This window comes from Cupressus sempervirens, chromosome 5, assembly GCF_028749045.1.
Source record: "Cupressus sempervirens isolate cs-2001-9-10 chromosome 5, ASM2874904v1, whole genome shotgun sequence".
NCBI lineage: Eukaryota > Viridiplantae > Streptophyta > Pinopsida > Cupressales > Cupressaceae > Cupressus > Cupressus sempervirens.
Genome location: NC_143122.1, coordinates 147,737,050 through 147,809,138, shown reverse-complemented (window position 1 = coordinate 147,809,138; position 72,089 = coordinate 147,737,050). Strand labels below are relative to the sequence as shown.

The window sequence follows — 72,089 nt, the reverse complement described above, 5'->3', positions numbered from 1 at the left end:
AAGTTGTGGTACCATTTCATTCAACCAATTTGGAATGATGGACAGTTAAAGTTGGAGAAGATACATACAAATGACAATTCAACATATATGTTTATAAAGGTAGTGAGTGATAAGGGAAAATTTGCACTCCTCTTCAGTTTCAGTTAGTCTTCTAGATTTAACAAATAAAAAGAACAATGGAGTCTAGGGTGGTTTAATATTCTAGTGGGAGCTATAGGTTTAGTAGTGCTATGATTAGTCTCCAAGTGGGAGGCTATTATTGTGGATTCTGATTAGTCTCCAAGCGGGAGATTATTGTGATATGGCGCCTAATAAGACTCAAAGGTTAATTCGGTGTAGTTTCCCTCCATATTATTTCTATGGAGGTTTGGTGGAAGACGGGGTCAAGGGGTAGTGGCTACTATTTTTCTATTATCCTAACCCTAATTTTGGAAGCCACAAAAAGCTTTTATAAAAAGTTTTAGGGTTAGGGATTTTCATTACGTGTGATGCAAAAATTGGTTCTTGCAATGGTATTGAGCTATAAGGGATAAAAAATTGTAATCAGGCTTTAATCAATAGATCATAATAATACTAGACTTTTTTTGGTGGACGTAGCCTAGGGATTGGGTGAACCACATTAAATCTCGGTGTCTTGTGTTCTCTTTTATGTGATTTACTATTCTATGGTATTGGTTATATTTGCATGTAATTTTAATTTTTTTCTAAGGTTAATCCTAACCGTAGCTCAATAGAGTGTTCTTACCCCCTTGGGATTGAAATCAATATAGAAAAAAGGCTAAGCAAGAACAAAATAGATATGATTAAATCAGAAAAAGGTTCATGATGAAAGATAAGAAAGATATAGATCAAGAAACCAAGGTTAAATCAGTAAGCATGAAAAGAATGCCTCAAATTAGAAGAAAGAAGGAGGGTGAATGATAGAAAAGAATATGGAGAGAAGAAGAGTGGGAAATGCCTCAAAAATCATGAACTATGCAACATATGAAATTCTGATTGAGATCACGAACAAGTGACGTGTACTAAGAAAAGAACAATCATGACCACAACTCATAGTAAAGAAAAGATGAAGGAGACCTCCAAAAGGTAAACAAACAAACAAAAAACCTCCAAAAAGGAAAGGGGATAAGATGCATGTTCATGCCCATATGACACTTTTTTCCATTCTATGTACTTACTCATTTCAGCAAAGATTAAGATCCTAGTTATAATTGTCGAGTCAAGCTACACAAACTTCATTGGTTAGAACCATGAAGATATGAATGTAACTCTATCAAAAACATCACACAATCATCACTAATCACCAAAATAATCAGAAGATATGAATGTGATCAAAGCCTTTGACAATCATCACTAGTTACAAAGGCAACTATGATGATATGAATGGGATTCAATAGTGTTGAAAAACATTGTGAGTCTTGTAATCAAAACCACACAAGAAATAAATCGACCAAAAATGTGTCTCATGGTCCATAGTTATCTCGATATGTATCTAGAGAAAACCATAAAGACACTCATAAAAAATCAATACTAATGAAATCACTTATTAAAAAATAAACCATATGCCCCTAGCATAAAAATGATCTAGGAGGGAATAAAAAAATGTAGATGTAGTGCAGTAAACATGTATATATAGAAATGAATAGTCAACATACAAAGAGAGATCAAAGTGTAGCTCAACATTAATTATAAACTAAATTTTGATAATAAACACTGAGTTGCAAGGAAAAGGTCAAGATCTCACACATAGGCAAGAATCACAAGACAAGACTCGTGAGTTAGTGTTGAGAAACACTATTTTGGGTGTTTTAAAGATATTTAAAGATCACCATTGTTGATATTGAAAAATACCATTTTCTTTTCTTTTTTCTTTTATAAATTTTTTTTTGTATTTTTTGAATATATCACTTCTTTTTTTAGGACCCATAAATATGTACAGATGCCCCTACCAAGAATAGACATCAGGGATAGAACCTTTTCAAATGAAGACCATTGACAGGATCGGGGAGTTGATCTACCTCAAGTATAGACAACAAATAGGTACCTGATCCAAAACAATTGTAATAATAAAAGGACCCAACCAATTAGGCTCAAATTTTTGGGATTCTTAGGACTCTCATGTAAAACAAGATCTCACATTGAAATTTCTCTAGGGAAAAATTTATTGTTATAAGTTTTAAACAATCATTTCTAATAAACTCTCATGTGATCAAAAGAAATTATTCTCTTCTCATCAAGTAACTCAAGTTGTTGTAATCTCATAACTCTGTGGTCTTCATTTGTCTCTAATCTGTTAAGAGTAACCCTTAATGATGGAATCTCAACCTCTAAGGACTCAAGATTGTAAATATGGATAACATCCTCATTGGTAATTGAAGAACTAGAGTCTATCAAGTTCCTTTTAATTTCTCTTGAATCATAAAGTTTTCTAATAACTAGAGAATCTAGTTTACAAGGAATATTTGAGTTTGAGATCTCATTAACTGTATTGGGTTGAGTATCATAAGCATGAATCACATCAATACCCAAATCAACTATAGAAGGCTCTCAAAATAAATCCAATTCACACTTATTTGAATATCTTCTTTCATCATTGTTTTTAATGTTTAAATCATTTTGAATTTTTGAAGTAGAAGCTTCATTAACCAAACCATATTTTTCTCCCTAAAAAATATTAGTAAAATCTTGGATCAAATAATCACATATATCATGTTGATCAAGTATATAAACTTCCTCATCATCATTTTCATAAACATCAAAGATGGGTCCATCATCATTTTCGTCTTTCAAAATCAAATTTCTAACAACAATTTCTTCTTCCTTCTCTTCAATAGGAAGTAAAGGTTCAACCAAAGTATCACAGTCCATCTTAGTAAAAGAAGAAGGTTTTGTCTCATGTGAAGGTAACTCATAGGAATGAGGTGAAAATGGAAGATTACCGATATAATCCATTTGATATTCTCCATTTCTTGTGTCAATATATTTAACTTCATCTTCACAAATTTTGAAATCAATATATATCTCATCTAATTTTTTTGATGAAACAACCTCACATCCCTCCATTTCATTGTTAAGTATCTTGGATTCCATGACACATTCTATGGATTCTTTAACCATCTCATTTGAAACTCTATCCAAAGGTATATGTGATTCTTCTAAAATATTATTGATAGCCAAAGTATTAACTTCTGAAATACAAATCTCAATCCCATTATGTGGAAAAGTAACATATTGATGATATGTAGAAGGAAGAACTTTCATTTCATGTATCCAAGGTCTACCCAATAAAACATTAAAAGCAAGGGTACTAGTATCAACCACATGAAATGAAATATCTCTCTCAAATGACTCAATCCAAATAGGTAAAACAACCAATCATTTAGAATGTCTTTCACTACCATCATAAGCTCTAATAGTAACCTTCTATCTAGTATCAATATCTTGTTCTAAATATCCCAACTTTTCAAGTATGCTAAAAGGAAAAATATTCAACCTAACACCTCCATCTATGAACATATGTCCAACAAGAGTTATGTGCATCATGACTTCAATATGTAAGGAAAGATTATGTGGATGATTCAAATCCTTGTCATTTTTATTAGTTGCAACCATGTTCATAACATTATCTACATTAGAATATCCATAATTTTGATTGGAATAAGTATAATTCCCTTGAGCTTTCCCATTCTTAGATGATTCACCCTTTTCATACTTAGGCAATGAATCTTTATAAGCTTGATGATCATTATTAGTAGCATGACTAACACCATCAATTGTTAATTTTCTATTATCAATCAAATTATGAATACCATGTTTTAACCTTTGACAATTTTCCATAGTATGATCAATTTTTCTCTAATGATATTTACAATAGGCATTATAATCCCAATGTGGACCTTATAGGAGGTGGTTGCTAATTATAAATCAGTGTTAATATCTTTCTATCAGCCAACTCTTTCAAAACATCCTCATAGGGTCTACTAATCTTTGTAAAAGTTATTCTCTCTTAAGGGTTTCTATTATTGGAGGTAGAATTGCTTCTATTATTTTGTTGAGAAGGTTCTTGGAGTTTCATAACATGAAAACTATCTGATAACTTGTAAACTACTTGATCATTAGACTTAGGCGCATCAACTACATCATCATTAACCACACGTTGGTTTCCTTTATAAGAAGTACTCCTATTCTAATTTCCATTGTTGTGGTTACTCTTGTTATTATTATGCTTGATAATTCCTTGATTCTTCAAAATATCCTCAGTACAAAAAGTTGTTTCTACCATATTATGAAAAGTCTCAAACACCCATTTGCCAATTTCATTTCTCAATTTAGGAACCAAATTACTCAAAAGTATATCAATTTTATCTTTTTTCTTCTGGAATTTATCTAGAGTAATGAGAACATAACTTTCTCTATCTTTGTAAAAAGGTAATGAAAAGGTTCTCCTTGATCTTGTTTGAGGTTGCATTAATCCAACATATAAACTAGTTTTTTAACATTGTAGGTGAAGTGTTGGATAAATTTTTGAACAAGTTCCTCAAAATTCTTAAGTGGGGGAGTAATCTTAGTGAACCATTCCATAGCTTGGCCCTTTAAACTCCTAGAGAACAATCTCATAAGATAAGCATCTTTACATGCAAATTCCAAGCTTAAAACATTAAACTATCTCACATAATCACTAGGGTCTCCATTCCCATCATATTTATCGTAATGTGTAAATTCTATTTTCTTAGGAAATTCAACCTATAGATTACTCTTCTCAAAAGGTAGAGGACACACACTCTATAGAGAAAATGGATTCTTAAGTGTAAGTTTATCCATTAACATCTTCATATTTTTCTCAATTTGTTCTGTAAATAATGGATCTTGTTTGTTGATATTCTTATCCACATCAAAATTATAAGGTACTTGAATGCCTTTTTTTATTAAATCCATGGAGTATTTATCCTTATTAATTGGAATATATCTATCCATGTACATGTTAAATTGTTGGTCTTGCTCTATTAAATTATAATCCAAATCAAAACCATGTGTAGTAAATTGAGGATGTTGCTGTGAATTCCTTGGAGGAGACATTTTCCTTTGCTAATATCTAGGAGGCGGAGATAGTTGTCTCCTACTTCTATTAGGAGATTGTGAAGGAAAAATATGTGTAGTAATTCTTGGAGGAGAAGGAGGTGGAGAGCCGCTACCACCACCAAGAAAAAATATACCATTAAGTTTTTGATGGGCTATTTCATGAGCTTTCTTTTATGCCTCATGTTGTATGAATGCATCCATGTAAGCTTGTTTTTCTTGTAGTAGACATTTCTCTGCATCACCTATAGGAGATGTATGAGTTGGAGAAACATTACCCCTCTGAGAAAGAATATCATTAACCATTTGTTAAGCCATCTAAATGTACTAGATCAAGGACACCTTCAGATCTATTGTCACTCCTTGGAAAAGATGCTTTCACAAACCTCCCCAATATGCATCCTTTACATACATCATCATGCTTTGTGCTCACCTGTGGAACACATATCATTGTCTCACAAAGAAATTTGAGTGCTCCATGATGAATATGGCCCATCCTCCTATTCCATATCTCTCCAAGATCTCTAGGATTAGTGATGCTCATGAGTGCCTTAGGAGTATCAAACTACAACCTATAAAGGTGACCACTCCTAACTACAATAGCTATGGGTGATTTTCAATCCTTGTGTTTAATCAACACATGTGTCCCTCTAGAGAGTACATTATACCCCCTATCCTAAAGAACATATACAAAAATCAAATTCATACCTAATCTTGGCACATGCAATACATCATGAACTGGAACAATCTTTCCATTCTCCCTCTAAAACTAAATAGTCCCTTTCCCAACCGGGTTGACTTTGGACAAGTATCCCATAGAAATCTAGAAATTGGTGTTCTTCTTCTTATATCGGAAAAGTACTCTCTAACTCATGTCATATGAAAAATGACACCCCACTATCTACATAATAGATAGTCTATGAGGTTGAGCTCATCATACAAGCTATAAGTGCAATCTCATCTTCTAGTCTATTAGAAAGTTCTTATGCACTTGTTGAAGTTTCCACTTGCTTCTTTGTCTTCTTCCCTTCTAGGAAATCACTAACATAGTGACCATACTCATGACATCCAAAGAACTTGACCTTAGAAAGGTCCTTTCTAAGGTCCTAAGTGAAATCAATCCATAGTTGATCCCAACTTGCTAAGGTATCTCATCCACTAACAACTTGAACAAAGACACACCATTGTTTAGTAAACCCATTTAGAGCTATTCTCACTAGCTCATCATCACTGGGACTATCTCTAAAAGCTACTAACTCATCCTTGACAAGTTTGAGTCCAATGAGATAACTTGCAACATCTTCTCCCTAGTTCATCTTGGTATTCCTTAGCTTCCCTCTGAGAATCATCTTCCTGTTGATGGTAGCATTCTAGTATAGATTTAGAATGGCATTCGACACCTTCTTCACTGTATCAAGCTCTGCGATATGTAGAACAATATGATCCTTGACACCATCGAGGATAATCCTCCTCACCTTGGCATCATCCTCTTTATATGTGGCAAGCTCTATACCATTTGTAGATACAACTATACCAATGGTAGCATAATCTTTGATACCATTCTCTTCCAACAATAAAGAAATTCTAGCTTTCTAGACACTAAAATTTGAGGCACCATCGAATCTATCCTGATCTCTCAAACCAACTAAAACCATATCCAGGGATTAAAGCAATAATAGATCTAAAGAGATCAAAATTTCTTCCCTAGGAAAAAACTCTTCTACCCTCAACAATTCTCTAATACCATATGAAAATTAATATTGTTGCAGTCATTGATTATTAATCTCCTATCATAAATGATTATTAAACTACTGAAAATAAATTCTCAGCTAATATCAAAAAATAACACAACTATAACTTCACCCATAAAATATGGAAAAAAAATTAGAACATAGAGAACACAATATTTTTGGATAAATCGTCCCTAGAAAAACTCCTAAGGGAAAACCAATTTTGTAGATGGAAAATATATTAACTTCAGCAAATCAAGAGATACAAAATTCCTTACCTCTCATTGGAAAAATTTAGACAACCTCTTAAATTTTCCTACTGATATTTCCCACTACTATCCCCAATGCTATCACTGTGCCCTTGCTAACATTGTAAGACCATATGCTATCACTACAAACTCATTTGCTAACACTGCAAATGCTTTTACAACTCTTGTTGTTCTCTGTTCTGTTATATTCTCCAAATGCCTCCCTTGACCCCTTTTTATACTACTTAACCAAGAGGTTTCTAGTTGCTTCTTGATCAAGACAACTTAACCAAGAAGTTTCTAGTTGTTTCCTAACCTAGAAGTTTTGAGTTGCTTCTTGATTAAAACAACCTAACCAATAGGTTACTAGTGGCTTCTAAAAGGAGTCAATTAATTAACTATTATTTGCCAATTAATCACACATGAATGAACAACTGTCCAAACTATCTAAAACTAACAATTTGTGTATCATATATTCATTCTACACCCTGCTTTTACAAGCAACCTCATTATGCATCAGAACAATCTCCTGTCTATCATTCCTTACTGTATTGCTGGGAGTAGATCTTTTGATGATTAAAATGTAGAATTCATGGTCATGACTCGTTCCCTATTAGATGATGAGTATTAGTTCGATTAAATCATCTACTTTGAACATGTAAGCTGTGTTTCTTTCGGGATTATCTTCTGATCAATCATCGATCCCATTCACACATTCATTTCGGGCTGTCTCCATGTGCCTCAGCTTAGTATCCCACAGTCTTCTACCATTAATACTGAGCCACTATGAAAATATACAAAGGGTGGCCTTTATCGTCAGTGTCTTCACTTTCCAATTTCCAATAGAATGGAAATTCGACCAAACTCCCCATCACCAAACTAAGAACAGTGTACATAAATGAATCGGCCCTTTTCAACATACGATCATCGTGCTTCAAAATTGAATATTTTGAAAATATGGAGCGTAAATTCTATGTCATGCCGTGCAATTAATTGACTTCACAAAAGCAAGACAACGAGCTTGTTGCTTAGTTAGCTTCAACACATTCATCTTACCAACCAATCTCACTATAAAAATTAAGCACACCAGATTGACATTGCGCTCTCACATCTCACCATGATCATCTTTACACTCTTGACCTTCAGTTTTAGGGTCTTCAGTTTGCAAATGAATCTTCGAGACACACGGGATTGTGACTTCCCGAAGGCTTATACAAGCGAGGGCAGTTTGGGAATCACCAATAATCGGGCCTTTCCCACTAATACACAATAGCGAGAACATCAACATCTTAAAAATTTCAGCACTCAGATTATCCTCAATGAAGCCCCACTATACATAGTAATTCTTGAGATTACGATACCACTCTTTAACCTATCAAAAGGTACACATGTGGGGAAGGGTTTTGGTGGCAATGTTAGAACTCTGTGTTGGGTGTGTGGAGCCTTAGATCTTTGCTATTGTTTCCTTTGATGGCATTTGCGTGAATATTTCTCTCTGTGATGCTCAACACCTTTGAAAACAAATCCTTTACCCTTTTACTTGTTCGGGCATTTTGTCCAACAGTTTCCATGGACCCGATCTTATTGAGGAAGCACCAATGTTATCGCCATTTATCTATGTCGTGGGTCTCCTGAGATCTTTCATTGCGTCTACATGGGTGCTTCTCTCCATGACGCTCGGTGCCAAGGTGCTCTGCGGTTTCAACATAGATCAACTTCATCTCATGTTCATTGTCCTCTTCTAATTAGAAGCAAACCGATGCATATTGGTTGTAAAATCCATTTGTCATAACAGGTATTAGAGGTTCATGTTCTCAAGTCATACAATGGTCTTGTCGTATGGTGAGACACATCTAGAGAGACAATGGAATCTCACTTAGTCACTTACTAACAATCTCTTACATGACAAAGTGCAGAGTCACTCAACGTGACTAACAATCTAGTCAGAGATTTTAAGCCAAATGAAGGTTGTACACCATTTGAACTTAACTATGTTCATTGGCTTCATTAATGCATCTATAATATCCTCTTGAGTGTCAACTTTTTCTAGATTTACCTTTTCATCTTCGTCCATGTCATGTAGAAACAAATATTGTATGTCAATGTGTTCTATCTTAGCATGGAAAGTAGGATTTTTTGTCAAACATATTGCACTCTGACTGTCATAAAATATTGCAATTCTTCCTACATCATACCAACATCTGAAAATAAATGCTTCAACCAAACTACTTCTTGAGATGAATGAGTAGAGAACATGTAATCAGCTTCAGTTGTTGGCAAAACAACTACACTCTATCATTTTCTCATCCAACTCATAGAAACACCATTTATCATGAATACATATCAACTTGCGGATCTTCTTCTATCAATGTCCCTAGCTCAATCATCATCAACATAACCTTGAATGCTAACTGATCTGTTAGATCAAACTGATTTACCTTGATACCATAATGCATATTGCGAGGTATGCTTCAAATATCTCAAAACTCTTTTAACAACATCCCAATGTGAATTTCTTGGATTTGCGATAAACTATGTCGATACTCTTGCTTCTTGTGCAATGCCTTGACTTATATTGACCATTGTGTACATAAGGGTTCCACAAAACTTGCAAAAGGTACCTACTTTGTGTCTTCAATCTCATTAGGAGATTTGGGACTATCATTGTGTTGCCTGAAATTAGTCTTATCATATTGCTCTAGAACATTGGTAATATATTTTCTTTATCTCAGCTAAAGCTTTATGTCAAACTTATCCCTTTTGATTTCCATCCCCCCCACCCAAAAAAAAAAATTGACACTAAATCTTTCATCTCAAAATTCAAGGACAACTAGGATTTTAATTCTACAATTATTTCCTTACTATTTCTCATAAACAACATATCATCTACATATAGATTAATAATAAGTGATCCAATTTAGATCTTGTAAAACATAAAGACAAAATATATGTATCATACTTTTTCTACCACATTTGAGATGACTGCTTCAATTCGTACACACATTTTTTCAGCTTACATACCATATGCTCTTTACCTTATTATGCAAATTACTCTAGTTAGGACATATATATCTCTTCTTCAAGATCACCGTGAAGAAATGTGATCGTCACATCAATCTACTCAATTTCAAAGCCAATTGATGCTACAAGGGACAATAGAAATGTGATATTTGTTGGTTTAGTTATAGGATAAAATATTTCTGCATAAAAAATCCCTTCTTTCTGAGAATATCCCTTCACAACCAATCTTGCCTTCTACTTGATAATCCTAACATTGGGACTATACTTCTTCCCTTGAACACCCATTTAAATCCCACAGGTTGTCTACCTCGAGGCAAGGGTACAAGTTCCCAGGTTATATTCTTCCTCAAGCACTTCATTCCATCCTTCATGTTGCTCAACCAAGAATGTAAATCTGGCATATTTATTACTTCCTTGACACTCCTAGGCTCGTCAATATCCATAAGCAAAGCATAGGAACAATTAATATTTAACACAGAATAAGTAAACCTCTATAGTGAATAATCGTACGTATCAAGGTTCTACCTCTCCCTAGTAGATATCCTCACTTCCCATGGTGAAACTTTTAAAGAGGTTCAACATTAGGTTCATAATCATGTTCTTCTTCACTTGTATGACCACTCTAGCTCTCTACATCTTCATTCTAAAGTTATTTTTGATCCTAATCCTCAGCATCATTTAGAGTATTAAATACCTCCCATTTGGAGGATATAGGTAGTTGAAGTGTTTCATTTCTCTTTCTTGTCATCTCTTACTATTGTAGTGAGACAAGTTTCATTTCATAAAAAATAACACTTATGTTGTAAAACACTTTTTCACTAAGAGGGTTCCATAATTTGCATCCCAATTCACAACCTTTTTTTTTCTAACTTGGACCTACTCACTTTGGGTACATGAGTATATGTCTTACTACAGAAGACACATAAATATTGAAATGAGGGATTTTGAGAAGACCATGCTTCCATAGCCATTTTATCAACTAGTGTTATCATAGGAGAATAGCTTAAAAAATAACTTGTTGTAGCAAATGCTTTGGCCTAAAACTTTGGTTCTAGTTTGACACTTCTCCACATTCTCCTTGCTCTCTCAGTCAGCCATCATTTCACCATTTCTACTACTCCATTCTATTGTGGAGTATAAGGTGTCATCTTATGCCTCTTAATGCCAAGATCTATAGAAAGAATTGATAAAGTATAGATTACAAAACTCACCACCACTATATGTCCAAAAATATTTAACCTTTCTCCTATTTTGGTTTACAACAAGGTTTTTAAACTCAAAACGGATGAACTCTTATAATTTATTCTGCAAAAAATAAAGGAATGTTCTTCTCAAATAATCATCAATTAATGATACATAATATCTTGATTTAGAAAAAGAAGGAACATTGATAGGACCAAATACATTAGAGTGAATTTAGTCCAACAAACCCAAAAGATTTTTTAGAATTGGAATAAAATTGAACAGGCTTTTTCTTTCCATAGATGCATTTTTTGTAGAAATCAAATTCAAGGTTTCAATTAACCTACTCCTCAGCCAAGTTTTTATTATTTAAGTTTTTAAAACCTTTTTCCACAAAATGGACAAGCCTATAATGCTAGAAAATTATTTTCTCAATAAGAAGTTTAACTTCCATATTATTTATACCATGTGTTTCCATATGAGAGTTATTAGACTTGACACAAATGCTATTACAACATATAGTTTTGACATCTAACTTATACAAAGTTCTAATTCACTCAACCTTATCTAAAAGATTAGTACCCCTAGTCATCTTACATCCACCATTGAAAAATGTTACCTAAACTCCAACTTTATTCAGCTTATTGATAGAAAGTAAATTTTGAGCCATACTAGGTATATGAAATACTCCATCAATTCCCTTTACTTTCCATTGGAGAACTAAATTCTGGCTCTTCCTCTTCCAACACTCTGAAATGTGGAATCTCTTGCTAGGAACACCTTTTTCCATTATATTTTTCATACTTTAATAACCACATTTTATGTGATCTCATGTGGAATGATGCTCCTAAATCCATCATCCATATGTCATGAGACATAGGCACTATGCAGGCCACTACAAAGGATTTAGTGTCACTCTGAGAAGATTCAATATTAGAAGTGTAATTCTTCTTCTTATTTTTATCCTCCTTAAAATCATTTTGAATATGACTTTTCTACCCATAGTTCCAATATTTCATCTTGGACCTTATTCTAGGAGTGGGGATTGTCACTCCTAAGACTTTGACTTTGTGTCCTTCCACTTACTTTTGTCTTTAGATTTGCCTCATACAGTGAGAGATTCTTTTGCCACTTCAGAGTTCTTCCTTTGCATTTCCTCTGACAAAAGTGTAGCAACTACTTTGCCCATTTTAAACTAGATAGTTGTGCTTCTAATGGACATACCAAAGTGATCCAACAAATTAGGAAATGAACATAGTAATAACATGCAACACTCTTGTTCACTAATGGACATGCCCATAAATGTCAACTATGGAATCATCATATTGAATGAGTTTATATGATCTGTCAAAGTTGTTCCTCCATCCATCCCCAAAGAGTATAATTTCTTTGTTAGGAAAAACTTGACTATGAAGGATTTTCCTTGAGAAATATCTCCCAATTAATTCTACAAGAAATGTGTGGTTTTCTCCTCACAGACTTTCAATAAAATTTAATTTGTTAGACTCAATCTTATTAGTCCACTAGCCTTGTGATTTTCTAGCTCCCAATCTTCTTGCTTCACACTTGAAGGTCTCTTGCTACACATAGTGATCCACAAATCTTGACTGACTAGAATATCTTCAACTTTAGGTTTCCACAACTCAGAGTTTTTGACATTGAATATTTCAATGTCTACTCTTTTTGGCATACTAGCTTCTTCTAAATTTTAAATAAAGTTTGCACACTCCCACTGAAAAAAATTGGTATGAAGGATCAAACGCTACCCAACAAGGATAGCACAATTGGCTAGGCTCTGATACCAATTGTTAGGAAAGAAAATGTGCAAAAACTCTTTCTGAATGCCAGATAATATGAAAAATAAGAAATGATAAATCCTAGAGATTTGCAAGTAAACATAATAGAAAATACAAAATAAAGAGAAAACACCATATTTTAATGTGGGAAATTATTTCGGGAAAAAATGCCACCACTCAAAACCCTATGAAAACTTTTGTATTACTATATAAAATTTACATACAATTACTCTGGATTTCTCACACATTGCAATTTCCTTTATAATCAACCTGATTTTCAACATACAATTCTTCACAAATATTGTAACAATTTATGCACACTAAAATTTGTTATAGAATTTGGTAAAGAAACCATTGTAGGCAAAATGGTCTACCAATCTAACTATTGGTCATTCGCTGAGAGCATCACTATATAAGGAACATTCCCTTTGGCCACTGGTGGGTCCCTTCAATGTCAAAAACTCCCTTTAACATCAAGAAATAATCACTCTCTTTTGTATCATTGAGTCCTTGTAGCGTTAGACACTCACTTGGGCATTGAGAAAAAGTCACTCTCTTAGTATCAGGCACCCATAGTATGATTATATGCCAAACCAATGCCTCCTTCACCGTACCCAAACTATGACTTTGGGAGATTTCTCACACTGTATGGTGAAGTTGTACTTTTTATACTTGAATTTATGTACAATAGTCTCCAATTGTTGAATTATTCACTACACATGAATCTTGTCTCCTCACTACATGCTGAGATTACCTCTATCGTACGGTGGTCTTTCCCTATGGTAAGACACATCCATTGATGGTGGAATCTCACTTTTTCACTTCTTAACATAACCATCATAGAGTTGACACAACAATGCACATGAAGTATATGTCATTATATGACATCTATATAAGGTCTTATGACCTAGATAAATAATTATCAAATCTAGACATTTTTTGTAATGATACATTATACACTATAAATACACATCAGTTGTAGCATTGCAAAGGAGATACACATAAAATAACCATAACTACTTGACTAAAAAAGTTGCAATAGTGTCACCATAACTATATTATAAATTTCTAATCTCGCTTTATTGATTAGTCAAACCTAGATGATGGGGGAGCTTATCTCACTTAAATTTGAGTTGGATCTAACAATTTGTATGCAAAAGAAATAAAAAAATCCTTGATTTTTGTGAGAGCATGCCTCATTTCTCTCTTATGATTTCTTACTTTTTTATGCCTTCAGTTCATTTTAATTGTATCTCTATACAAATTATAGTTGAACATGCATAGAAAAAAAAATATCTTTCTCATTAATGAAACCCTAGGTCCTACCATAAAGAACTCTCCAAGAATCCATAGTCGAACATGTAAAGAAAAACCATGTCTTTCTCATCATTAAAACCCTAGGTTCTACCATAAAGAACTCTAGAAGAATTTTTAGCTTCCCTTTGGTTTCTTATTTTAACTATGCAATTTATCTTATATTGTCACATGCTTATGTGGTTACTGTATGCACCCTAAAATGGTTGCCAGGACTATGGGCCCCCATTCTTCAATTTATAAATTTTTTGAATCAATTTTTTGATTTCCTAAATCAATGCATTGCAATTTATTATTAAACCACATCAAATCATTTCCCTTGATCAAATTTTAATTAATTCAATTATTTCAATATTTCCTAAGGTTTGATCGTCTTATTCTAAATCTTATTTAATTAAAAGAAAACTTCTCTTTTAATTAAAAAAAATAAAATTCCCTTTTAATTAAAAAAAAAGCCCTCTTGTAATTAAATAAATAAATACCCACTTAAATATTTCTTTGTGATGAAGAAAGGAAATAAATTAAATGAAGATAAATAAATTATTTTTTCCTCTACACTTAAATACACATATTTCTAGGTGGAATTCCTCTTTTTCCTCTTTCCACTTTCTTCTCAAACACTCCACTTTTCTCATTGGTGGAATTTTATCTCACATGGATCAAACTCTATTATCCCATATTGGTTGTGATAAGCCTCCCACCTCCACATTTTCCTTTATAAGGAGTCCTCTCCTCATTTGGATATAGAGAAAATAGTTCGTTGCTATAGTATTGTTATGCTACAGGATTAGAGAGTGATTTTGGAGAAGAAGTTTGAGCCTTAGTGTTTGGACATTGGAGCTTCATTACTACTTCTCTCTTCTTGTCTTATTCTCTCTTGCATCCATGGCTTCCATCATGAGGTTTCATCCTTGCATTTTCACTTTATCTTAGAGTGATTTTTTTTTCATGGATTAATATTGCATTGTTATTTCCTTTCATAGATTAGATATCCTTTCTTGTATTGCTTTGTATTGTTATCATTTAGATTAGCTTGCATCTTCATTTATATGCATATTTTTATCTTTGAATCTCTCATTTTAAGGTGTACTTCCATGGGCACAAACTAGGTCAAACCAAGGGCCTCCATTACAAACCCTTGCACTCCATGAATAGAGAGCTATGGATTGCCATTTGAGATCTCATTATTGAAAAATCTTGGATATAATGATTCATAGAAGTGTGTCAACATTTTATCACACATTATTTGGCACCCACCGTAGGGCAGCCCATGTTTGCATGCTAGTTTTGGCTATTTTTGGAGCTATCACCCTTGTGTAGATTTGTTTGGAGATGAAAAACCATAGATCTTAAAGATTTGATCATATCTCACAAATGACAAGGTTTTTTTTGTGTGAATTATTTTTTGTAGGTTAATGACTTATCAAAGAAGCTTTAGTGAAATGTTTAGATTATTATGAGGTATTTTATATTTTTTATAATTTTTTCTTGATTTTTAATAAAAAATAATTTTAGGGTGTAAATTAGAATTTTTAAAAGAAAATTCTATAGTATTGGAAATGTATTTGAATTCTAAATAGGGTTGGTTTTTTGTATTTTTATTTTAGAGATCATTATAAGGCTAAATATTCTGATTTTGTAAAATCTCGTCTATTTTGAAAAAATGACTCCCTAGGGCACAAATGATAATATTTTTCTGAAATTCTAACATTTTTGGAAAGGTTTCTATTTTTGAATAGGGTAATATTTTTAGTATATAGGGTTTTGGGTTTGAATTTATGGCATATAGTTCCAATCTTGTTGACTAGGTTGAAAATAATGATTAACTTGTACTTTATTTGCACAATCTCCAATGCATAATATGAGTTGTCATTTTTCATGGAATCAAATAGTTAAATAGATTTTCATGTGAATTTTCCTATTTCTTCATCATTTCATGCACTTTATTTAAGTTATTGAAGGTAATTTGGAGGTCTAAAGAGCCAAAAAAAGGAAAAAATTGGAAAGCATGAAATCAAGGTGCACACATTCCAAACCTTCTCATTTGAATTGTAAAAAGTGATCATTTTTTTCATTCTCATTTTAAAATAATTTTCTTTCTTTTGTCAAATTATTCAGTGTGTCTTCCCAACATTGAAAAAATGGGGCTTAAAATGAAAAATCCCTTTCGTCTTTTAATCCCCAAGATTTTCTTATTGATATTTTCTTCTTGCATCCTTATTAAGGAGTTTGAGGGGAACAAAAATAAGGGATCTTGATTTATTTTTTTAGGGGGCCTTCTTATAGAAGTGATCACTCTATGGGATGACCTCGACTCCCATGTTCCAATGGAGTATAAATAGCGTGACTTGAATCTAAAGATAGGTCTCTTGGAAATAGCAATATTTTCAATCTTGATTAAGCCACAAAGAAATTTATGCCTTTGGGAAGTGAAGGTGGATATTTGGTTACCATTTCCCCTTGTCTATTTCGCAATATTATTTTTCATTTATTGGTTTGGACCTCACGTACCTTGCATATATTGAGGACATCCCCTAGTTGAGCTTGTGCATCCTTATAGAAACCTGAATATGTTGTTGGTTTGTTTGATTTTCTTGAATATTTATAACCTTCCCCATTTCGAACAAAAGGAGACACATCCATCACATTGAACCTTAAGGATTCTTTCCTTTTATATGTTTTCAAAACCACTATGGGATTCAAACCTTATGCTACCAAACCTTAGTCAAGTCTAGATTATCATGAGTTCTCCTCTATTTTTAAAAAATATCAAGACTTATGTGCTAGTCTCCCTAGACACATGATAGAAATGAATAAAGTTCTATAGAAAGAGATTACATCATTACATGAATATTCATTAAGATCTTTACATAAATGTGAATCATCTTCTTTAAGGACTACATCTTATACTCCAAGACATTAATTTTCTTCATCTTCTAGATCCAAAGACCTCTTCAGAGAGAAGGTGAGTGATAACTTCTTTCAAAATATGCCAATATTTCATGATGGACCTATCTTTGACCAAGATGAGAACGAAAAAAATGGTCCTAGACATACTTTTGAGAGAACTTTTACTCCTTTGGGATTTTCATATGAAATGGTGCTTGAGACCTTAGTTGCAAAAAAGATCATTACTTTACCATACAAATTTTCTACAACTTATGAACTTGAGGTAAAACATTATTGGTAGAGAGATGATCACTATTACGGCTACCATAAATAAAAAGGTCATAAACTCAACATTGTATTGCATTGAATGTACAAATTCAAGATCTTATTGATGATAGAATCATTGATGTTGAAATTCTTAAAGCCTTATATGATGAGGATACTTCTCTTGAGCAAGATCATGTTGATGAACCTATGTCTAGTGATAGTTTCCTTGATACCTCCATTTCTTCCAATACTTATGCATCTCTCAAAACATCAAAGCTATCCAACATTATTCCATCAAAAAAAGGTTCTAATACTTTTCATGGGGTTCCCTATAGTTATCCTCAAGGGCTACCTCTTAAAGAAACCTAATCTAATCTACACTTGGCTAAAAACCATTTTCATGCTTCTAAGACTAAATATCCTTAGCCTTCATGTGACACTATGTCTACTATGCCCACTTCAACTAGTCCTTTGTTACCCCTTCAAGATCCTATCATGAAAACCTCACATACTTCCTTGTCCTTAGAAGTGGCTCCATGTCAAGAGGACTCTCAAAAAGATAAAGATAAAAATGTCAAGAAAGATTAAGATCAAGAACCCCTTCATCTCCTTCAAGATGTCACCCCTCCATATCCTATGTCTTATCGACTTCCTAAGTATTATGAAGACACTACTTCTACTATTTCCCTTGAGCTTAGTAAAATTCGTGAACAAAATTGTATGCCTATTTTATCCAAAGAAACTTGTCAAGATCAAAGAATCCCTTCTTGTTCTAATTCTCCATGTTAACCTCAAAACTATCCTCAAACTTCAAATACTCTTATCAAAGGTTTTGCTCCTATTAAAGATACTCATGAGTCTATTGATGGCCTTGGTCACATTTCTCACTCTAAAAATACTAATATCCCTATTCACTATCCCTTCACATCTCCTAAATCTATCCTTGGTCCTTATCTATCAAAGCTAAAGCCTTCAAACTTTCCATCTATATTGGGACCTTATGTTCCTCCATCTCCTACTTTCACTCCTATGCTATCTCCTATCTCTCCTATCATACCTCAAGATCAACAAAGACACTCATCGTTGACGAATTATCATTCATCTATCCATATGAAGCAGTCATATAATCCTTCTTTATCCACAAATCCCAAGTCTTTTGGATGCAATTTGGATGATCAATCTAAGAAGAAACATAAGAATCCATTAAAAAATGAATATCACTATGTTCAATCTAATTGACATGTGAATGAAAAGAAAGAACAATTATTCAAGAGAACACAAAGGTTTACTACCCAAAGAGATAAATCAAAGAAAATATGGATTGCTAAATCCATCATTGAAGAAATGTGTTCTGAAGCATCCAAATGAAAAGAAAAATCTAAAGCTATATGAATTCCCAAGTCTTTTTTGGAAGACTTGAATATTGAAAATAATTCAAAGTTGACATTAAAGTTTTCAAAGGCTTCCACTCCATCTTCTTCCAAAAATCTTCCTAAGAAGCTTCCAAATGCTTCCACTCCATCTCCTTCCAAAATTCTCTTACTTCCTCATGCATCTACACCTCAAGATATTTCCTCCATCATTTCACAACCCTTCAAGTTGTGTGTCAATGTTGATCTTGCCTACTTTCTCACCTACCCTTATGTAATATTTTCAAGCCTGTAGTTGCTATCCATATTCCTTCTATCTTTCCAAAGCATAAAATCTTATCCTCTATATACATTTTCTACCATCTCCTTTCCATCACCCTATTAGCATATTTGAGTATACCTTTCTATGGTCTTGGCTTATCATGACTCATCCTTCTTATAGGAGCACTATCTAAATTGAAACAACTTGAGATCTTCCTAAAAATTCAAAATGAAAATGTCTCTTGGTGAAAACTTGGTAAACAGGTGTCTTGGTAGTAAGAATTTAAAGAGAAATAAATTTGTCTATGGTGAAAATCACTTCTTGGAGCACCTTGGATAAGTACCATGATGAAAGTGTGGAAAGTAGGCATCATGTGTAATTATTCCTTAATCCATCTATTCCATATTTTCTCTTTGATCTTGACAATGTTGATTTATCCTTGTGTATTGGCTATTTTATCCATCAAATTCCATATTATGCTTTCTTGTTCTCTTATAGCCTTCATATCTAGCTCCATTCTTATTTCTCTATCCTATTGATCCCATGATCTTGATCACACAAAGAAAAACATGGCTCTCATAGGCCTCTTCACATGCCTACTTTTTTTGGACTACATGCTTTCATGCTATCTTTCTTATTAGCTTCCATTGATTATCCCACATGCTATCTCCTTTGTTGGCTTTCTTGGCTTGTCCAACACATGCTTGATATGGCTATCTTTCCCTGGCTAGGGCACTCTTGAGGAGTTAGTCCTTAAGGATGACCTTTCACTTTCTTTTTTCATTATTGCTTGCTTATCCATCCTATCTACTGCACTACTACATCATACCTTACGCCTTCCTTGACAATGGAACAATGGAACTTATCAGATACATTTTCTATAGTATAGGATGTTGTGATGCTTCTCACTAACAAATTTGATGTCCTAAGGTAGTAGTCATGTGACTTACATACATGCACTTAAAGATGGTTGAGAATGGCTTATTTTTCTTTTATGTGTTGTGTGTGATTATTTATTTTGTTGAGTGTTCCCTCCCTAATAGTCTCTCAAGGATGTCATGGACTAGAGGACTTGGGGCATGGGGCATATTTTTCTTTTATTTCTACTTTTGGGTGTGGTCTTGAAACTCTAGAGTGTCTCTTGTTGTCCCCTTGAAACACCTAGGATATTTGAGGCATCATCCTTGACTACTTTTGCAAAACTGTTCTTATGGTCGTCCTAACCTCTATGCCTTGATGTGAGCATGGTTTTGCCACATTAAATTGGGTAAGCTAACATTGAGGTCAACTTGACCTTTATGTCTTTGATTCTTATGTTAGAATCTTTCCACATTCCAATATGATATAAATCATATTCATATCTTCATAGTTGCACTTGTGACTAGTGATGATTGTGTCATTTTCTAATGTTTGTTAATAATGGACTAATAATGAAAATTAAATTATTCACATTCTTTAATGAGTGATGAACATAAAATCTTGTATTATGGTTTCTCTATTGCAAGGACACCTTTTCATTTTCATGTTTCTTGCATTATTGGACTTCATGTTAGCTTGCATTTTTAGGTTGCATTATGAGTTTGAGAGGGTTTTTCCATCATCTTTCTTGTCAGATTTTAATCAATTGTGGTCATGTTATAATTTTCATTTCCTTATCTTCTTTTGTGATCTCAATATAAATTTCTATCTTAAATAGTTGATTGATTTTGAGGCATTCTATTTCTTACAAAAACTTTTCTTTTCTTCTTCTAGTTTCTTTCCATATCTTCCAAATTTATACCTTCCATTCACTTTGACCCCACTTCTTTTCTTTTAATTCACCTCTAGGGTATAATATTTCATGCTTGATGATCTACCTTGGTTTTGTGACTCTTATATTTTCATCTTACATCAAGACATTTATCTTTTATTCAATTTGATCAAATTTATCAATTTTCTATTTCTCCTCTATCTCATTTAAATTTAGATCATGAGGGGGTAGTACCTATCAACTTCAATCCTTGATTCAATTTTATCAATATTATCCTTGACTTATAAGTCAAAATTTATTTGTATTCTTTCTTTTGATGTGCTCCTAAATCAACCACACATCTGGGTTGTTTTGTGATCCCAAATCGATCTCACACTTCAATTTCTTTCTTTGACTACATGTGCTCCCAAAATCGGTCACATATTAGTAAAAGAGGGGAAAATGTATGCACCCTAAAATGGTTGCCTAGACTATGAGCCCCCATTCTTCAATTCATCAACTTTTTGAATCAATTTATCAATTTCCTAAATCAATGCATTCAATATTTTATTAAATCACTTCAAATCATTTTTCTTGATCAAATTGTAATTAATTAAATTATTTCAATATTTTCTAAGGTTTGATCATCTTATTCTATATCTTATTGAATTAAAAAGAAAACTTATCTTTTAATTGAATAAAAATAAAATTCCCTTTTAATTAAAATTAAATCTCTCTTTTAATTAAATAAATAAATCCCCACTTAAATATCCCTTTATGATGAAAAATAAAATAAATAAATCTTTTTTTCCTTTACACTTAAATGCACATATCTCTAAGTTGGATTCCTCTTTTTCCTCTTTCCACTTTCTTACCAAACACTCCACATTTCTCATTGGTGAAATTTTGTCTCACATGGATCAAACTCTATTATCCCATATTGGTTGTGAGAAACCTCCACATTTTCCTTTATAAGGAGCCCTCTCCTTCTCATTTGGATATAGAGAAAATAGTTCATTGCTATAGTATTATCATGCTAAAGGTTTAGAGAGAGATTTTGTAGTAATTTGAGACTTAGGGTTTGGACATTGGAGCTTCATTGAAACTTCTCTCTTGTCTTATTCTCTATTGCATGCATGGCTTCCATCATGAGGTTTCATCCTTGTATTTTCATATTATCTTAGAGTCATATTTGTTTTCATGAATTAATATTGCATTGTTATTTCCTTTCATAGATCAAATTTCCTTTCTTGCATTGCTTTGCATTGTTATTATTTAGATTAGCTCACATCTTCATTTGCATGTGTATTTTGATCTTTGACTCTCTCATTTTATGGTGTACTTGAATGGGCATAAAATAGGTCAAACTGAGGGCCTCCATTACAAACCCTTGCACTCCATAAATATAGAGCTTTGGATCACCATTTGAGATCTCATTCTTGAGCAATCTTAGATATAATGATTCATAGAAGTTTGTCAACATTTTAGGACATAGGTCCTATATTATTCTTTAAGTGTAATGTAATGAAAATTTTAATTTCAGTTCAAGGATACAAGTACGGATTTTAGATCTAATAACAAGGGCCTATTATCTTCTCTTGTGAACATGGCTTGTGAGATATTATCTTTATATATTTTCCTTAGATTAGTTAAGCTTATAAGACTAGATCTAAGTACATCTAGGATGGTTGTTAACTCTTAGGTAGACTAATATGAATAGGTAGAAATTGGTATCACACGATTAGCTAAAATTATTATGGAAAATATGAACAAGAGATAAGGATAGATGTTGAAATTGTTATTTTAGAGTCTTGTAATTTTGGCATTATGTATGAGATTTTGAGTCATAAGTGAAACTTTTGTTGAATTTGTCTTTTGATCATTATAATTAATATTTGTAGATGATTGTCAGACAATAGAATTTCCCAATTGAATAAATATATGTTATGTATGTAATTAAGGGTTAACAAATTGTCAAATTTTCTTTATTTTTTTGAATGAATTAATAAAATTTAATCAATTAATGATAGAGTAATAGATAGATAAATAAGTTAAATGTGACTTGAATAATTTTATAACTATAAATATCAAAAGAATAGAAAATTGTTATGTTAGATTTTATAATAGAATTGTATGGTTTCAAGTATCTCAACTATCAATATCACAACAATTAAATTGTCTCTTCTTCATTAATTATTGAAGGAATATAATGACTAACACTTTTTCTATTTGAAAATCTCAATATATATACACAAGATAAGGTACACAAGATAAGGTATTACTTTAGAGGTAAATCATCAAGATTATAATTTCTCACTAACCAATCCAATGGTCTATTTTAGACTTGTTTAATTTAACTACAAAAGTTAAGAAAAACATAAGATAAAAAATTTTAAAAATATTATATGAAAAGACAACTAATGATTTAATATTCAAATCATTCTTAACATTCAAACATCATCTATATAGAAAATGCTTATCAAATTATTCTTTTTATACATTAGTGAAAACTGAGATTTTTATTCACTATTTAACTTTAAATAAAACAACAAAAAAACATATCACTTCTCATGCCACCAAATTCTTCCCCCAACCATCCTTGTCAATTTTCAAACCAAAAATCTATTTCACATAAGTTTTGTACTTCACTATTCAGCTATTACATTTATTACAAGGTTAAAAAAATCTTGTTATGCATAAACATAAGTATCATCAGCATAAGTAAACTTCACTCAACAAGATCTTCCTTTAACATCTTTCTAATTACAACTCAATTAATTACACTATTATCTACTTGCACTAGATTGATATGATATATGAGCACAATTTCAAATAAGGATGTTTACAATATTTCATACATAGAATGATAATTACATTTCTTGAACTAGTTATACAAAAAGTACATATTTCACTTGTAAGACCTATTACAAAAACAATAGTATAACTAACTTACAATATTAAAGTGCTCAAATTTGATCAAGCAATACTATAAATGCCTTTTAATATGCACATATCTCTAAGTGAGATTCATCTTTTTACTTCTTCCACTTTCTTATCAAGCACTCCACTTTTCTCATTGGTAGCATTTTGCCTCACATGGATCAAAATCTATTATCCCATTTGGTTGTGAGAAACCTCCACATTTTCCTTTATAAGGAGCCCTCTCCTTCTCATTTGGATATAGAGAAAATAGTTCGTTGCTATAGTATTGTTATGCTATAGGTTTAGAGAGAAATTTTGGAGAAGGAGTTTGAGCCTTAGGGTTTGGACATTGGAGCTTCATTGCAACTTCTCTCTTCTTGTCTTATTCTCTCTTGCATCCATGGCTTCCATCATGAGGTTGCATCCTTGCATTTTCATATTATCTTAGAGTCATATTTGTTTTCATGGATTAATATTACATTGTTATTTACTTTCATAGATTAGATTTCCTTTCTTGAATTGCTTTGCAATATTATCATTTAGATTAACTTGCATTTTCATTTGCATGCATATTTTGATCTTTGAATCTCTCATTTTATAGTGTACATGCATGGGCACAAACTAGGTCAAATGGAGAGCCTCCATTACAAACCCTTGCACTCCATGAATAGAGAGCTATGGGTTGCCATTTGAGATATCATTCTTGAGAAATCTTTGATATAATGATTCATAGAATTGTGTTAACATTTTAGCACATAGCTCCTCTATCATTCTTTAAGTGTAATGTAATAAAAACTCTACTTTTAGTTCAAGGATATGAGTATAGATTTTAGATCTAATAACAATGGCCTATTATCTTCTCTTGTGAACATGTTTTGTGAGATATTATCTTTATATATTTTGGTTAGATGAGTTAAGCTTATAGGACTAGATTTAAGTACATGTAGGATGGGTGTTAAGTCTTAGGTAGAATAATATGAATAGGTGGAAATTGGTATCACACGATCAGCTAAAATTATTATGGAAAATATGAACAAGATATAAGGATAGAGTTGAAAGTGTTGTTTTAAAGTCTTGTAATTTTGGCATTGTGTATTAGATTTTGAGTCATAAGTGAAACTTTTGTTAACTTTTCCTTTTGATCATTATAATCAATATTTGTAGAAGATTGGCAGACAATAGAATTGTCCAATTGAATAAATATATGTTATAAATGTAATTAAGGGTTAACAAATTGTCAAATTTTCTTAATTTTTTTGAATGAATTAATAAAATTTAATCAATTAATGATAGAGTAATAGATCGATAAATAAGTTAAAAGTGACTTGAATAATTTTATAACAATAAATATCAAAAGAATAGAAAGCGGTGATATTAGATTTTATATTAGAATTTTATGATTTCAAATATCTCTACTATCAATATCGCATCAATTAAATTGTCTCTTCTTCACTAATTATTGAAGGAATATAATGATTGACACTTTTTCTATTTGAAAATCTCAATATATATACACAAGATAAGATATTACTTTAGCGGTAAATCATCAAGATTATAATTCCTCACTAACAAATCCAATGGTCGATTATAGACTTGTATAATTTAACTACAACATAATATAAATTTTTTTAAAAATAATATATAAAAAGACAACTAATGATTTAATATTCAAATCATTCTTAAAATTCAAACGTCATCTATATAGAAAACGCTTATCGAATTATTGTTTGTATACATTAGTGAAAACTAAGATTTTTATTCACCATTTAACTTTGAATAAAACAACAAAAAAACATATCACTTCTCATACCACCAAATCTTTCCCCAGCCAACCCTGTCAATTCTCAAACCAAAAATCTATTTCACGTCAACTTCGTACTTCACTGTTCAGCCATCTATTACGTTTATTACAAGGTTAAAAAAAATCTTGTTTCGCATAAACATAAGTATCATCAGCATAAGTAAACGTCACTCAACAAGATCTTCCTTGAACATCTTCCTAATTACAACTCAATTAAGTACACTATTATCTACTTGCACTGGATCCATATGATATATGAGCACAATTTCAAATAAGGATGTTTACAACATTTCATACATAGAACAATAATTACATTTCTTGAACCAGTTATACCAGAAAGTACATATTTCACTTGGAAGACCTATTACACAAACAGTAGTATAACTAACATACAATCAAATTCGATCAAGCAATACTGTAAATACCTTTTAATATACAAGATTCAATCTACTGTCTACTGCTTCAATCTGCAAAACTCTAAGAAAATAACTTGAGCACTTCACTGCCAGGCTGATCTGAGATGGCTTCTACGTTGAGATCAAAATTCTCCAAGCCCATTAATTTTTGGTTTCCAATACTTTGTCTTAAGCTTAGCCCAGAACCACTTGTAATTTTGTTTATACAAGAAGGTGGATCTTTTTGTTCACAAGGGTTTCCCTTGGAAGACAGATCGCAAAAATCTTCCTGCTGGAAAACAGGCTTCCATGGGGGTTTTCCGTTAAGATCAACACCACTACCAACAATTTCTTCCATGAGTAAAACAGAAATAGGATTCGTCTGCTTCTTTTCACAGTGCTTGTTCAGTGCATGAATTCTGTCAACCAAAGTGAAGAACTCTTCAACTTCATTTTCAGCCTCATCTGTTCTTGGACGTTTGCTCTTCTTTTCTAGGCACCCTACCAAGTCATCATAACTTTCAAAACAATGAGTCTTTTCCTTTTGCCCCGTGGAGTTCATGTTATTAACAGAAGACTAAGCCTTTACAGAGGAAATCCTAGGAAATACAATCTTCCTCCTTTTGAAACGACCACCATGCCCTGAAACCATGAAATATACAAGAAACTATATGCTAGTTTAACCATCAGATAGAAATTATAGCCTAGAAGCAAGAGAAAATATTGAATAGATATTTTTTGCACCCAGAAAATGAAATAAACCATTTAAGAGATATGCTCATCTTAACAGGGAAGGATTATTGTAAGCGATAAATATTTACTGGGAAAATTTATGCTCCAATACCCGAATTTATAAACAACAAACTGAACTAACCTGATATTATTTGCAACCCAAGGCTCGAGAAGATTTTTTAAGTACGTTTCACCTCGGGAGAGTCGGTTTCAGTAATTTTTTTGGAGGAGGGACCAGGCTAATTAAAATAATCAAAATACGGCTGAGAATGATGAAATTTGGCAGGGGTACATAGGTGGCGCGAATCCTTTCGCTGTGGTATTAAAATCAATTAGCGCACTTCTGGGTTGAGGAAAAGTGATTGCTACGGATCACTCCACTTCGCAACATTAGCCTGGCACTTGTATCCAATGGTTTAATGGGTATGAAATAATTGGAAAAGTTGTAAAATGGGGTGAGGGTTATGAGTGTTTTTCCCAGAAATTATGAGCCTGAAAATAAGATTGAGTAATACTTAGTGTATGTTTATTCTTGTCTTTTGTGGGTTTGAAACTAGGAGTAAATCATCGAAAATGTGAAGCAAAGGTAATTAGGTTCTTTGCTTATTCGATATTGTCGTTTATTTCATGTAGATCGTATATACTTCAAGGAAAAATAGGCTGCAACATTTTAATTTTAATCTTGTATGCATATCAAATTATTTTCTTATGAAGTATCAGATTCACAAATAAATCAATAGACTAATATCATTTGGATTTCAATAATAAATAAATAAGCGATCATCCTATTATTTGGTGGAAGGAGATTCAATTAAAAGAAATAAGAAGGAAAATGAAAAGATTGTAAAGTGAGATCATAAGGTAGAGAAGTTAAAGAAATAGTTCATTCCGATGGACTATTAGCTATTTTTGATGAATAAGGTGCAAGGGTTAAGGCATATGAGGAAGTCTTTTAAGGAGCACAGAAAAGAGTTCTACAAAATTATTATTGAACATCCTATCTAGAAGCTAGAAAGGAAAAGGTTACTTTTTACCTATAGGTTAGAGCCAAGTAATCATGCCAAGTTAAGTCTAGTTAGAATGACTAATTTATTGACGATGCTTATAAGTTTTCTTTGAAGGTGGAACAAAAAAAGAATAAGAAATTTGAGGTAAAGGAAATAGGATGAAGTCATGTAGGAAGGGGTTGTGGGAGATGCTTTGGAAAAAGCAATGGGTGTTTGAGAAAGAATGAAGATGTGGATACCAATAGAAACCATAGAATGATAATTTCACGCACCCACAAATCAAACTAATAGAGAACAATGAAGAAGAAGAAGAAGAAGAAGAAGAGGAAGGAGGAGTAGGAAGAGGAGGAGGAGGAGGATGAAGGAGGAGGAGGAGGGAGCAAGAAGATGAAGAAGGAAGAAGAATAAGAAGAAGATGAAGAAGAAGAAGAGAAGGAAGAGGAAGAGGAAGAGGAAGCGGAAGAGGAAGAAAAAGAAGAAGAGGTGGAGGAAGAGGAAGAGGGAGATGAAGAGGAAGAGCATGACATTGAGGAAGAGGATGAGGAAGAAGAAGAAGAAGATGAAGAAGAGGAAGAGGAAGAGGAAGAGTAAGAGGAAGAAGAGGACGGGGAAGTTGGAGAGGTTTCTTTAGAGGACTTACTTCTAGTGTGGTGAGGAATGCAAGCAAGCATAAGAATGTCCCTAGTACCAAGGAAGGATAGATAGAAGAATTAAAGCTCATCATTGACTTTTTGATCAAGATTAAAAAGCTCAACTAGAGCACTTAGATAATGGTAAGAGAGGATAAACCATTATTTTAAGATGAGCCCTTTTAATGGAAAATGAGAGTTATACAAGAGAAAAATCTTATTTGGTACTAGATCTAGTTGTATCAAGACAAATATTATGACATAATTATTGAAAGTGCCAAGCCTGATAATATGGTATTAGAAGAGATGGTCATAAAGTTAAAGTTGAAGAGGGAGATACAAAATATCTATATTGGATTATTTGGTTACAAAATGACTAGAAAGTATTGATCAATGAGCTTCCTTGGTGAAGTTCAAGATTGTAAGTTATCAGGATGAGGTACTCTATGACATCATACACATGGATGCATGTCACATATTTATAAGAAGGCCATAGCTACTTGACATGTGTTCTTTAAATGATGGTTAAAGAAAAATATATTTTTTGAGAAAGGATGAAGTTCGTTATAAATTGAAGCCTTTTGTGAACAAAATAATAATAATAATAATGTAGGAATACTACTATATATTTTTTTGAAAGGGTAGGGTTTTTTAGAAGACATTAGACATGGGCACATGTGCCTTGCCTTGTTAGGGAACCTAGAAGGAAAAGGTATAAAATTGCAAATTAAGACTTCTATTTTTTAACACGTTACTTAATATTATATTTATCTTTATAGGTTGTAGTGTCTGCCCCTAGTTTGTATTTCTATTATCATTGTCAAACTCTCTTAGGCCATTTTTATGCTTGATTATTAGTAGTATTGTTTAGAGATTATCATATATTGTTTTAAATTCAGTTGATTTATGATGAGATTACTCGGTACTCTATATTTCATGTATGCATGATGATTATTCAGTGATTTAAGTTATTGATGATGATTAGTTAGATGGATTATTATGTGTCTTCTTATGGATACTTACCCCATATTGAATGTGTATGGTGTGTGTGTATGTTTTATTTATGTATGGCATTTTTGATGTGGTTAAGGAAGGGAGTCGTAGTCACCTGCTAGTTGGGATATACATGATGCACCACTTCTTGTCATTGCCTATTTAGCTCAAAATATTGTGTTTGTACATGCATAGATTTTGTGCAAGTTGCAAGTACTAGGTATCGACTTCCCTGAATTGACAGGATGAGTGTACCCTATTGCATTATCTCAATGGTAAGAGAGGGGAGATAAATTCTTAAGTCCAAATCTTAAACCTCTAAGCCATTTGTCCTAAAAAATTAGGATAAGTATCTAAGTTGTTACCTATCAAATGCATTGGATGACATTAATTCGTGATTATAACCCTTTAGTTTGATCTTGTATGTGTTTTTCTACGATGGGCTTTTGTATTTTGTCCTATAGGTCTTTGGGGTTTTTCATTAATTAAGTCAAATTAAATAATTAAATTAATCATTTAGTTTAATGGAAAATTATTATAGAATTTTTAATATTTAATTATATTTAATTAATAGAATTAAATTTTAAGATAAAAATTATAATTTTAATTTTAGCACGTGATAATATTTATTTAATTTAATAATAATGTATTAGAGTTTATTTTTAAATAAATGCTAAATATTATTATTTAAGTTAATAAATATTATATTAATTAACATTTAGAAAATTAATTAAAGCATGAAAACATATTAATTTATTAAAAATTTAAAGATTGCATAGCATGTGCATTAGATTAAAGTTTAATAAATTATTTAAAAAGGGAAAGTCAAGTGAAATTTAATAAAGATATTTTAATTGCATGAAATGTGTATGAAAAAGATAAAGAAAAGATAATAAAGAGTTAATGTCTAGTGAGCAAGGAGTCTTCTTTGGTGATCGCACAATTAGTGTCCCAATTTTAGGAGAGAACTCCATATCACAACTTGGCGGTTCGTTTTTGAGGGATGCAAATTTTGGGAGCAAATTTTTGGAAGAAGAAATTTTCAAAAGAGAGAAGGTTTTGAGAGGAGAAATTTCTCTCATGAATCTTTTGGGCATAGTGATTTAACATCAGAGTCCAAGTAGATTCTTGTGATAAATTCACACAATTATTTATGGTAAATTTTTTCCTATCTTTTCCATGACTGTGACTTTTTTTCTTGGGTTTTGTTTTGACAAATATTGTAATTTGGAATTTCAGCTATGCATCTTCTATATTCATGAAGATTAGAATATCATCAAAATTTTGTTTTCAATAATTTTACAAATTGGAATTTTATTCAAGAAGGGTTTGAACTTAGAAATGGAAATTTTAGATTGAAGGTTCGAATGGTTGATTGTAGTTTTCCTATCTGGCTAAAATTACAAATGCCTATAAAAAATATATATTAAAATTAATTTTGAAGGAAGAGGGTTTTTTTTTTCTTAAAAAAACTCATATAAATTTTTTTATTAAACAAAAAAATAAATTTAAAAAAAAATAATATAAAATGGGTAGATGGGGCAGTGACACCCCCACACCCCCAAACCTTACCTTATGACAGATTTTAAAGTCATAGTTTCTACTTGTAGTAGTGTTACAATAGTAGTAGTCAATGAATGCTGTGACCGTAGCATGGCTGCGACAGGAGCCATAGGGTTACGACCTCAGTCACTTAATGAGTGGACGACGGACCTTAAACATTTAATAATATTTTAGATTGTTTTAATATTTACTTTTAAATTTCTTTTTAAATTTATTTAATATTTTATTAATAATTTTTATAAATAGATTTATTAATTAATTTTAATTAATTAATGAATTTATAATATAGTTTATTCTAATTAGTAAATAATTATTATTATTAATAGTTTTGTTAATTATTTTAATTAATAAGATATTATTTTAATTATTAATTAATTTAGTTAAAGTTAGTTTGACTAAATTTATCAAGTAATGAATATTATTAAAATGAAGTTATAATTTATTTTATTATTATTATTATTATTGGTTTTAATAAAGTTGTTATCATTTTATTTAAAAGCCAACAATTATTATAATAATAATTTAAATAAATATTTACCCTTAAATCATTTTAAAGTATATGACTTAAAATCAAATAGGGAAAATTGTACAACTATTTAAATATAGAACCAGTTAATTTGCAAGGGTAAGCTATGAATTTCATCTGCTTAAAACATATGTTTAACTAGAAACTAAAACCTTTTTAAAACTCAATTATATGCTTTCAAATCAAACTAAACTATGAGACTCATGTTTTCTATGTACTGCCTATGCTTTGGGGTTTTGGGGTTTTATGTAGCTTTGACCAGTCTTGGGATGTTACTAGAGGCTTGGGGGTTATGTGATTGTGATGTTATGATGTTTGATTTCAATCTTTTAAACCCAACCATGCTAATGTGTCTGATGTGCTCTATGATGTGTGTTGATCTATTGATTGTTATTGCTTTCCAGTGTTCTTGTGAGAAGCTAAGGTGAATGGATGACATATTTGACTTAACCATTTTGAGTCTTCGATTAGTATTTTTGGGGATACTTTCCAGTTGCTCATAGAGAATTTATGTGTTATTGAGATTTATCTTTTGATGCTTTCCAGTCACTTGTATAGGACTGAGGTAATTTTATATGATTCTTTGATTTGTATTTGTATGAGCCTAAGGTAGGTTATCTATATGTAATGTCGAAAAGTGGCTTCCAATGGGGGTCGAGGCCCTAAGTGGCTACCAAGGTAACCCATTGTAAGTTCTTTAATAAGTTAAAACACTACACTAAATGGAAATAAAATGAACCTATAAGAGTCTTTGTATGTTCTCGCCCATGCCTCAAGTGCTAGTACAAACTAGGATGGGAGTAGAGAGAATGCTTGGTTTCGACCTTGCATCTGTAGTATGCCTTGTTAGTACGAGAGGATACTAGTGGCCACATAGGGATCATTGGGGGGGGGTGGGTGAGGTCCTAGGAGACTACCAGGGTAACTCTAGCATGATTTGTGCAATGACACTTGCTAGGTTACATAGTAGGTTTCCTACGTGTCTTGTGTGCCTCTGGGTCTAGATGTCAAATTTTCTTAGAACTTTTGAGTTAGATTTCTTTTAGGATTTCCTGGACATAGAGAGTACTTTTGATATTTGGTTGATATCCTATTTGGGACTTGAGACTATCTCCTTAGCACAGTGAGAGTGGGCCATTTAGGTTCCACACAGTTGGGTGGTAGTGCTTTTTACTCTTACCATTGAGATCCATTCATTGCTATCGTGGCTAAAGCTTCCTTGTATGCATTTCCTTCTTACTCTATCTTTGTATCTTTTATGATGGATGGTTTCATTTATTTTATTATACTTGTATCATGGATCCAAGGAGGGTGATGTATTTCTAGTTCTAGATATGTGTATTCTTTTAGTGTTTCATACCCTGTGACATGTACAGTGGATGATTGAGCATTCCAAATTTTATTACCAAGTGGCAATCATAAAAAATATGTATTATTTAAATGGACTTTGGACTTTGAATTATTCTTTCATGTGGATGTGGTATTCATTAGACTTAGTATTAATTAGAATTTAAATGTGACTCAACATCTTGCTATCCATAAGGAATATAACCTATTATGTATGCTTATAAATGATTGTATGATGTTGCTTCCACTACTTGATGTTTGATGTTTATGTTAATTCTTCTTGTTCAAAAAAATTAAAATGATTGGAAAACTTAGTAAAACTTTAGGTTATTTCTTTTGGATCCCTTTGTAAGGCATTACAGGTTCCCCAACTCTTAACCATTATCAATTTTAACTAATATTTCTTTATTCAAGATAATCTTTGCAAAACACAAGAAAAACAACTTTCAAAATAACAACAATAAATACTTCTTTTTCTTTTCTATTATAAAACAAAGACATTTTCAAGGAGATTTTTACATAACTACATACTGATAGATTAAAACATAGTTCATTCGCATCTTTTCAATACAAATTTCATTTTTTCCACTAGAAATACTATTCTCTTTATATTTCTCTTCTAATAATAAATCCTCACATAACATTTCCCTTTCAGGGCTTACATAAAAAAAATACACATTATTTCCCCTCAAATAATATAGATAATAATAAAGAGAAATGCCTTTACCAACTCTTGAATAGTCCAAAAGGAAAAGCATGCACAATACCTTAAACACATTGAAATCCCACCCACATAGATCCATAGAGAATTCACTCCCTTGTGCTAGGAGATAGAACCAAAGTCCAAACATCAAACTAGGAGTTTCTAAGGTTTTGGGGTATCCCTTCCCAACACAATAAAGAAATCAAATCCCAAAACAAGTCACAAATATCAAATGAAAAAATAAAAGAGGAGGGTTCTCTACGTTATGGGCTAGGTGAGTGTCATTGCATAGTCTAAAAGATGCATTTTGATATCCTTCAAAATGATCATCGAACCCTAGTACCCACTAAAAGAGACTTCTCCAAGAGGCTACACGTGACCATAATACTGCAATAGAACATATGAAGACTTTAATCCATTCTTTCATCTTTCTATTAAGTTTTAACTAACGGGTATGTGCAGGATCATGGTGTGCCAAAAAGTGGCGATGTGAAAAAAATAGAGTTTGAACACGTCTAAAAGTGCTTCAAAATCCACTATGACTTTTTTTCACCTATCCAAGTACCAAACCTAGAAAGTAAGGCCCAAGCCTTATTGGATATCTGATTTCAGATCAAATATCCGATATGAGATCGGATATCGGATCTCATATCAGATATCCGATATGAGATTCGATATTCGATACCGACGACATAAAGATTGGAGGGAAATGGCACAAAAATTAGAGAGAAAAATGAATTTGTAAGTGATATAACTAATTTGAGTTATGAAATATGTAAAGATATAATATATAATCTATTAATACATAATAATATATTATGTTATTATTATTATTATCTATAAATATAATATATGTTATTATAATACATTATTATTATTTTTACTATATTTTTATTAAATATAATAACGTAATATATTATATATATCTTATTAATACATATTATTATTATTATCATATATAAATTATAATCTATAATATATTATTATTATTATTATCATATGTAAATTATAATCTATAATATATTATTAATATTATGACTTATGTTATTAATAAATAATAATATATTATGTTATTATTATTATAATCTATAAATATTATATATATAATTTTTACTATATTATTTCTATTGGAGTCGTTTATATGGGTTGAAAGGGCTCACAGGATGACCTATGACCCCTTTCGACACATTCCATGATGACATATGTAACTAAGGGATCCTAGGACCCCTAAGGACATATTAGAATAGTTTATATGGGTTGAAAGGGGTCACAAGATGACCTATGAAACCTTTCGACATATTACAAGATAACATATGTCCCTAGGGGTCCTAGGACCCCTAGGGACATATTAGAATCATTCATATGGGTTGAAGGGGGTCATAAGGTGACCTATGACCACCTTCGACACATTCCATGATGATATATGTCCTTAGCGGTCCTAAGACCCCTAAGGACATATTAGAATCATTCATATGGATCGAAAGGGATCGTAGGGTGACATATGACCCCCTTCGACACATTTCGTGATGACATGTCTCTAAGCATCCTAAGACCCCTAGGGACATATTAGAATCTTTCATATGATTTTATGGGGGCCATAGGGTGAACTATGACCCCCTTTGACACATTACATGATGACATATGTCCGTAGGGGTCCTAGGACCCCTAGTGACATATTAGAATTCTTCATATGGGTCAAAGGGGGTCATAGGTTGACCTATGACCCCCTTTGACCCATTAAATGATGACATATGTCTCTAGGGATCCTAGGACCCCTAGGGATATATTAGAATCATTCTTATGGGTCAAAGGGGATCATAGGGTGACCTATGACCCCCTTCGACTCATTACATGATGACATATCTCCCTAGGGGTCCTAGGACCAATAGGGACATATTAGAATTGTTCTTATGGGTCAAAGAGGGTCATAGGTTGAATTATGACCCACTTCAACACATTACATGATGACATATGTCCATAGGGGTATTAGGATCCCAAGGGACATATTAGAATGTTTCATATGGGTGAAAGGGTGTCATAGGTTGACCTATGACCACCTTCAACCCATTAAATGATGACATATGTACCTAGGGGTCCTAGGACCCCTACGGACATATTAGAATCATTCTCATGGGTCAAAGGGGGTCACAGATTGACCTATAACCCCCTTTGACGCATTACATGATGGCATATGTCCCTAGGGGTCCTAGGACCCCTAGGGACATATTAGAATGCTTCATATGGGTCAAAGGGTGTCATAGGTTGACCTATGACCCTCTTCGACCCATTAAATGATGACATATATCTCTAGGGGTCCTGGGACCCCTAGGGACATATTAAAAAAATTTATATAGGTCAAAGGGGCTGATAGTTTGACCTACGATCCCTTTCGACCCATTACATGATGACATATGTCCCCAGGGGTCCTAGGATCCCTAGGGACATATTAGAAGCATTCATATGGGTCAAAGGGGGTCATAGGTTGACCTATGACCCTGTTCGACCCATTACATGATGACATATGTCCCCAAGGGTCTTAGGATCCCTAGGGACATATTAGAATCAGTCATATGCATCAAAGGGCCTCATAAGTTGACTAATGACCCCATTTGACCCATTAAATGATGACATATGTCCCTACGGGTCCTAGGACACCTAGAGACATTTTAGAATCATTCTTATGGGTCAAAGGGGGTTATAGATTGACCTATGACCCTTTTTGACCCATTACATGATGACATATGTCCCTAGGGGTCCTAAGACCCTTACGGACATATTAGAATCCTTCTAATGGGTCAAAGGGGGTCATAGAGTGACAAATGACCCCTTTCAATCTATTACCTGACGACATATGTCCATAGGGGTCCAAGGACCCCTAGGGACATATTAGAATGGTTCATATGAGTCAAAGGGGGTCATAGGTTGGCCTATGACCCCCTTCGACTCAATAAATGACAACATATCTCCCTAGGGGACCCAAGACCCCTAGGCACATATAAGAATCATCCTTATGGCTCAAAGGGGGTCATAGGTTGACCTATGACCCTCTTCGATCCATTACATGATGACATATGTCCCTAGGGCTCTTAGGTTCCCTGGGGACATATTAGAGTCATTCATATGGGTCAAAGGGGGTCATATGTAGACCTATGATCCCTTTTAACCCATTAAATGATGACATATGTTCTTAGGGGTCCTAGGACCCCTAGGAACATTTTAGAATCATTCGTATGGGTCAAAGGGAGTCATAGGTTGACCTATGACCACCTTCGACACATTGCATGATGACATATGTCCCTAGGGTTCCTAAGACCCCTAGAGACATATTAGAATGCTTCATATGAGTCAAACAAGGTCATAGGTTGACCTATGACCCCCTTTGATCCATTAAATGACAACATATGCCCGTAAGGGTCCTAAGACCCCTAGAGACATATTAAAATCATTCTTATGGGTCAAAGGGGGTCATAGAGTGACCTATGACCCCCTTCAAACCATTACATGATGACATATGTCCCTGGGGGTCCTAAGACCCGTATGGACATATTAGAATGCTTCATATGGGTCATAGGGTGACCTATACACCCCTTCTACCCTTTAAATGATAACATATGTTGCTAGGGGTCCTAGGTCCCCTAGGAACATATTAGAATCATTCTTATGTGTCAAAAGAGGTCATAGGATGACCTATGACCCCCTTCGACAACCTACATGATGACATATGTCCCTAGGGGTCCTAGGACCCCTAGGGAGATATTAGAATTGTTCTTATGGGTCAAAGGGCATCATAAGGGTGACCTATGAACCCTTTCGACCCATTAAATGATGACATATGTCCCTAGAGGTCCTAGGACCCCTAGGGACATATTAGAATCATGCATATGGGTCAAAGGGGGTCATAAGTTGGCCTATGACCCCCTTTGACCCATTAAATGATGACATATATCCCTAGAGGTCTTAGGATGCTTAGGGACATATTAGAATCATTCTTATGGGTCAAAGAAAGTCATAGGTTGACCTATGACCCCTTTCGACCAATTATATGACGACATATGTCCCTAGGGGTCCTAGGACACCTAGGGACACATTAGAATCATTCTCATGGGTCAAAAGGGGTTATAGGGTGACCTATGACCCCTTTTGACCCATTAAATGATGACATATGTCCCTAGGGGTCCTAGGACCCCTAGGTAAATATTAGAATCATTCTTATGGGTCAAAGTGGGTCATAGGTTGACTTATGATCCCTTGAGACCCATTAAATGATGACATATATCTCTAGGAGTTCTAGGACCCCTTGGGACATATTAGAATCGTTCATATGCATCAAAGGAGGTCATAGGTTGACCTATGACCCACTTCAACCTATTACATGCTGACATATGTACCTAGGGGTCCTAGAACCCCTAGGGACATATTAGAATGCTTCATATGGGTCAAATGAGGTCATAGGTTAACATATGACCCCCATTGACACATTAGATGACAACATATGTCACCAAGGGTACTGAGACCCCTAGGGACATAATAAAATCATTTGTATAGGTCAAAGGGAGTCATAGGTTGACCTATGACCACCTTCGACACATTACATGATGACATATGTCCCTATGGGTCCTATGACTCCTAGGGACATATTAGAATGCTTCATATGGGTTAAACGGGGTCATAGGTTGACCTATGATCCCCTTCGACACATTAAATGATGACATATGTCTCTAGGAGTTCTAGGACCCCTAGGGACATATTAGAATCATTCTTATAGGTCAAAAAGGGTCATAGTTTGACCTATGGCCCCCTTTGACCAATTACATGATGACATATGTCTGTAGGGGTCCTAAAACCCCTAGGGAGATATCATAATTGTTCTTATGGGTCAAATGGGGTCATAACGTGACCTATGACCCCCTTCGACCTATTAAATGATGACATATGTTCCTAGCAGTCCGAGGACCCCTAGGGACATATTAGAATCATTCATATGGGTCCAAGGGGGTCATAGGTTGACCTATGACCTCTTTCAACCCATTAAATGATGACATATATCCCTACGAGTCCTAGGACCCCTAGGGACATATTAGAATCGTTCTTTTGGGTCAAAGGGGGTCATAGGTCACTTCGACCAATTACATGATGAAATATGTCCCTACGGGTCCTAGGACCCCTAGGGACATATTAGAATAATTATTATGGGTCAAATGGGGTTATAGGGTGACCTATGACCCCATTTGACCCATTAAATGGTGACATATGTCCCTAGGGGTCCTAGAATCGTTCTTTTTGATGCATTAAATGAAAACATATATCCCTAGGGTTCCTACGACCCCTAGGGACATATTTGAATCATTCATATGGGTCAAAAGTGGTCATAGGTTGACCTATGATCCCCTTCGACCCATTACATGATGACATATGTCTATAGGGGTCCTATGATCCCTAGGGACATATTAGAATCATTGATATTGGTCAAAGGGGATCATAGGTCAATCCATTACATGAGGACATATGTCCCCAAGGGTCCTAGGATCCTTAGGGACATATTAGAATCATTCATATGTGTCAAAGGGGGTCATAAGTTGACCAATGACCCTCTTTGACCCATTAAATGATGATATATGTCCCTCTGGGTCCTAGGACCCCTAGGGACATATTAGAATCATTCTTATGAATTTTCAACCCATTAAATGATGACATATGTCCCCAGGGGTCTTAGGACCCCTAAGGACATATTAGAATCATTCTTATGGGTCAAAAGGGGTCATAGGTTGAACTATGACCCCCTTCGACCCATTACATGACACAATATGTCCCTAGGGGTCCTAAGACCCCTAAGGACATATTATAATCTTTCTAATGTGTCAAAGGGGGTCATAGGGTGACCTATGACCCCTTTTAACCCATAAGAACAATTCTAATATTTCTCTAGGTGTCCTATGACTCTTAGGGACATATGTCATGATTTAATGAGTCAACGGGGGTCATAGGTTGACCTATCACCCCCTTTGACCCATAAAAATGATTCTAGTATGTCCCTAGGGATCCAAAGACCTCTAGGGACATATGTCATCATGTAATGCATCGAAGGGTGTCATACTTCACCCTATGACCCCCTTTGACCTATAAGAATGACTCTAATATGTCCCTAGGGGTCCTAGGACCCCTAGGGACATATGTCATCATGTAAAGGGTCAAAGGGGGTCATAGGTCAACCTATGACCCCCTTTGACCCATAAAAATGATTCTAATATGTCGCTAAGGGTCCTACAACCTCTTTTGACATATGTCATCATGTAATGGGTCAAAGGGGTTCAAAGTTCAACCTATGACCCCCTTTGACTCATAAGAAGTATTTGAATATGTCCCTAGGAGTTCTAAGACGCTTAGGGCCATATGTCATCATGTAATGGGTCAAACGGGGTCATAGGTCAACCTACGACTCCCTTAGACACATAAGAACGATTCTAATATGTCCCTAGGGTTTCAAGGACCACTAGGGGCATATCTCATCATGTATTGAGTCGAAGGGGATCATGGATCTACCAATGACCCCCTTTGACTCATAAGAATGATTCTCATATGTGCCTAGGGGTCCTAGGGACATATGTCGTTATGTAATGGGTCAAAAGGGGTCATAGGTCAACGTATTACCCCCTTTGACCCATATGAACAATTCTAATATGTCCCTATGGTTCCTAGGACCCCTAGGGACATATATCATCATTTAATAGGTTGCAAGGGATCATAGGTCAACTTATGACCCTCTTCGACCCATATGAATGATTCTAATAATAATCTGTTGAAGGGGGTCATAGGTCAACCTATGACCCCCTTTGACCCATATGAACAATTCTAATATGTCCCTAGGGGTCCTAAGACCCCTAGTGACATATGTCATCATTTAATGGGTTGAAGGGGGTCATAGGTCAACCTATGACGCCCTTTGACCCATATGAACAATTTTAATATGTCCCTAAGGGTCCTAGGACCCCTAGGGACATATGTTATCATTTAATGGGTCGAAGGGGGTCATAGGTCAACCTATGACCCCCTTTGACCCACATGAACAATTCTAATATGGCCCTAGGTGTCCTAGGACCCCTAGGGACATATGTTGTCATTAAATGGGTCGAAGGTGGTCATAGGTCACCCTATGACCCCCTTTGACCCATACGAACGATTCTAATATGTCCCTAGTGTTAGATTGTGGTGACTGATCAGGAAAGTACTATACATACTTCATAAATAGTGGGGTTCAGGGCATCGCCTCGAATTTTTTTTTTTTTTTTGGGAAGTAGTCGACATGGTAGCCGACATATTATGGCCGACATGTTATAACCCTAAAGCGGTTTAATACTTGTATAAAAAATTGCTTAGGGTTGGGTATTTTTAATAATGTTGTGATACAAAATTGGTTCTTGCGGCGGTATTGAGCTGTAAGGGATTACAGATTGTAATCAGGTTGTAATCACTAGATTGTAATAAGATCGGACTTGCTATTTGGTGGACGTAGCCTAGGGATTGGGTGAACCACATTAAATCTTGGTGCCTTGTGTTCATTTATGTGTGTTCTATTATTTTCTATTATTGGTTATATTTGCATGTAGTTTTTATTTCTGTCCATGGTTTATCCTAACACCTAGGGGTCCTAGGATGCCTAGGAACATATGTCATCATGTAATATGTCAAAGTTGGTCATAGGTCAACCTATGACCCCCTGTGACCCATAAGAATGATTCTAATATGTCCTTAGGGGTCCTAGGACCCCTAGGGACATATGTCATTATGTAATGGGTCAAAGGGGATCAGAAGTCAACCTATGACCCCCTTCGACCCATATGAACTATTCTAATATGTTCTTAGGGGTTCTAGGACCCCTAGGGACATATGTCGTCATGTAATGGGTCGAAGGGGGTCATAGGTCAACCTATGACGCCCTTTGATCCACATGAATGATTCTAATATGTCCTTAGGGGTCTTAGGACCCCTAGGGACATATGGTAACATTTAATCAGTCGAAGGGGGTCATAGGTCAACGTATGACCCCCTTTGACCCATAAGAATGATTCTAATATGTCCGTAGGGGTCCTACACCCCTCGGGACATATGTTATCATTTAATTGGTCGAAAGGGGTGATTGGTTAACCTATGACCCCCTTTGACCCATAAGAATGATTCTAATATGTCCTTAGGGGTCCTAGGACCGCTAGGGACATATGTCATCATGTAATGTGTTGAAAGGGGTCATAGGTCAACCTATGACCCCCTTTGACCCATAAGAATGATTCTAATATGTCACTAGGGGTCCTAGGACCCCTAGGGACATATGTCTTTATGTAATGGGTCGAAGGGTTTCATAGATCAACCTTTGACCCCCTTTGGCTCATATATATTAATAATATACATATATATTAATAACATACATATTAATATAATAATATATATTAATAACATATATATATATATATATAACGTTATTATATTTAATAAAAATATTATATTATTATATATATTAATAACATATATTATGTTTTTATATTTAATAAAAATATTACGTTATAATATATATTACGTTATTATATTTAGGAAAAATAATAATAATATAAATTATATTTATAGATTATAATAAGAATAACATAATATATTATTATATATTAATATATTATATGTTATATCTTTACATTATGTTATTATATATATATATATATATATTATAATACATATTTACATAGTAATATAACAAAAGTAATTTATAAATCATAAGTTATAACTCTTAAATCCGGTTTTCCCTCCAAAATGGGTTGGGATTTCAAATTTCCCACCAAAATTCACCGATCTGTATTAGATATCCGATTTGAAATCAGATATCCGATTAGGCTTAGTATTTACCAAGCCTACCCGGTCAACCCAAAAGACGTGTTTGAAGAGGGTTTTAGCGATACTCAGACTTCGGGTAGCCGTTTGACAATGTTATTTTCATAGAAATTGAATGAAATGAAAATAGTTTTTTAATATCACTCTCGAGATTCAATCAATATAATTTCTATCAAATTTTGAGTTCGATAAGTATTTATTACTTAATTATCAATGAAGATTATTGTAAAGTGCTGATTGACATATTGATTGAAAAATAGCTATAACTTTCAAACAGTATAACATTTTTTAAATCTAAAAGTTGCATCACATTCTATGCTTCACCTAGTATAAGAAAAAAAAATTAAAAAAAAAAATTTGTTAAAATTTTCTATTAGTTAAGGTGGTCAGACACGATACTTTTTTTTTGCCAAAAAAGTTTTTGTAGAAAATCCATATTTAATTATTTATTTAGAATAAAAATACCAAAAAATATGCGTCACATCCAGGCATGAGTCTACTTTTCATATCTATAATTATATTAAAAAAATATTATCATTTGATTTTGATTAAGGTGGTCAGACATACACCTACTTTTTATTTTTTCCTTGAAAATTTCGTAGTACTACATTAAAGTTAAAACTTTTGACCAATCAATTATTTTTTTCTCTTGATAAGGCCTAGTAGTTTAGAAACTACATTAAATTTCCTATAGATTATTTTCTTACAACTTTTTGATATAAAGTCCATAACCACTTCAAAATTATGTGTCAAGTTGACATAATTCTAATTTGTTGATTTTTCACTGCCACTTAAGGCCATAGTTTGGTACACCATGAGCCTACACATACCCTAACCCATTCCCATTCACAAACGATTTTAATTTATGTTTTATTTTTTATTACATATATAAATCATCAAAAAAATATGGTATTAGAATATATGGTCATAAAGTTAAAGTTGAAGAGGGAGAGACAAAATATCAATATAGGATTATATGGTTGCAAAATGACAAGAATGCATTGATCAATGAGCATGCTTTGTAAAGTTTAAGATTCTAAGTTATCAGGATGAGGTACTCTATGAAATCATATCCATGGATGCATGTCATATATTTCTAGGAAGGCCATGGCTATTTGACATGTGTTTTATACATGATGGTCAAGGACAAATATATTTTTTGAGAAGTGATGAACTTCATTATAAGTTGAAACCTCTTCTAATAATAATAATAGTATAGTGTATATTTTGTTGAAATGGTAGGTCTTTTAGAAGACATTAGACATGAGCACATGTGTCATGCCTCTTTAGGAAACCTAGAATGAAAAGGTATAAATTTGGAAATAACTAGTTCTTTTTTTTTTAACACATTCCTTAATGATTATATTTATCCTTATAGGTTACATAACTCTTCACCATTACAAACCTTAACTATTATTTCTTTATGCAAGTTAGAGAATTGAAAAACACAAGACAAACAACTTTGAAAATAAAAATAACAAATACTTGTTTTTCTTTTTCGTTATAAACTAAACACAATTGTATAGGGATATGGTAAGAGAATTATCATTTCTTTTCTTTCAACACTTTAAACATAAATTTCCTTTTCTCTCTTTCATTAATATTTCAATAACATATAATGTACAAGTTTTATTTTTTACATAATGAATAATAATAGATTACATCATAATTCATTCACATCTTTTTAGTACAAATTTAATTTTGTTTCCTAAAAATATCCTACCCTTTACATTGATCCTACAATAAGAAATCTTTATATAACACTTCCCTTTTAGGGCTTGTCAAAAAAAGAATACATATTAGTTCTTTTGTACAAAATATACATAATAAAAATTAGAAACATCTTTAATAACTCCTAAATACTCCTAAAGACAAAGCATGAACAATACTTCAAACACATTTACAACCCATCCACATGGATGCACCAAGGTCCACTCCCTTGTTCTAGGAGATAGAACTAAAGTCTAAACATGAAACTAGGATTGTATAAGGTTTTGGGGTATCCCTTCCCAACATAATAAGTAAATAAAATCCCAAATCAAGTCACAAATTTCAAATGGAGAAAATAAAAGAGGAGGATTATCTAGGCTATGGGCTAGGTGAGTATCATTGCAAAGTGTTTTAATGTTGAGATCCTTGAAAATGATCAGCAAACCCTAGTAACCGCTACCAAAGACTTCTCCAAGAGGATACACATGGATATAATTATCCAATGTGACATATGAAGAGTTGAATCCATTCTTTCATATTTCTACTAAGTTTTGATTAACACATTCCCGTTCACAAACCATTTTAATTTTTGTTTCATTTTTATTACATATGAATCATACAAAATAAATCTTAATAACCACCATGGCCCTTTTAGTTGCATTGAACTACTGAGCTAGTGCACCATGAAACCCTACTCACATACAAAAGTCATCTAGAACACTAGGACTCTTCAACAACACATACATCACTTGGGTTCTTAGGTGCCTTCCTATGATCCACGTTATCAAGAGAAGACCTAATCCTTAAATAGATAAAATTATGGAGCATAGAAATAATATATATAAAATGCCTTTTAGAGATGCTAATCTAACAAAGCTACTTCCATAATAGAGCAGACAACTATAAATTTCCATTAAATAATCAATAAACAAGTCTTGATAGATTCCAAATCTATAGGTTGACCAAAACACATCAAAACACATTCAATTTTTTTTTTAAAATAGAGTGAATACAAGTAAAAGCCTCAAAATATGGCTTTACAAACCTTGAAAAGCTTTGCAAACTTGCAACATGAATTTTTATGCAAAAAATAAAGTAATTTAGACTTATGAACTTGAAACGATACTTTTAAGATATAAAATAGAGCATTTAAATTAAAAATACAAATTTAATTACCAAAATAATACATTTGAATATTATTGTAGAGAATTTCATTTAATAAATAACACATTCTAGGTTCCTAATAGGTCTTAGTAGAAAACGAAAAAAGTAGAGCATCCAATATCTCTAATAGGACTTACAAAAAAGGAAATAAAATTTGTAGATTTTTTTATAGTGCACAAATATTTAATTAATAAAATTCAGTCTACTATATTTTATCTAACACCTAGGCCTATTATTTTCATTTTAAAAATCTATTCTAAATTCAACAAATAAAAAAATTGGACACCTAGACATCCTTGTGGAAGAAGGGGACATGATGCCTAGACATTTGCCTTCCCCTAAGAATAATTTTTTGAATAAATAAAATACATTTATTTAATACACCATTTAAATGCAGTTAAGTAGACACAAATTCATTTTCACAAAATAACATATCACTTAATTTTATTCCACCACATAATTTTATTCTGTTGATACTTTTAGTCGAAAAAATATAATGGAAGCTTGTAATTATTGTTGATCTCAATGTGGTTTTGACATATGAGTGACAATACACTTAAGTACTTACTTAAAAATACTTAGTTCATGGTGAGTAAGTAGGGTATGTTGAGCATAAGTTGTCAAATAATGCAAGCTGAGCACCAGTATGTGTCGAGTAGACAGTTAGTCCTGAGTCACTCAAGTGATGAGCAAGTTAGCATATGTCGAGTGATGTAGGCAACACATTTCCTTCTCTTCCTTGGTTCTTCACTAGTCTACTTTGTGGCTTTCTTCTTCTCTTTTGCTTCATCTTTTTCCTTTTGAGTTACAACCTTGGTGGTAGCCCTCGTAGTAGGCTTCTTTGTTTTGACTACAATGGGATTTGTCCCCTTCTTTTCCTTGGGCTAGGATGAAGGCTGAGTTTTGGCTTTCCTTTTGGTGGCTTTGACTTTAGTGGGTGCTTCCTTGGCTTCGTCTTCCTCTACACCTTTTTATTTGTCCTCTCATAGGCCCTGTGTCAATTCCAATGGCCCTTACCTTGGTTCTTCTTCTTCTTGTTCACTCTCATCTTCATCTTCATCAGCTTCTTCTTCTATTGTAGTGCCTGCTACTTCTATATATCAGCTCCAAATCTTTTCTTGAGCTTTCTTATCATTTTGTCCTTCTTCTTCACTACAGAGGCTATCTTCAAATCTATTACCACCCTAGATGTGACAATATCATAAGTCCCAAATGGTTTTATAGCCTTATCTATCTCTTTTGCAAGTAAAGAAATGATTGCAACTAAATCTTGGCCTAAATCAAGTTCATATCCAAGTGGCATAAGCCATCTTACTCTAGGTACCACGGCTTGGATGTAGGTGTAATCTATGTCAACCAAGAAACAAATGTCATTCACATGCTACTCAACCAATGATATTGGTATCCTCATCCTTTGTTTCATGGACTTCTTAAAGTCCTCAAAGTAGCTTGTCATTTGAGCATCAAAATTGTCTCCCATTTGCTCAATAAACTCATTGACTTGTGTGACAATTGTCTTGTTAGCATCCCTATTTACCTTTCCAACTGAAGGAAATTCTTTCATGACATAAAAAAATATGAAAAGCAATAGTGACCGAAATTTTCATTTAGCTCCTTTAGATTTCCTTATGGCTCCCAAATTTTCATTGAGTTTTTGTAGCATGAGCTCTGCTAGGTCATAAGTGTAGTCTTTCTTCAGAAGTTTGTATGCAACATCTACTGCTATACATGACACGCTATTCAATCTGCTTGATTGATAGAATTTGTGAGATATGACTCTAATGACAAAATCAATTAGGGGTCTAGTGATCATATCAATGGTCATTCCCCCGTTGTTCCATTTGGCACCAATTTTTTTTCTCTATGGCCTCCTTTTTGTCACTTCTCAAGGTCTTCGGCTGATCTAGGGTTGGGAATCCACTAACCCTATGAAAAATTTTCTTTGTGATCTTCATTGGCCCTATTTCTAACCAAAATGATCCATCATGAATTTGGCTCAACACTATATGAATCCATTCAGTCTTAAATACAATGGGGAAAACTAGGGCTTTAGTTAAACCCTTCTTCTCAACTACTAAGAACTCATCCTTCAATATACCTTTGTCACACAACTTTTCAAAGGAATTGAAAGTTTCTAGGTCACCTATGGCTCCAATCTTATAGTTATAACATTTCCTGACATCTTGGACCATTATTACTTTGTCTAGAATGACTGACAAAGCACCAGTTGGATCATTTTTATAGACAACCTCGAGAATGGGTTTAAATTCTGGTTGCTTAACCTCATTACTGATAAGTTGAATTTCATGAAAATCCTTTCCCTTTGTGGTTATAGACCCAGATACCATCTTGAACAAACTAGGGTTTAATATTTAAATAAACTTTCAAATACTGCTTAGCTCAACACTTGATGAAATACCTTTGAATCAAAGAGTTTGGGTTGAATTACCATTGAGATCAGTGCAAATTGCTGCTAAATCACTATTTGATCACCTTTTTTCTCTTCTCATTTTTTCTCTATGTTTGAATGGCTTGAAAATGAGTGATTTTCAACTTTATTAGGCTCAAAACCTAACATTTATTACACAGTGCTAACAATTGTACACTCAGTATCCACTATTTTTTGTTCATTCGACAGCTACTAACATATCTTATTTGGCATCAACTAGACTTTCTAGCTTAGTATATACTAGAGTTTCACTCGGCATCTTCTACAACATTTTCAATTTTTAACTTGACATGTTTTCTCATGTAAATTTCTTCTTGGTAGCACTTCTTTGTTCTTTTTGGCTGATGTATGACACATCTTTATATATATCAGCCCCATGAACCTATCTTGTGCTTAATTGGATGAAGTGTGATCACTTGACCTCTTGGATGAAGTGATCTCTCCATTGGATGTACTTGATCCATCTCTTCTTTGCCATGAATTTTTCATTTATGCCCTAATGTGTTCTACATCAACTTTTTCTTTACCCTTGTTGACTTCTGACTTGGGTGCCTTGGCCTTTGTTGGGGAATACCTGTTGACATGTCCTATCTTCAAGCAACAGAAACATGTGTTTTGGCTTAACCACCTACTGTAATTTACCTTAAAGTTTTTTCTTATGCAATTCTAAGTAAAATGACCATATTCTTGATAGTAGTGACAACTTTGCCTAGCATTGTAATCCCAATTGTAGTGATGTGCATAGTTGTTTGTCCTTGTAGGCTGATTAGGTGTCCACATAGGCTTTGATCTACACTCAAAAGCTCTATTTCCATACTTTTTGTAGTTATAGTAGTGACCTTCAAATCTTGGTGTCCTCATGGTCTTGGTTCTACAATCTTGCGTTGAGTGTCCTTGCATGTTACACTTGTGACAATAACCTTTGATTTTGGATGTGTCCTGTTGATTGGTCTTTCTACTCCTCCAAACATTAGTAGTGTGCCCCTTTTTATTATATAAATGACAAGTAAGTTTAGTGTTCTTACCTTTGTTGGTCCTTTCTTCTATAGTCTTGGATTATTTTCCTTGTTCAGTGCTTGTGTAACCAAGTCCTGAAGTATCATTACTAGCCCTTGGTGATTTTAGTAATTGTTCAAATTACTTGATAGCCTCATTGGGTTTGTTGTAGCTTTTTGCTATCTCCTTTTCTCTCTTCAATTTATTTTGCAATTATTCATTATGGATCTTCAAGGTGGAGATCTCAATGTCGTTCATGTTTAGCTCATGATGAGCATTTATCATCTAGCTTAAGGTGTCTAGCTACATGTTTGAGATCTTTTCAAATTCAATTGTCTTTTCCTCTAGTCTATTGGTGAGATTTCTCTTGTCATCTTCTATCATGGCCTTGTCACTTCAAAAAGCATCATGGCTTGTGATTCTTGTTCAAGCTTAAGTAATCTAATTTTTTCAGCTTGTGCTTTATTTTTCTCCATTAGTTTTGCTATTGCTGCATGAAATTCCTTGGAAACACCATTGAAAAACACTTGTGTGGTGTCAATCTCCTCATAGTATGTGTCACTCTCAACTATGGAAATGTCCTTTCTTCTTTTCAAGGATTTTCTCAGTTCCTCTCCATCTTCCTCTACCATGTGTAGAGTGAGGTGCACATTAATCACTTGATTGTCAATAATCTTCCCAAGTTTGAAGACTTCCATCCTCAAATGTTTTCTCTATGTTTTTAGGCTTCTTCATTGTGAGAACCAATAGCTTTGATACCAATTTTTTGAATTTTCAAATGGGAAGATCACTTCTAAGAGGGGTAGGGATGAATTGGAAGTAACTAGATTTTATCCTTTTAAACCCTCACTAACACAACTAAAAATAAACTATATACATGTAAACATATAAACAAAAATAAAATGAAAGCATGCATCAACACATGATAGAAGAAATTTGGTAACCCAAAAACCCTCCAGGAATAAGAAGGTAAAACTAGGGTGGGGATGACACCCACAAAAAATTACTGCAACAATATGTTCAACCGCTTTTGATAGTCTGCCCTGTTAAAGGCCCACACTATTAGAGGCTTTGCACTATGTCAATAGTGACTTGGTTAGAGGATTTACAAACACTTTACAAGAAGTGTCACCCTGTTAAAGGATTTACAATAGGTTGTTAAACCCACCTAATTCAATAGGATTTTCATTACCTTCTCCAAAGGTTTTCCCACCTAGTTGTTAAGCTAACCTATAAACATATGATTTTCATCATCTAATACAATGGTAAGAAAGTATTAGAAAATTTGATTTGATAGAGTGCAATCTTCAATCACTAGGTTCAGGTATTAGATCTACTCTTCTTGTTTTGATCCTTGCTTGATTTGATCTCTGTATGTGTCCCCTATTCTGTTCTGATCAACTAGATATGTAATTGCTGCTCCTTTCACTATGTCCTTGACACCCCTACTGATTGCTCTATTCTGCAAAAATATCTTTGCAACTTGATAACTTCAACAACCTTGAGATTATGGTGCCCAAGTCTCCTTATAAAGACATTGTGGACTTAGGGTCCAGTATGGATCTATAATCCATAATGAATCTCAAATTCCCACTCATACCTTGCATTTTTCTCATTGGTTGCATGCCTTCTCCATTATTCTGATTGGCTGCATGTAGATTGTATAGGGAATGTAAAAATTTATCCTTATCCTTTTTCTCCTTCAAATTATCTCTATGTCAGCTTGAAAAATAGCTTACATCTAAGTTTGTGAGGGAAAAAAATCATATGTTGATTATGTGTTACTTGGCACATGTTATATTACTAGTGCTCAACACATGATTGTTCCTGTATTACTCGGCACATGTTACATTTCTAGATTGTTTGATAATTATTACACTCTATGTTGCTTGGCACATGAATATTCCTAAATCACTCAGCATATACTATGCTTAGTCTTGCTTGGCATCTATTACTTGCTTGGTAGCTGAAGTCACTCGACACCTGTTAAGATTGTAACTTGGCAACTACTATAACTCACTTGGCATACATAGTGTACTCAACATATATGGTGGAATCAGTTAAGTGTGTTGACTCTCAAATTTCAAGACCATTCTAAGACCAAAATGTAGATCACATAAAAGAGAACACAAGACACCAAGATTTAATGTGGTTCACCCAATACCTAGGCTACGTCCACCAACAACAAGTCCAACATTCTTATTATCCAATGATTACAACCTGATTACAATTTGTAATCTCTTATAGCTCAATATTTCCACAATAAACTACAATATCACCATTTTCATCATAAAACCCCTAACCCTAATCCTTTTTATACAAGCTTTTTTTTTATCGCTTACAAAATTAGGGCTAGAATAATAGAAAAATAGTAGTCAACTCCTTTTACAATATAAGGGCATTTTTGGCTTTAGGGGTGTTGCACCCAAAAATTCCTCTGGGTGTGTTGTCCCTCAACGCCACCCTATACTACAAGAAGGAGCACACTTGGGGTGCTACCCCAGGACCCTGCATGACCCCGTCTTAGGGGAACTACCCCCAAACCCTCATAGAAATAATTTGGAGGGAAATCATATTGAGTAAACCTCTAAGTCTGATTAGGCTCTATGTCACAACACTTGTCGAGTTACAACTCTAGTAGTTATCAAAAAACAATGGTGCTATAAGAAAGAAAAAGAGTGCACAATACAAATTTGTTTCATTACTAGTTTGCATATTCTTTAAGTGTAGAGCACATTTCCTTTATTTGGCAAAGTTTCTTGAAAGACCAATAGGTCTGTTGTAGTTTAGATTGGAGAATTCATAGAGAAACTTGAGGACAACTTTGAGTCAGTCATGAAAGCCTATTTTGAAGACTTTACAAAGTCTGTGAAGAAAAGATTGAAGATACCAATATCACTTGTAGAGAAATATTATGATGATGTTAATTTTCTAGTTGATGTTGATTATACATATGTAAAAGTAGATATTCCTAGGATTAGATGGCTAAGGCCATTGCCCTATGAAATCAACATGGATGAGGCATCAATGACCATTACAACACTATTACTAGAGGAAGTAGATAAGACTACAACCTCATTTGGTAATTATGAGGATGAAAAATTAAGAATTATAATAGATCTGAAGATAGCTTCTGCGTTGAGAAAGAAGAACAAGATTGTGAAGAAGCTAAAGGAAATATTTGGTGAAGGGGGAGAAGAGGAACAATAAGAAGATGACAATGAGGATGAAGAAGATGAGTAACTAGCTCAAGCCGCACTTGCACTAACAAAAGGTCAAGGAAAGGACCAAGAAGAAGAGAAAGTGGAACATGATGAAGGTGTGAAGGAAGAAGAAACCAATGAAGCACCTAAACCTATAGGAAATAAGAAAAGAAATTCTAAGGAGCCTATAGTGAGGAAACCAAAGAAGGTTGTGAAGCCAACACAACAAAATCTAGAAGTACCTATTAGCAAGGCTAGCACAAGGGTAACTACAAAGAAGGCAAAGGAAGAAGACAAATCCAAAGGCCAAAGAACTACTCTAAAGTAGAGTCAAAAAGATCAACCAAAGAGGAGGAAGTATGTAGTTCTAGCTAAATCAGACGAGGAGAGGACTAAATCATACAAAAACAATTAATTCCAAGTGGTAAGCCATAATCCTTCTTTTGATTTAGACAACTTGTGTGACAATATTAAGAATAATGCATATTTGTTAGGGTTCACACACGTTGAGTTTGAAAAAGTTAGAAAGGTTGAAATGAATAAGGTTGAGGAATCTATATACAAGATTATGGCCACATTCATCAATAATCCTATTGAGCTTGCCAACTCTTTACCCAAAAGTCTATGTGATAGAGTCGAGGAAAGATGACAATACATTTTAACAACTAAAAGGAATATAAGGGAGATTACTCTATCCAGAGTAATGCTAGATTTGGATAAGTCATCTATGACTAAGGCCATTAAAAAATAAAAAGGGGAGATTTTCTCCTAAATACAAAGATTTATGCACTTTATAAAATACTATTGAGGAAGTTGTCAAATGGAGGATGCAAATATGGAAAGTTATCTATGGGTTGCAAATAGAAAAGGCAATTGAGCAAGCACCTAAAGAGGAAGGTGAGGAAAAAGATAAACAAGAGGTAGTGGAGATTATAATGGATTTATCTGTTAAAGATGGACATGAAGGAGGCATAGAGAAGAAAGAAGATATAGAGTCTACAACTAAAGATGAGAAGAAACAAGATTAAAATGTACATAAGGTGCATATGTCAAGTGCCGGTCCCCCTCATATGGAACAAACAAGTCAATAAGAAAATATAAAGATAAAGAATGTTTATGATAAGATAGTGTTAAACATCAATCCTTTGGTAGACGATGATTTGAAAAGGATACTACAGGATTTTAATTTAGTTGCTAAACTATGCACTAATCCTTTACTAATTAGTATAGATCAAATTGACAAGGTATCCATAGGGGAAAAATCAAACACTAACACATCTATTGTACCCCTTACATCTATAGAGGCAAGAAGTCTAGAAGTAGTACAAGATGTCATCACTAACACACATGTTTCAATGTCCATTGTGTTATATCAAAGAAAGGAGATAGTAACATGAAATGTTAAGACATTAGTGCCAAATTCTTCAGTACAAACACTTTTAATAGTTGAGAAGGATGGAACACAAGTCCAAATAGGCCAGGAAGGAATTCTTGCACCTAACTAATAGTTACAAGGTGAATAAAATATAGAGAAGGTGAAGGATCGTACTCAGAAGTCAGTTTTGACTATAAAACTATAGGAAAAAATAGTAATTTAGACATTGGTTACCCTACCAATCTTTGCATCTCCTATTCCTAGTCAAACTCTTCATAGATTGAGTGTAGATGCTACACCAATGCAATCATCAAGATCTAGTTATGATACATCTATGGTTGGAGAAGGCACATCATATGGAGATGTCAAACTAGATGAAGTGATTGAACTTTCAAAGTTTGATCTAGCAACAATCACCATAGAAGAAATGAGCATATTGCAAGAGGCTATAGCAAGGAAGAAGAAACAAGAGTTACTCAGAAGGAAGCACAATCAAAGACAAATGCTAAATGATATTAAAGATATATTTCTTGTTTTAGGCAACCTCCCAACACCTAATTTAGATAAAATCATTCTGAAAGGTTGTTATCTACGTAAGGTCAACTAGCTACATTACAAGCACAAGATATAAATACTGAGACTACCTTGATAAATGTTCTAGCAATGTTGGCCCTACACAAGGAGGTCTTATGCAAGGAACTAGCCTTTCTAGAAATATTGATGAAGAAAATTCTCATATTTCTACTAATGATTGCCTAGTAGACCTTGTTGCTGAGCTAGATGTTCAAGTTTAATCCCTAGAGGTGGCATGCAGCAATTGGGATGCAACACTTAAGATTATAATAGATATTCATCAACCATTTTTGGGAAAACACACCACCCATGATATAAGAGTCAAAAAAGGTGGATATTGAGTAATAAGTGGGATACTGGATAAAAGTTAAATTGAGATAAAAAAGAAGAGAGTACACAAAGGATGAGTATCAAATTCAAATTCAACACAGAATAATCAACTCAAGGAGAGTTATGAAGTTTTGAGGTATGAGTGATAAGTCATTAGTTTTGCAAAATTTTGATACTTTGAAATCTTGTATGTGAGTCGAGTAAAGATTATTGATTATTTGAGTTGTGCTCAAGTTAAGGTTATATATGCATGACAAAGTGTTTTTTTCACTCATGTCAAAGGGGGAGATTATTAATCTCATTTTGGTTTTGACATATGAGTGATAATATACGTAAGTTATTTTTTAACAGTACTTAGTGCATGCCGAGTAAGTAGTGTATGCCAAGCATACATTGTAATAAAATGCATGTTGAGCAAGAAATATATTATGTGTCAGGCACTAGTATGTGTCGAGCGGAGTGTTAGTGCCAAGTCACTCTAGTGACAAGAAATTTAGTATATTTTGAGTGATTTAGATGCCAAGTGAATAGTGGATAATGACTCATCTAGAGGTCATGTTACAACATTGAAGATATAGTTGAAGTTGAGCATGAGAGGATTCAAGTGTGAAGTACACAATTTTGGACATAGTTGCTTGTAATGGCACAAAATCCTATGTAAACCATTTTTGTGTTGACTTAAGGATTATTTTGTGGTTTTAGATGATGAGAATGAATCTATATTGAGGATCCCTATGCATTACATGGAATGAATCAGATATAGGGATCTTTTAAGTAGAAAATAGGTGAATCACGATCGTTGATTCCTGCCTAACCTTAGGTCACCCAAGTCTTCTTAAGGAATACAAACCCTAAAGAGTTTAAGGAGCATAGAGAGAAGTTTGCATGCACAAATAGAGCATTCATGGTGACTAAGGAGTTATAATTGAGATATAAATTGTAAAATTAGTTAGAGAGAATAGAGGAAAGTAGAAAGAGGAAACAAGTGATACATCTTATTAGAGAGGATCAAGTATACATTAGGAGAGAGATGCTAATTGAATGATCAAGATTGAGACATTGTTATAGGTGAATCAATAAAATCTCTTAACCAAGTAATCCTAGCAGGCTTTTGTAAATCCTTTAACAATGTGCTTAGTTCATTGTAAGTTGAAGTCCTTTAGTGAGGCACACTTTTAGTAGGGTGTTGAAATCATTTAATAGGGTAAGATCTAACAATCTTTGTAAGGCTTTAACAGGGTAGACCTTTCACAAGGTAAAGGGTGAAAGCACAAACCTGTGTCACCATTTGTGATATTTGGAGGGGTTACAGCCGAAATAGTTTTAGCCGTAATGGTTATGGCCGAACAAGTTTTGACCATACATATGTGGCAAGTTTCCCCATTGACATGGCATGCATAGTTACGGTCGAAACACTTCTGGTCAAAATGGTTCCGCCCGTAACCCCCATGTTTCAAATGACTTAAAATATCATAAAAATAGCCAAAGAGTAATTGGTGATAATTTTATACGCTAGGGGGTTACGACCAAAACCCTTTCGGCCGAAACAGTTACGGCCGAAACGATTTCGGCCAGAACTACCTATGTGGCATCCTAGGTGGCAGCCACACAAGCAAAAATAAGAACTTATGCAAACTTCTCACTTTGAAGGCCAATTTGACTTACTAAATTGAAGTTTTTTTTAAAACTAAAAATATAGTTTTGTAGGTCTTGGAGTCAAGATTATGATTATATATATTTTTTAAAATTTTTACTATGGATAATATGTTATAATTTGAAAATAGTACAAGTAGGTATTTTAAGATTCTGGAAGATGTCTATTCAAAAATAAGAAAAAAATAGTGAATCATGTTCAAAAATTATTATTTTTTAATGCTGCACTAGAGGACAGAGTCTTCTTCAAGAATATATAATTTGTTTTAAAAAATATGTAGATTTGATGGAAAAAGTTTGACGCGAGAAAAAACCTATCAATTTTTGATAACTTTGACTTTGACTGGTTATAACTTAAAAAATATTAGCTGAATTTCAATTTTTCTTTTTTTGGTGCACTAGGCATACATGTTGACTCTAACATATTCCAAAATAAGACCAAAATATGAACATTTTCATATATTTGTTTGACGGGAAAAAAGCTCTATATTTTCAGCATTTAAAAAAAATTAAAAAATAGACTTTAAAAATTAAAAAATAGATAAAATTTTCACTCAATTTTTTTCAAAAAAATTACAAACATAAACTTCATCTAATTTTACAAATTTCATTAGTTTACATCATCTTCAAATTCTAAGCACAAATGCCACTTTTATGTCATTAAAGTTGAAGACTTTAAATTCTGATATCACTTCTCCTTTATAAAAGGTGACACAGGTTTGTGCTTTTACCCTAAATCATAGTTTATGATAAAAAAATTATAACCTTCATTGGATAAACTTTACAACTACAGTAGTGAAGATTTGTGGGTGTCATCCCCATTGCTATTTTACCTTCTCATTGGAGGGTTTTTGGTTAACCAAAATCTTCTATCATATGTGTGGATTGTTTAATTATTTTCATGCTATGGATGAATATGTTTAGTTTTCTATTTTAGTTTACATTCAAATTGTGAGATGGATGTGTGGTGAGTATTTCAATATTTAATGTTTTGAAGCACTGATTCACCTGCCTGCTCATCTTAGAGTTTACTTTCCCTAATGTATTTCCAATAATTATTGCATTGTGGTAGGTTAAATACCATATACCACCTATTCCAAAAGTGGCTCTACTCTTAGCATGAATGCACAAATGAATAGGAAAATTCTTAGTGGTTTCTTCTATGGACTTTCTAGTAACATAATCATAAAAAGGAGAACATATATGACCTTTATTTATGTACTTATCTTTCACTTTATCAATGATAACCAATTGGTATAAAATTCATGAAACCTACCCCTCTAAAAAAATTATTTTTTAACCTCCCTAAAAACCTCATTTGCACTTGTTGTGTTTTTTCTTCTCTATCCACCAGGGTTTAATGGTGACCAATACTAGATGAGCTCAACCTTTTGATCATTTGGGAAATGTGAGAGGTATATTGTGTAAGGTGGTTGAAGAGATCCTCTTGGGTATAATTTACATAATCTAACACATGCACAAAGGTTTACAAGTGGCCATGGTTATCAAGGGGGTGTGTTGAATATAGGGGTTTTTGGTTGTTAGGTACATTCAATACAGGATATTGTCCTCCTGTATTTGATTTTTTTTTAAAAAGTTGATTGAACTATTTTTACTAGAGGTTGTTTTTTTGCTCTATGTCATTTTCTTAGACCATATAATGCATCTTATATTATAATTTATAAGAGAATTTTTTTAATAAACTATTAATTTAATAATAATTAGAAATATAAATAGAAGAAAGCTTGACTAAATACATTATTTAGAGAGCCCCATGCTTGCAAAAATTGAGAATGACACTATTTTTCTAAAGCTCGATCAGGTTTGTGCTTTACAGTTTCTCAAAATTGCTATTCAATATATTTTTTATGGTGTTAAAATGACCTTGGATGTGGGAAACAAAAACTATTAATAGGTAATAAAAAAGTGATCAAGTCTTCTAGAACCTGATCAGGTTTTATAAACTAAAATTGGTTTCAATAACCCAATTAGGTTACCAAACTTGATTGTTTTAATATAAAAATATTATTTTAGTTAGGCTTGTATACTAAGCATGGTTTATTTTTTAGATTTGCATAACCCAATTAGGTTATGTAATGCCCCGCCCGGAGATCCTTGGAAACAAGGATTCAAATCAAGCCAAGATATATATATATATATATATATATATATATATATTTACAAGTATGAATGCACAAGACAACATCATACAGGGATCACAAAGATCACAATGGAAGACTTCAACACAATCCCGACAACCAACGAATCTCCAAACGCCACTACCTAACTGACACACCCAAACAAAAGTCAACAACCACCACAACAAGATGAGGGCACAAGAAATGACCACTCATCAACAAAACACCAAACTGGGGTAAAATGCAGAATCTCAAAATTTGGCTAAGCCTGAAATCCCGAAGCCCTAAAAATTGGCTAAGTTTGGATTTCTAAAGCCCTAAAATTTCCTAGAATCCATAAGTTATCTCCGAGAGGTCTGAAACCTATCTCAAAAGATTTGTCGCATATATTAAAATATATCTTAAGTATAAGCTTCTTATACTTAAACGATATATTTTAAATCCCAAGAGACAAAAATAGAAACACGAAAACTCGATTTCAGGAGAACCTGACATAATTCAAAATGTAATAGCATAGGGTTGAAGAACGCCCAAAAGGGTATCCAAAACCACTCTCAAAAAGATCGAATCATGAAGAAAAGTGCCTGCTAATGGCATGCACAGGTTTTTCACAAAAATCGTGCGACACTTTTATAAGGGAGGGTGATACTTCTCCTTAAGGCATGCGACACTCTTCCAATGTCGTACGACATTTCTCAAGAAGGCATGCAACAATTTGCAGCATCGTACGACATTTCTCAAGAAGGTGTGCGAAACTCTTCCAGTGCCGTACGACATTTCTCAAGAAGCCGTGCGATACTTTACAATGTTGTACGATATAGTTTGCATGGGCGTGTGATACTTTTTAAAGTGTCGCACCATGCTAAACAAATGTTGCCCATAGAAACATGAAAACAGTCCCAGAAGCAAAAAGGACCAAAAAATAGAGCAAAGAACCTCCACACCAGGGAGTACCGTATCCACAAAGGCTCGAGGAATGAACACTCAAGTGCAAGAACAACACAGAATGAAGAACACCAAACCATCTAAACTACAGCAACAAAGAACACACTGAATATAAACATCACAGAGATCAAAAGCAACATTGTAATGTATAGAAATACATCTCAGGAACAAAACAACCAAACTAAGTACGCAGTTCCTCCCAACCGTCAATAACATCATAAGACCATCGTGGGTCCTAGCCATCCCTCGTGCGTAACATCCCAAGCCACCGACCAAATTGTCAGTATTGTCGTAATAGGGACATCACTACTAAAACATGCACAATAACAGCATAAGAAAATATAGCATGCTAATGATAACACATAAGATAATCCTACAGTAGATAACATCACCTATCACATGCTAAACAACAATAAGCAACAGATATGCTAATACAATCATTCATAGCATCTAATCGTATGCTAAACATCATGATAAGGGAATGCGTCAAGTAAACTAACATCATCTAAACATGATATCCAAGTATTCCAATGAAAGCATAAATCGCAAGAAAGAATACTCCGAAACTCGAAGTACCAAGTGAAAACATCTAGCAACGGTCGCACTAGGATAAGAGACCATCCTTGTACACCAGTCCCTAGCAGTGGTGAAGGTAGCTACGCCTCCCAACCATGTGGCACCAGTAGGTCCACACCCACCATGCTGATGGAGATAATGATCCAACCACAAACACACATAAAACACAACATCCATGTCTAACACTCATGCCAGATAGTATGATGGCTGCAACCAAGAACCTAAGACAATGCAAGGAGTAAAGGTCCTGGTCAGACACTGAATAGGCTACTATGTAGGGGCTGACATCCTAGAGAGTGGCTTGGCATCAAAAAGCCCAAGCTTGGATTGTGTGTCCTCAAACTTAAATGGGTGCTCACACATTGTGTCCTCGAACTTTATCGGGTGCTCACACATTTTATTTATCTTAAGTTTTATTACCAGTCACACATTTTATTTAGTTATCACTTATATAAAGCTTCCTCTGCCAACCCATGACGCCATGATCGTCGGGCTGCGAGATAGAAGCCCCCTCCATATGCTACCCTACCCTACCCATGCTCATCCTACGAAAAGTGCCTGTGGGCATGCATACTCCCATCCCAACCCTAATGATCATAACTTTCGGCAAATCCACGAAAGATCAGGCCTCGCAAGTCACCCAACAAATGTACGCGCACGTACTTGTGTATGGCACACCACCATCATGAAGATCATAACACAAGGACAGGAATGAGAACATAATGGAAAGAAAACACCCAACTGAAAGCAACACAAGAAGGATGGATTCTACACAAATCCCAAAGCCAACAAAACCATACATCTTTAAATCACTCAATCAGCCTCAATCCGAGAGTATGGATTCTACACGAATCCCAATGATGTAACAAGACCAAACATCATGAACTCACTCAACCAGCTTCAATATGAGAGTATGGATTCTACATGAATCCTAGCGTTCATGAAACAAAAGCAAAGGTCCAACAAAACCATAACAAGCAAAAAAATCACTCAACCGAACACAACGTCGGGAGTACGGATGCAACACGCATCCCAATGCAACATAAAAGTGCAAAAGTGGTCTGACTAATATCCAAACGGATCATCAAGGTCCACGACCCACACTGTGCCAAGAAATCCCAAGAAAAAATAGGGCGGCATGCAAAACGAGGTAAAAATCCCAAAAATTTGGAAAACTTCAAAATTAAAACCCATTTTTCCTTTGGGTTCAAAAACCCCAAAAATCCAAAAATCAATGGAATCGGACACTGTATGCAAAAACGGCCAGCATAACGGTGCAAAATCCCAAACCCTCATCCCGAAAACCAGGGAAATGTTCATACCCGCCCAACTAGGTAGAACTAACATACAGAAACAGAGGGGAACACTAGTTCTCAGCCTCCAAACAAACGGCTACCAAAAATAGAAGTAGAAACGGAGCAGAAACAATAAAACAGGAAAGCCCTACCTCATAGCCAAAAGGGCAAAACGAGAATCTGAACCATAAAATAAATATTTCGCAGAAGTAGCTGAAAATCATGGCAATCCAAGGTTTCCCCGAGCTGAATCCAACGAGCCCAACCTCACGACGATCCCACGCCCATAGCTCCCACAACGAACAAAATAGTAAATCCTCATGAAGAGGATTTTGGGTTTTACTCTCCAACTTTCCAATTTGAAAGTGAGAAGTGAGGAATTAAATTCCTCTTCGGATACTTATTCACTTTTCGGGTGAATAATCGATTAGGTCATTTAACCAGCTAATCTAGTTAAACCCCGAATCGACCCAAACAAAAATAGGCTATTCCTATAAATAGGAATTCATCTATCGCAAAGCTGCCAGAAATATAAAATAAATAAATTAAAAGCCCGAAAACACAAGAACACAAAAATCACCTTAACAACTTTCGCGACAATGTGAACCTCTAAATGCATAGACACGCTTACTGGTCTAATCACATAATGCAAATGACTTCGGATTTAATAATCACCCAAAGGTTTAATTTAAACATTTTAATAAAGGACACGTTGACCATACAAGGATGACATTGGTAAAATATGAATGGCTGAATCACTAACTCCATGTGCCACTGCCAGGGATATAAATCCTGCACACTAAACAACATGATCAAGTGTAATTGCATACAATAACATAGCCGAAGCAATAAATATATTAAATCACCTAATTTAAACATTTATTTAATTATATTAAAATAATCTATTTACATCACTCACGTTCGCAAAAGGCATAGCAACGCAGGAATGAAGTAAATAACCATAGCATTAAATCCATCACATAACAAAATCAGAGGTATGTCCAAATACCAGATAACCTTATAACATCATAAAACACACTATCATCTCAAAATGGCATCATCATGCAATATGATTAACTAAACAACATAGTAGTCTAATATCTATGATATTGGAATCAAAGAGTAACATTTGACCCTCAGGTCATCTCAAATGTAAAACATAACATGAGTAACAAATATCTCTATAATCAGAAATATAACAAGGTAGATGTCCGCAACACATAACCAAAGAATCCAACAAGAATAATCCATTTCTAATCATTAATGCATTTAATAAGGCACTTAAAAAACATAAGCGAACATAGTCATAAACATGACTAATCACTGCTACAGGAACCTAGTCCAGTGTAGCATGGTAATAGAACATAGTGCAATCTTTGTACACATCTCGGGGTAATCACAAAACAACCTCATGATACCACATCAATCCTGGTAACCACTGGCACAAATCTCAGTGAACTAAAAATCACATCATAATCTCAAAGATTAGTCCAAAGCATAAACAAGGCAATTGATAAAGAAACATAAATCCAAACACCTCAACGGTGTAGACCACTCAGGGTCACAATCATGATCCATCACAACAAAAGATCAGCAAGGTTGCATCCATCAGGATGACTTACAGAAATCAAATGGGAGAGGCACTACAGGTTATTAATAATTTGAATGTGCTTTAATATTTATTTTTTTCTTTGAGATTTTCTACTAAATTGTATATCATCTTGGTGAACACAACCCACTTACCTATGTCTCCCTAAACAACCCTCAATAAATAGTTTATGAGTATTATAGCTAGTCCTACAAAATTTCTTTGTTTCCATGGAAGTAGAATTTATTCATGGGAGTTAACATTAAGAAATAACCCCAAAGATAATGTTAGCATAAGTTTCCAATAACCTGGGTTGAGGGAAGTTAAAAAATAACTAGAATAGTGTAATATCTAGGAGTTGGTAAGTAGATCTATCTAGATTTTGTAGTACTTTTATATTATATCCTTATATTTTTAAAATCATCTCCCTATATAGGAGTTTTATAGGATTTTTTAAGTTGGAAATAATATTGCAAGGATTCTATAGGTTGAATAATAAATGATATGTGATGGTCAAATGTGAACTAAACATGTCCATAACCTAGTGATCTTATATATCTAAGTACTATTGTAACATGTAAATAGTATGTACTTATGGGAAAGAAAATGGTAACTCATGGGCATATAAGAAAAAATGGTTGATTTAATTATTCAATGTCTTCTTTGCGGTGAGTCTTTGTGTATCTTCCCTTTTATGACTATACAAAAAGATACTTTGTGACCATTTTCTAGTCTAGCACATGAAACATTTCCTTAAACCTAAAGTAACTTGTGTCAAATTGGAAATAATAATATTTTTGGAGACTCTTTTATAAATATGATTAATTTTGAGCAGAAAAAACTATTGTGACTAGGGATCTATAACATGTGAAAAAGAGAATTATTTCTCAATATTTATGTATGAGTTCCTCATTGAAATGTCCAGACATAGAGAATGATCAAAGATATAGATCATAGATTGGGACATTCCTTCAACATTCCTATCAAGTACATTAATTATTTGTGAATATTTGGTATAGAGAGGTCAATGTTCTCTTGGGATCCACCCAATATTCAATACTTGTTTATTGTTGATATGTGATCTATATGATATCCATGTATGAAAATGTTGAACTATTTATTTTTAGGAGAATAAATATTGAAGCAACCTCTTCATATTTATAAGTATCATGTAACTCGAAATAAGATATATGGATAGAAGAGAGTATTTTGATAATGGGTCATGACTATTCCCAATGGAAAAAATAGCACTTAAGCCTCATTTTTCTAAACTCCTTATAAAGTTTTGATAATGAAAGCTCACCTAATAAAAATATTTTATTAATAAATAATTTTGTGATGTTACTGATGCATCATTACTATAACTCTTCAAGAGTTGGTAACATCTAAGAATCAAGGGACATCCATCATCTCAGGTCAACTTTTTGGTTTGAGATTTTATTGTTCATAAGAAATTTTTTTTTTCATTTTATGCTTTATGTTTTTCCTTTCTTTCTAATGCTAAAAAGATTGAAGAAATATTTTTTGTAAAGACTCACTTTAAAGAAATGTTTGAAATTTCTTTTTTCACTCAATATGCATTATTTCTAGTCACATTTAGAGTACAAGATAGTTATAGAGATCTATCACATCTTGTAGGAATCATTTTTGAATAAGTCAAGAGACTTTGATTAAAAAATATTGGACTGAGAGCTTAAGAACATAACTTGAAGCTACAACATTCTAAGGGTCATGAGATAATTTGATGGAGCCTTTCTTAGCTCATAATTTTATTTATACATGAAGATTTTCTGAAAATATGTTTTCATATTATGTAATGAATATATTTATTTATGTAATCCTTAATAGGGTGTCCCTAGGGAAAGGTGAAGTTGAATTTTTCAGGATGAATGTTATAAAGGAAATGTTAGCATAAATTGAACTAATTGTATTAAATTGTTAGTATAATGAGTAACTACTTATAGTAACTAACCAATAATGTGTTGGAAATATAAGTGGAGTAATTGAGAAGGGAGGAGTGAATTAGTTACCACAAAAATAAATCTTAGATCCCTTAGATGTTAGTACAAAACATCAACTTTTTTGAAACTTTTGTTACCTGGTTAACATATAGGCACTCAGTTAACACTATAAATATGTTGTTACTTAGTAGGAACTATAATATCAACTCTTACTCATAAAATACTGAACATGTAGATCTTAAGATATTAAGTGTGATTAACTTTAATTAACTGAGTTGCTTACACATAAAATAAATGGCATGAACACAAGAGACTCCAATATTTAATGTAGAATCCCAATTTGGAAAAAACCACCAATTGCAACTAGTTATTGTCTTTCACTCTTCTAAAGTGAGCCATGTTAGTAGCCAACCTTATTAAAGGTTACAAAACACACTGTTATGTGTGACCCTATTAGAGGATTTAATCAGCCTATTAGGAGTGGCCTTGTTAGAGGTCTTTAAATAATTCAATCTAGAAATGACACCTTGTTAGACAATTTGACAAATAGTTGTTAGGCTAACTCTATTAAGAAATTTAGTTCATCGCTACAGTGGTTAGAGAGTAACAATGAAATGACCTTATTGTTGATGCAACTATATCTGGCTCAAATACTCGATCCTTCGTAGTTAGATTGATATTGTAGCCCAACAAGAAAATTCGGCTTATCCTTCCAATTCACTTCCTCTAAGTATCTTCTTATATTCCATGCATTCTCAGATATTCAATCATCAACTTCACCTTATACTCATGGTAAACTTTAAGAAAGATACCTCCAAAAAATGATATAAAATATTGACGAATCTTTCATTATTCTGAAAAAAAAATTTATTTCTATTGGTTAATCTCTCAATTTTTTATTCTAAATATGATTAATATTGCCAATTATTTTTCAATCATAATATTTTTGTATAAAATTTTGATGAATCTCAATAATAATAGGGAGTTCATTAATCACCATGGAATATTACAAATTAGAATTGAACATTTTTTACCTTGTGGAATAATGTGAGGATCGTTAAATATACTTTTAATCAATAGTGAAAACTAAATATTGGTGATATAGCCTTAAAGTAACTAATAATTATGATAACAATTGGTTAGTTCAATTTAATTTATTCAATAATATATTATATTTAGGTGACTCAAATATAATCATGTAATGAATATTGTGGCAAATATTTGAGTTTAAAATTTTCAAAAAAATAAAATTTTGAGCAATTTTAAATATTCTAGAACTATATTTTATAAAACCATGGCGATTTAGGTTGTATGAAATCTTAAATTTTTAGCCAAATTACTAGTTTTTTCCCCTAAAATTAGCCAATTTTAAAATATTAGTGGCTAAAAAATATCTTGCTTACACTTATATCATATATATTGTGAAGTTCAATTTAATACAACTTATACCAATAATACTTCATCTCTTGAGTTGGCTAGAACAGACAAACAAATCCATTAAACTCAATATTCCAAAATAATAAAATCCTTTGTTAGTTGACCCTGCTTGGTAGACACTAACATTGAAATGATTTTCCTGTATTAACCAAATGAACTCGGTAAACACTACAACTTCATAGACTTCCTTTGGTACACTAGTTCCATCAAAATTTCCTTGGTTAATAAAGTAAGCTTGGCTAATGTTAAACTTCTGGGAACTTCTCTTAGGTGTCCAAGTGAACTTAGTCGACACTATCTTCTAAACTTGGTAAATACCGAAATGCTCAAAACACACATAAATTGTCTTCAATGCCCAAGTGAGTTTGAAACACACTGAGTACTAAGGATATGACATTTTGGTAACATCAAAGACGATATACAATTGATCAATTATTTTAAACATAATGGATATCAGATTAGAACTCACTTCATCTTATCATCATAAAATATAACTTATTTCTTCTTATACATAGCTTACTAATCCCAATGATATCACCCAAAATAACCTAAATATAGCTATATAGGGCTAAGGTTGAGCTAAGTTCAATTACCTATAAATATAATATTGATAGTTCTACCTAGTTATGAGTTATAGCTAATAGAACATGAGTCATACCCATAAGTATAATATCTATTTTAGAATATTCAATAAAATAATTTATTTATTTGTATGCACAATGGAATGGTCTACTTAGTATAGGAAATATTATAAATTACTTAAGTAAAATACCAAAATTTATAAATATACTACTTGTTATGATATGTTTCAAATATGGTGTTGCTTGATCTTTAGTTATACATAATCCTTTAGTTAGATAGACAAGTTAGATGCTTTATAACTATGTAATGAGGAATATTATTAGGTGCTAACTCAATTTAGAAATATATTTCCTCCAACAAGTAATCCATTTTTTTTCTTTAAGGAAAGAAACAAGAGGGTGTTGACCCATGGTACAAACAATGGACACTAGACATTGCTAGACATTAACAACACTTAATACTAGAGATCAAGAAAAAGAAAAACTTATGTTTACCACTATTCAAAACAAAGGTCTGAATATGGAAACACCACCAATCTTGGTGCACATTGTTAAAGATCATCAAAGGACAAGCCCCCATACTAGCTGCATTTGTTAACCTCAAAAAAGAATGTAAGGACCCATGTGAGCCCTTTAAAACTAATAAAAACCATTTATAATAGGAACAAAACAAAGAATGAGGGGGAGACAAAGTTATCCTCAAAAAACCTAGTAACAAATTGCAGGCCATAGATAGCCTAACTTTCTTTCACCATCATAACCAAAGGTCCAAAATGAATAAGACCCTAAGTTCCAGTTTGTGTTCCCAAAGATATTTTTTCCCACTACACAATCTCTTCCCACCTCACTATCAAAGGGATCCACCATAATATAAGTAGGGAGAAGAAATATCATAAAATATATATGTTGGGGAAGTGAAACTTCCAAACATTAGTGCTATCACTATGGTAGCCCAACTACCTCATCCTTTTAAATAGATCAACTCCCTCACCAAAATCACAAGAGTGGACTCCACTTCTATAGGACATTTAAGTCTACCAATTGAAAGAGAAGATATATCTCATAAACAATAGGAAAAGGGAAGCTTTCTAATCAAGGGATATATTACATTATGAAGGGGAAAACTAAGCATGAATCAGTAGCTCAAATCCAAAAAAAATCCAGTCAAATAAGTCAATATCATATCTGATAAAAAATATGGGATTCTTCTCACCACTTGGTTACTCATCCACAAAGAAATATACATCCTTTAACTAACTCAATCGCATGGAGAGGACTAACCTCTCCATATCAACTCTAAAATTTAACTAGGCAACACCACTCCTACTATAGAACTGGACTCCCAAAGAAATAAGAAAGGAGGTAGAGCCAAACCATCTATCATAGCTCCCTTCAACCTCCATAGAAAGGTATCCCACCTCAATAGAGTAAAAAGGGAGGGAGGAATTTTTTAGAGAAGACCACCACCAAAACCATCCTACCTTCTAGATACTAGCATCAGTGGAGGGCATATCCAATCTACCAACAAATTCACTCTCAAAGGATATAATCCCTCAATATATGACATATCAACTTCCATTGGATTGGAGTATCAAAGCATTAGAAAATATTAACATGCTAGAAGACCTCCAAAAGATGCCGCAAAATCCAAAGGAGAAACTTAACCACTATATAAGTCTCTAAAGGAAGAATAAGAGATCTTGAAGATGAACAAATAACAAAAACTAATAAGCCCATGACTCTAAAATGGTTAAGGAAACCAAATACGATATATTTACTTTACCAAAAATAGATAAGATACAACAATATCCCTCTAAAACTAATAGTATTCATCTAACAACCAAGAGGAAAACCAAAGGATAAATGACCTCACAAGAAAACATGGGCATAAAACTTTGGCACCCTCAAAGAACTGAAAACACCCAAGTAACCATGGGTCTGCAAAGTTACTAGAGCAATAAAAAATGAGATAGAATCCAACCAAAACTCTCCCATATGGAAATATACAACCAAGCTAACTGAAGGAGAAGCATAACCAAGAAGGGCTTGGGGTCTGAAATACACTGGGCTCCTAAAAGCCCTAAAGACCAAAGAAAGGGCCAAAGGATTAGTAAGCATAGAAAAGTTATCTTGATTAAAAACATTGTGATTCCATAAAAGGGAGGCCCATCCATAAAATGACATGAAGGGGCATATATAGTGATGTAAAGTAGGTTTTTGTACGCAAATATCATAGTGGGTGTCAACAAAAGAGAACTCTATCCACCCTATGAATCCATCAAACCTGTCTAAGAGATAACTCCCATTAGCAAACCACCAAGGAGAAAGATAATGTGTCAACCAAAAAATCCTCATACCCATGAAAGATAATGGGTCCCAAATTGCTGCATCACATGAAGCCACTAACAATTCAAAATAGGAGCCAAAACACCAAAGGATAGCAAGCCCTATAAAGCCCCTTCCTCTATCAAGGTCATTGTCATTTTGATTTCCCATCTCTGTCTCCTTCGCTTGAATCCCCAACTCCAAAAACCCTAAGTGCTCCTTTGTCATTGTTCTACATCTCCATATGCTAACTAATAGAGTTTGTTATAGATAAATACATATAGATTTTTATGATATTTTGAGTCATTTATGTGAATGTATATGATTGATATTTTTTTTTGTACAACAATACAATTTATTTTTCATAGTTATTTTCAAATTTTTCTTTCTTATTATAATAGTAACTCTTGATAATTTTAAAGTTCTATAAAAATTATTAAACTGTCATTATACACTTGAATAAGGAGGGGTTCACAAATGTTTTGAGACACATAATCATAATTACTATGACCTCATTCAATTATCTAGACATGGATATTTTTCTCATTAGTCCAATAAGCTTTTTAAGTAACATATAATCAAATTAAAAATCCATTGATTTTATGCATACATTTTTAATCTCAAATTAGTTCTGAGATATGAGTGACTATACACTTAGTAATATTCCTAAAGTGCATGCCAAGTAATTAGTGTATGTCGAGCATAAGTTGTCAAATTCTGCAAGCCAAGTAGATTACATAGTATGTGTAGAGCACCAATATGTGTTGAGAAGATAGTTAGTGCCAAGTCACTCCAGTGACAAGAGAGTTGTTTTATTTCGACTGATTCATATGCCAAGTGAACAATGGATGCCAAGTCATTCAAGAGACAAGTTACAACATTGAAGATATAGCAGATACTGAGCATCAGAGGCTTTATGTGCTAGGTAAATAGTTTTCAACATATTTCTTTGTAATTACACAAACTTCTATGCAAAGCATTTTTGGGCTGACTAAAGGATTGTTTTCTGATTTTAGATGATAAGGATGAATCTATATTGAGAATTCCTATGCAGTACATGCAACCAATCGAATTGTCAGATGTTTTAAGCTACAAAATGGGTGAACCAAATTTTTTGATTCTTACCTAACCCTAAGTCACCAAGGTCTTCTTAAGGAAAAAATCCTAAATATGTTAGGTATTGAAGAGAGAAATTTGTTTGCATAGATAGAGGATTGATGGTTACTACGGAGTTGTGAATTGAGATATGCATTGTAGAACGAGATAGAGAGAACACATGAAAGTAGAGAGGACATAAGTGATACATTTGATCAAAGAGAATCAAGTTCACATTAAGATAGAGGTGATTAGTTATCTAGTAAAGAAGTGCTAACCAAAGGATCAAGGCTGAGATATTCAAATAGGTAAATCAATAAAATCTCTTAATAGAGTAGCCTTAATATAATAGGTTTTAAGTTCTAGTAGACTTTTCTTCTATAAATCTCTTATCCCAGTGCTTACTTCATTGTAAGTTGAAATCCTTTAACAAGGGAAACTTCTAACAAGGTGTTGAAATCCTTTAATAGGGTATGATCTAACAATTTTTGTAAGATTTAACAATGCTAACCTTTCACTGGGTAGATCATAGTTTATGATCAAACAATGTTACCTTCATTGGATACAATTTACCACCCCCACCACCACCCCCCCCGCCCCCCCAGAATTTACTTTTCCTATTGCATTTCCAACATACATTGTCACAATCATGTGCTACTTAGAGATACACATTATATAGGTATAAGTTTATAAGATATACATATATCATTTGATGTCCATTACTTTATTGATACATGTAGATACATGTTTAGATAATTTAATTTCACCTATTTAACATGCAAAATAAACTTCTCTACTTGCAAGCTAATAAACCAAATACCATGTTACAAACTATTTACGCTAGTCAAATTTGAGTTTATTTTCCACATTTGACAAGGCTACATATTATGACCTCGAATCCTCCATATTAGATTTAAAAATATCTCTTGAAAGTTGATTCAATAGATACATGCGCTCAAATGACATGAAAAACATTACTACCTTTTTCAATCTTGAAGCAACATAATTCTACTTCTAGTTTAGTTGATTACAATTTAATAAGAATATAAAGAATATAAGATAAATGTAAGGCCACACCACCTAACTTAGATTTACATGAAGCAACCTAAGATTATTCCATATAGCATGATTTTATCAACGCATAAAATTTTGTTCTATAAAGTCCCATCAAGCATTAAATAAGAAATCTGCATACAAATTTTTTTTAATCATCCATCATAATCATCAAATGCATGGATAGTCAAATCAATTAAAAAAAACCTTTAGAGGGAAAACATGAAAAAGAAAAATTATCCCTCTAAAATTACCTCCGTGATTACTTCTCCTACATTATCAGATCTAGATCACACTTAGACATTACCTTAGCCACTCAACCTTTTTCTTAAATCATTTTTATTTATTTATAAATTGAGATCACATTCCAGGCCATAAAATGATTGTTTCCTTGAAATTAGACATTTCAATTATTTTCTTGAGAGGCAATATGATTATGCACGACAATCTTATAGATGAGAAGAATTCTAAGACTTGATATAACGACGGAATACAACTAGTCCTGTGATAATTATTTTTTAAGTTCACCATCATGTAGTAACAATCTTTCGAACCACCTAACATTTTGGAGAAAATGCACACACATGTATAAATTGAGATTAAATGTCACAAACAGCAATGGCAATTCCAACAAAAAGCTAGTAATGTTTTTTTAACTTTGATCTCATGTCAGCTTATAAAGTTTCTTACGTCATTGTCTACTTGTTGGAGAAGTTTCTACATGGATGGAGAGATGTCTTTATGATCATTATATATAAGTTTAAGGGTTTGTTACACATAAAACAGGATGAGGAAATGTGTTTTTGTGTGTGTGTGTGTGTGTGTGTGTGTGAGTGTGTGTGTGTGTGTGTGTGTGTGTGTGTGTGTGTGTGTGTGTGTGAGAGAGAGAGAGAGAGAGAGAGAGAGAGAGAGAGAGAGAGAGAGAGAGAGAGAGAGAGAGAATTAGCTATAAGAGTAGAGAAAGGAAGAAGAATGTCAGTGAATGGTATTTTATTATGTTGAAGAGCCTCATTGGATTTGATCGAGCAAGGTAGTGCAAATCATAGATAATTTTTTTATTCTTGTTACTTTCATACCATCATAGTAGTCTAAATTGCTATGAAGGCTGACCTTGTTCAGTCTATTGTAAAAACTATAACGAGATGCCATTCTTAGAATAGAATGTTAACATACTTTAACAAGGGTACTCCTAGAAGAGTGAAGATCCTAATAGATCAAGAGGGAAATCCTATAACAAGGTACACATAATAGGTTTTTGTAACCCTCAAT

General features: G+C 33.4%; 1 protein-coding gene across 1 annotated transcript; it reads right to left on the bottom strand.

Moving 5' to 3' along the window:
* Window positions 1-25,872: 25,872 nt before the first annotated feature.
* On the bottom strand, window positions 25,873-27,152 carry LOC149554908 (uncharacterized). The gene is made up of 2 exons (XM_089833551.1): window positions 26,877-27,152; window positions 25,873-26,644 (listed from the first exon to the last, which is right to left on the bottom strand). Exon 2 carries the CDS (start codon window positions 26,562-26,564, stop codon window positions 26,085-26,087), a length of 480 nt encoding a protein of 159 aa, XP_089689677.1. The 5' UTR covers window positions 26,565-26,644; window positions 26,877-27,152; the 3' UTR covers window positions 25,873-26,084.
* Window positions 27,153-72,089: the final 44,937 nt, after the last annotated feature.

Excerpts from the sequence above, each read along its gene's own strand:
- LOC149554908 (XM_089833551.1), bottom strand. The coding sequence starts at position 26,564 with ATGAACTCCACGGGGCAAAAGGAAAAGACTCATTGTTTTGAAAGTTAT.